This window comes from Ochotona princeps, chromosome X (assembly GCF_030435755.1).
Source record: "Ochotona princeps isolate mOchPri1 chromosome X, mOchPri1.hap1, whole genome shotgun sequence".
Lineage (NCBI taxonomy): Eukaryota > Metazoa > Chordata > Mammalia > Lagomorpha > Ochotonidae > Ochotona > Ochotona princeps.
In genome coordinates this window covers 19535444-19607532 of record NC_080865.1, presented here as the reverse complement: position 1 = coordinate 19607532, position 72089 = coordinate 19535444, and positions in this window count along the sequence as shown.

Genomic DNA, 72089 nt, shown 5'->3' with positions numbered 1-72089 from the left:
GCTCCTTTGTTTCCATGACCCTTACCCACATCAAGATTGCCAAACATTTTGTTTCATTCCTAGGCACATAACTCAATGTTGAGAGATACAACTCAATTTTTAAAAGGACAAAACATGAATACATATTTTTCCAAAAAATACAAATGAAAGTAGGTACATAAAAAATCCTCCTCATCAGTAATCATTAGTGAAATAATACTCGAAACCACAATAAACTATCACTCACACCTATTGTGAATGTCTATCGGGTAAGCAAAGTAGCAAAGCAAACTAATCCTCTAGTGCCATGTGGGTGCTGGTTTGTGTCCCATCTGCTCTATTTATGATCCATTTCTCTGCTTATGACCTGGGAAAGCAGCAGAGGATGGTTTTTTTTTTTTTTCCAATCAGTTCAGTTGTGGCATTTTTTGGCCATTTGGGAAGTGAAGTACACTGTAGAAGGATGGAAGTAGATGCAAGACTGTCCTTCTGATGTAAAAATCTTCCTTTCAAATAAGAACAAATCTTTTTAAACAAACTTATTACACATGCATGGAAGTAACTAGGGGTACATAAATGGAGAAATTAGAAACTGGGACCTTCATACACTGCAATGGGAAGTTAATATGATGAACCCACTATGGGAAATATGGAGACTTGAGGCCAATGCAGTGGCTTAGCCAGCTAATTCTCCATCTGCAGTGCTGGCATCCCATATGGGTTCCAGTTCTAGCACTGGCTACAACACTTCAACTAAGTTCCCAACTTGGGTGCTTGGTAAGGCAGCAGATGATGGCCCAAGTTATTGGGATCCTGCACCTACGTGGGGCATCTTGAGAAAGCTCTTGATCCGCAGTTTCTTGCCACATTAGCTCTGGCTATTACAGCCATCTGGGGAGTGGATCAGAGGATGCAGGATCTCTGTTTTTTTCTGACTTTCAAGTAAAATAAATAAATCTTGAAACATTATGGAGATGAATAAAAAAGTTTTAAAATAAATTTACCATTTAAGCCTGTGATCAAATATCCAGGTAAATTGCTAGAAAATTAAAGTCAGGATCTCAAATAGAGATTTACCTTCCCATATTCACTGCAGCATTATTTGCAATACTCAAGACATGGATGAATAAAGACAATGTGGTGTAAGTACACAATAGAATACTGCTCAGCCTTGAAAATGAAATCCTGCTCTTTGTGACAACATGAAGGAACCCTGTCAAGTGAAATAAGCTAGTCACAGAAGACATGAGAGCCTGATTCTATTTACATCAAGTATCTAAAATAGTCATATTCATGGAAGTACAAATAGTGGTTGCAAGAGCCTGGGAAAGGAAACAACTGCTATAAAGTTTATCATGCAATAGAAATAAGAGCTCTGCCTTACAATATAATATTGTGTACTTTAGCACAAGTTAAGAGATATATTCAATGGTAAGTGTTTTTTCTTAAAAAGACTGAGTATATAAGGATGCAGTTAGAAGTTTTGCACCATTTGTGTGGTCACAGTACCACAGGTATATGCATATGCCCAAATTTTTCAAAACATATGCATTAAATATGTAACTTTTAGGTGTCAATTATATTTCAACAAAGCACCAAAATTTTTCAAAAAGTAGAATGTCATGGTTCTGTTGCTATCTTAAATTAGCCAGTTAACTGATAATAGATTTAAATTAGAACACAGATCCTCAAGAACCTAGCTTTGGGCACTTATATTGCACCATCTTGAAAATCTGCTTTTCTTAGTTTTGTAGGAGATACATGGTCATTGTTCAACAGGTGCTTTGATAATTGATGTTTTAAAGTATTATACTTAAACCTTAGTACTACTATATTGATTTAAGCTCATACTATTTTATACCTCTGCATATGTTGTCCACCATGAATCAAATTATACTGAAATAGCAGATTAGTGCAAGTATAATAGAGTGGTAAGCATGTGACAGGAATATGATGGGAAATAGCAAACATAAAAAAGTCTGGGGTAGGAAAATTATGTTTTAGAAAAACATTTGTTCTATTCAAATCATGGGATAGCCACAATTCTTTGTGTAGCATTGGTGGGAAGAAACAGGGGGACTTTCAAGTTCCCCAGTTAATACTATTTGTGAATTAATCAGTACACTTCACTCTCTTCATCCAAGACTGACTGACGTTCACAACAGTATGACCATGTAAATGACAACTTGCTATGCATACTTAGATTTAAGTTAAAACAAAAGAAATGGAAGTCTTACATCACCTTAAAATAATCGTAACTGATAGAGAAAATCCCTACTACAATTGTAATAAATTACCAAGAATCAACATCATTCAACAGATAATCTAGAGTCTTACAGAAATGCTGAAAAAAGGATTCAAGCTTCAAATTAGATTCAGCATTTTGGCTATCAACAATTATAATTTTCACAGAAGAATCTAATGCAAAAACAAATGCTTCTGTAACCTTTCAGAATTTCCATGGGTATTTTGTACTTAAAAGCAACTCACAATTAAATTAAATAATCAGATGCACAGATATAGGAAGCTCTCACCTGCTGGTTAACTCCCATAATACCAGCAATGTGTATGGCTGGGGAGGGTGAAGACAAAATCTGAGTCTTCATATGATGGCAGCTCTCAATCACTGGAGCTCTCAATGCTGCCTCCCACTGTCTGAATTAGTAGTAACCAGGAGTCAGGAGCAGGAACACGTATCACATACAGGCACCATGATATGCCATGTGGAAATCGTCACAGGATGTTAACTACTAAGCCAAACTCTTGCCCTACTGCAGCCCCTCCTAAGATATCGTGAACAATTTCCTCGTGAACAATTTCCTCATTATTTTTAATGTGTGTATCACCTAATTTACAAGACACAAAAAAAAAAACTGGAAGAAATAATCACTAGTAGCAAATAGCTAGTCAATTAAAATTTGATTCTTAGGATTGGAAAGTAAATGAAAGTCTGTCTGCTTTGCTATATTAACATGCTCTGCCTTATGTTTCCATATCTAATTAAAGTAAGATACCAATTTTAAATGATTTAACTTGATTTTTGTTCTAGTATTCATCAATATTTTTTTTTAAAGATTTATTTATTTTATTGGAAAGGCAGATATACAGAGAGAAGAGACAGAGAGGAAGATCTTCCGTCTGATGGTTCACTCCCAAAGCGGCCGCAATGGCTGAAGCTAAGCCAATCCGAAGCCGAAGCCAGGAGGTCTTCCGGATCTCTCATGTGGGCGCAGGAACCCAAGATCTTGGGCCATCCTCAACTGCCTTCCCAGGCCACAGGCAGGGAGCTGGATGGGAAGCAGGACCACCAGGATTAGAACCAGCGCCCATATGGAATCCCGGACGTTCAAGGTGAGGACCTTAACTGCTACGCTATTGCGTCGGGCCCTTCATCTATATTCTTAACAAGATACCCTATGTTTTAATTAAGAAAATGGAGTTTTGCATCTAGAAATATATTCTACATCTTTTAAGAAATATCTCTAACACAACCACTACTCTAAATCAAAGTATAATTGACTAAAAATATTAGAAAATGCATTACTTTATTGCAAAACATGTATTTCTTTAGAAAGAAATAGCAAGCATTTCACACATTTGATTAGCTATGATTAATAATGCATTTTCTTTTCTTTTCTTTTCTTTTTAATTACAAAGTCAGATATACTGAGAGGAGGAGAGATAGAGAGGAAGCAGAGCTGCCGGGATTAGAACCAGCAGCCATATGGGATCAAGGCAAGGACCTTAGCCACTAGGCCACGCTGCTGAGCCCAATAATGCATTTTCTTACAGGGTTCAATTAAAAATGTTCTTTGTAAGAAATTTCTATTTATGACTCAAGACCAGTCCATTCCCAAACCTATAGTTACATGGCCAGAGTAATTAGCTATGCATACATTTGAGAAAGTGCATTTCGAGATTTTATGGCTATTACTATGTTAACTAATAATTTAATGTATTTTGCATAATATGCAACAGGCTAAGCCAAATATGCTAAAGCTTAACATTTCATTTTATTTTTATAATTTGTTTGAGAGGCAGGCAGAGATATACACAAAGAGAAGGCTCCTAACTGTTTCATTCCCCCAATTGCCTTCAACTTGCGGGGCCACACTAGGCCATATCTGGGAAGCAGGAACCCTGTCCAATTACCCTTTACAGGTACTTTTTACAAATGCAGGTAAATCCCCATAATTATATGGTTAATGAGCATAGTAAAAATGCTTATATAACCTGCTGTCTGTACTACGGTTATTTAAGTAAATAAATCTTTAGGGGCTCAGCACAGTGGCCTAGCGGATAAAATCTTTGCCTTTCACACACTGGGATCCCATGTGCACACTGGTTCTAATCCCAGTGGCCCCCCACTTCCCATCCAGCTCCCTGCTTGTGGCCTGGGAAAGCAGTCCAGGACAGCCCAGGGCCTTGGGACCCTGCACCCGTGTGGGAGACCTGGAGGAGGCTCCTGGCTCCTCGCTTCGGATTGGCTTAGCTCTGGCCGTTGTGCTCACTTGGGGAGTGAATCACCAGATGGAAGATCTTCCTCTCTGTCTCTCCTCCTCTCTGTGTTTGACTTTCTAATAAAAATAAATAAATCCTTTTTAAAAATAAATCTTTAAAAAGAATTCAATAAAAATGCATTTCAGGAAACACACTTTTCCATACTTGTGCATATGATCTTCTCCCTTGCATCTCTGCCCATAATAGAGACTATAGATTCAAAACTATGGGAATCATTTGAAGTTTGGATATGGGCTCTTTTGAGTTCACACTTGTGATTCTAGTACATATCCCATTAATAGAGTGATAATACGCTATACTTACATGTAAAGTAATCAATTGAAAAATAGGATTCAAGTATGTACTCTTAAGTTTATAGTATCATTTATAGATTATATATTAAAATATGTAAAAATTACTTTTACCTCACATGCACAGATGTAGTATCTTTTATTATTCATCTTCAAACATGTATGTGCACATACACATATGTAAATATATACGCCCATGTACACATATCACAAGCCTAATTATTTAGATCAGAATTATTTATCTGTGATTTACATTTTAGGCTGTCACTTTTTTTTTAAATTACCAGAACAGACATGTCTGTACCATGAAAGTCAGGATTAGAGAGCGACAGTGAGAGATCTATCCAGTGGTTTACTCCTGGAATGGCTGCTACATCCAGAGCTGGGCTGATCCAGAGCTGGGAGCCCGGAATTTCATCCAGGCCTCCCATCCAGGTGCAGGGCCCCAATGACTTGTACCATCTTCTGCAGCTTTCCCAGTTCAGGGAGCTGGGTCAGAAGTGGAGTTATCAGGGACATGAAACAGTTTTCACATAGGCTGCTGGTGCCACAAGATGGAGGATTAGTACGATGTGTCACTGTGCCAGTCCCAGTTGATTGACATATTCTAATTCACATACACCTATACATTATTTTGCCAGATCAAGCTCCCTGGAACAGCAATCCATGCAATATTTCTCAAAGATATCCACGATAAAATGTGTTTAGAGAACTAGCCTTCTCTTCAAGCTTATTTCATGCACTGTGTAACAATATTACCCTGAAATTATACATGAGAAATATATTGGCTTTTTTAGCCAATGAGTCCCAAATTTACTTGATGAAGTATAAAGAAACTGTTCAACTCCAATAGTAAAGGAAAAATCAATAAAGAAAAATCTAAGAAGACAGTTTCACATTGTGTGACTGAATATTTTTGGCAGGTGATTTTTTTGAGGATCTGAGGACTTGTTACAATAGAAATTCAGTAGTCTTCATTATTTTTGGAGAAGTGTCTGTTTGGGAGACCATTGGCCAATGGATAAGGGGAGGGGAGGCTGCCGTAACTGCCAGCACAGGGAATAACGAGGGAAACCACATAGAATAGCAAAAGCATACCCCAGCACTTGGGACATTAGCACATTAAGCACACAAACCACATTTTAAATGAGTTGCACATAATAAAATTTTCAAAGAAAACCCATGTAACGGACACATAGAATTTGTGATAAAATTCTATTTGAAAGTATTCCTGTGTTTAGATGCTTTCATTCATATCACCTGCCATGGTATTTTTTCTTTAAATGTATAAAGATAAATATATTTGATTCCTTTGTATTTTTTGACTTAATGTCATGGGAACATAACTGTAGTATGAACACTATCACCAACAGCTCTGAACAATCTTATATCATTCATTATTTCCTACAACAAAGAACTATGCACTCCTTCATGCTTTTGCCAATCAGTCCAATTTCTTCCTACGCTTTATGCAAGAATAGTGTTTCTCCAACTGGGGTCAGCCGCATTCATGAACTTGTGAAAAACCAAACTTCTCTGGCCCCACCCCACAGCTAATTAACAAGAGAAGTCACAGTGTAGCTCAATGATCTGTGTTTTCACAAGCCTTCAAAAGAATTTGGATGCACACACAAATTTGAGAATCACTGTGACACTGGAATATGACTTATGGAGTCTTTAGGTGTTTCTAAATAATTGTATTAGCTAGTGTTTGTATCAAATCAAAATTCTAATTTTAAATGAGCCAAATTTTTAAAGCATAGTTGCTATGTCGTAAAATAAATTACAAGCAATCCAAAATTTATACAAGTTTTATTGTAAAATTGGATTGAAACTTGGCATAATGAATCCTGGAAAATACTTCCCCATAGGCCAAATGCTACAAAATTGTGGCAAAGCAATGAAGCCATTCCAAAGAATTCTATTTGTATTGTAATTTAATTGAACTAGAGTATTGATGGCAGTAACTTTAGTTCTAAAAGGAGTAACAATAAGGTTCAAGAGGGAAATAGGAAGGAGAAAGAAAAAAATAGAGAATTGATAAAATTGCTTCCCTTTCTCTTGTTTGATGTAGTAGTGACTGCAGTTACAGTGTAAAAAAAAAATCAAATTTCTTTCACTCCGTTACAATTACCTATACATATCCAAATCCTAACTTTGATTAGCCTACTGATATAGGTTTTTCCCCCTCCAATTTTCCCATAGTATAACCTGAAGGTCAAATTGAATATATTTTCTAAGCTCTTAAAGTGCTGGAACAAAAATTGTTCCCTGAGCTCAACAAGAAATGTGAGTTAAATAATATACTATCATATATTAATCTACTAAAATAAGTAGTGCTGAGGCTCCAAACAATTAGAGCTGTGTATCTAAAGAAGCTCCTTTTCATTTTTGACACTGCATGTGAAACAAAACACTTCCCTTGGTTTAAATCTGCTTATTATTCATCATTGTGTGGTTACTACGTTTAAAAGTACTTCACCTAGAATTCCAATTTGGATAATGTGGGTCATTTTACAGGAAAGCTAGAAACAATGCAACTGAGGTCAATTAGTTTGCATTTAGGTTTTACAATTAATAAGTCTCTTAACTCTCAGGCACATTTAGGCAGCTATTTCTGATATTCAAGTTTTTCTCTGTTCTTCTGACCCATAGGTTTTCTTATCTTTGAACTTGATCCTAATAGGCACAATAGACATTGGGTAGTATTTTCTGAGATTAGTGGAGGGACACAAACCATCTCAGCAAGTCTAAATCTCAGAGAGCTCGTGAGGTGAGGACTGCCAAGGATTCACTGTACACGGGATTCACAGGAAAAGCAGGAACAGTCAATCATCACCACACAGCAGACAGCCAAGGAGGGTTCCTCTTAACAATCCATGACCAGACTGAAAAATACTTTAAAGATTAAAAAAAAAAAAAGTCAAGTTCCAAAGCTTATCAAAACTAGTTGTTTATTAGAACTCCCAGTGGAGCCTCAGTCAAAATAACCATAGGCTGGAAGAGGGGCCCAGGTACTCATTCATAACCCCAGGAGGCCTTGATTAAAGTTCAGGTAGCCTTTACTTTTCAGAAAATTTATACTACGGATGTAATTGTTACTGTTATTTCCTTTATGTCAGAAGCTCTTGAAATTAAATTCATTTGTGTAAAATCATCACATCTCAAATACATTCAAGTCATGAAACAATATATAGCTTCTTTTTTGGTTTTCCACTCACTTCTATGATGCTTTAATTAGTGAAAAACAATTCCTCAGGATAGGAACCTAATAATAACATACTCTTCTACATTGTATAAAACAAGCTCAAAATTAGCAGCTTATCCTCAATATTAAAATAATGCTACATGAAGGTGAAGACATAGTTTGGAGAAAGGACAGGGCATACAGGGGCATTTTCCATTAAAACTGGCTTGTCAAACAAACCTGTTTCAGTTATGCAATGACAGAACATGATGTGAAGGTGTTTACAGGTACTTAATCGCACTCAGCTTTCTTAGATTAAAATATATCTGTTAAATATTTCACATGATGTTCATCTGTACTTGTCACAGAACATTCCTGTAGTTGTGAAATCATGCCCATTCTCAAAACAGCATGTCAGTTTCAAGGGATAACACAGGGTCAAGTTTCACTGGAATAGAGAATTCTAAGCTGGAAACACAAAGTAACAGCTATTAAATCTAAGTTCATGCGCTATGAAGAGTTGTACCTATTTCAAAGGAAACAGAATTCATGATACCGGCCTCATAAATTTATTATTGTAAAAGCAGGAAAGAACTGAGGTGTTTAAGATGTACTACATGCTTTGTCATGGAACAAGGCCCAAGTTAAGAAGCAAATGAAGTAAACCAAGTCAGGTGCTGACTATTCTCACACTGTTTTCATTCCCTAGCCCCTCTTTATCTTCATATAGGTTACTAGAGCAGAATGTTCAGTCTCATCAACTTTGACACTTAAGGTCGGTCACATTACACAACTGTTGCCATGACACAGAGCCAGCAGTCTGCTGAATGGAGTCTGAAAGACACTTTTAATTGGTGACACTTCTCTTTTTTCTTTTGATCTCAGGTGATGCCAGAACAATGACCGTCAACTTGTAACCACAACAAAAAGTTCAAAAAAAAAAAAATCAAAGAAACAAGAGCCTTGGTATCATTGAGATGTTAAGCCAATGCTACGGAAAATTTGTAAAGCAACATTTATCCTGTTATTGTGTTATTGAACTGTAGTATCTCCATAATACAGTCTCAATACAGTGGAATTTATATTTCTTCCTTTGTCAATATAATAAGATTATAGTGGCAGATATTTAATAACATTCTTATAACAGAAGTCCTGATTAATAGCATTTGTCCATTTCTCTGGTATAAATAAACCCATTATGGTAATCGCTAAGTACCAAAACAATGTCACTAAATTTGCAGTTACAAGAGTCACACAGTTGGAGTGCAGGAGTCAGTGCAAACCAGCTCCAGCACATCACTACATAGTTCTCCAAAAACTAAGCACATTTTCCCAGAATGGTTAGAAGGTATTACTGCTAGTTTCAACTTCATTATAATAGTCAACAGTTTCTATAGAGATAAATTTAGAGTTCAGAATTATTGAATTCAAGATAAACCATATATTTTTATTAAATTGAAATCAACTATCATTCTTTATTGAAAATTTTAAGAAGGAATTTAGAAATTGTCTTCAATTCCAAGTCAAATGTATTCCTTAACTCAATGATATCTGAGTGCCCTTCAGTCTAATTTGTTATATATTTGAGAATTAATATAATACAAACATGTTTTAACTCTCATAAATATTGATGTCTTTATCTGTAAACCAGAATGACAATGGAAGATATTCTAGGATTTTAGTCATTGGGTCTATCTATTCATATAATCATTCATACGGTAGAGCTGCTTTCGTGTCCAAAAACCTAACACAGGGTAAAATTTAGAATAAAATATACTCTAGTAGCCACTATCCATTAAAAGTAGCTCCTATAATCTTAACACTCAAGAATTCATTGTTCATATTCAAACACAAAAACTGGTCTTCTATAAACATGCACAATAAACTACCCAACTCACTTATGCTGATATAATCTTCCAGACATGGGTAAGATGGTTTCATTACTAGAGTGATTCTTTTGATACTTACTGGTCTAATTAGAAAATATTTCTATATAAAATAGTTGAAAGTTCTGAAAGAAGGGCTAATCAAACTATTTTCTGATTTCTTACTGACATTTCCCCTTTGCAAAATCCCCAATATCTTTATCTAATTTGATGCTTGCTTTATCCTGAGAATATTCGTTAGTGCTATAGTACTGTAAGGGCATAACAGCATTATCTCAAACTGATAAAATAAGTTCAATTAAATTACCTTCTTAAAGATTGTAAAAAAAAGGTCTAGCATGTTTTCAGCTAGTTATTTAGCTTAACACTTATATATTATTTTGTATAGTAGGCTTTTTCTAATCACTATGTATGATCTACCTAAAATCTATCCAACTTCTGAATTAATAATCTTCTATAGTCAATTTGGAATACAACATGGAGTCTATCAATGTGAAATTCATCACCTGAAAGGTCTTTCTTATAATAGAAACCAAGGGCAGACCAATAAATATCTACTTTATTTATTAGCCCAGGGTGGGGGGTATAACCTCTCTGGTTTTCTTATGAAGAATATGACTGAATTTGTTTTTAACACATAACAGGTCAAGAAACTCTTTTATCATGCAAAGCCATAGGCATAGTTTATTCAATATTATTCTGTGCCAGTAAAGGACCTAAATACATGCCAGGAGATGCCAAATAAATACAAACATCACCAGCTTCATACAAGAAATCAGTGCTAGCTAAATTTATGTCTGTTTGAAAAGATTAACAGCATAGAACTGTTCTAGTTACACTGAGATATTTCTACATATAGCAAAGTCTTCCTAACCAGTAGGAGACCAAGTGTCCATCTTTGCTATTTCCAAACAAGAGAAGTTAACTGCAAATATACAATACTGAAATGCTTTTAAGCATTGAGAATTTACAGTTTTAAGATACTTGATTTTATGTCTAAGAACAAGTAAATGTTTTTATTTTGGTGTACTCATTCTCCCAAGGCATATAGTTTCTCATGGATGGTACTCAAATAATTACTAAGGTCATGTGTATAAACCTTATCACATCAAAGTATTGCCTCTTGAATTGTGTTAGGAATATATAGCTGTGATCAAAGAAGTAACAGTAGTGGCGATTTCACACTATTGTGACTTCTCAAATGATAAAGTTACTGCACAAAATCTAATGAAGCACCAACATGTAGTGTCGCCGTATGTTACTCATCATCATTGTGTCCTCAGTTTAAAGAGTTCTGCCCAAACTGCAACATCACCACTAAAATGTAATTAAACATCTTTTATAAAATTCATTTCATGTTCTTTGAGTCACTGGAACAATATTTTTAAATTCCCCTTATCATTTAAGTAGGTCTAGAAAAAAAAACTGTATGTTTGCTGAGGATGGGGGTGGGAGATGAGAATGAACAGTATTACCAGTGAGACAAAAAGTTCTTAGGTTCACTTTTTCTGGTATCAATGTTCTGCTTATCCCATTATATTGTTGCCATGAACAGAAACAGGCTACAAAAACACTTAATAGCAGTCATCACTTACATTTCAGAATTACCAAAGAAAAAAAGAAAACACTCTTCATTTTAAAAGGTACATAAACAAATAATCAATGGAAATATTAGTTTATATTTTGCCTAAAGATTCTAAAATCCTAAATGAAAAGGCTTACCAAAAAGATGAAGGCAGATTTCGAAACTTAAATAACCTGTTGGATCTGCCATGCATCTCAACTGAATTACTTAGTTTTTGAATAAAAGCTTAAACTCAGATGAAAATAAAATAATGCAATCACTGCATTTTTAAAGCCACTCTCAACAGGATTAAATATGAATCTGGATTTACATAAAGGTAAATGAGTTTTCTTTATTGATAAAACAATCATTTTCAAAGCACACCAGATTACAGGAATCTAGTTTTGAGGATGTATTTGTGAATCTTTTTCTCCTTTTCACAATGCACTGGTGAGTTTAGAAATAGCACAATGATAAATAGAATTAATTTGTAGAATTAATCTCTAAATTAGCACTTTTTTTGCAAAGCAATTCTCTGTAACAGATTCATAGAGAATACAGTGAATTAATCTTCTGCATATTTCAGATAATTGTAGCTGCAAGGTTATCATCCAATAAAATGTATAAACAATGGCAATTTTAAATTAATGAATAAAACTACCCAAGGTATTTTTCCACATTATTATTTTAGGGAATCTACTTAAAGCCAATTTTATTATCTTAGATGTTTAATGCTAAGGGTATTGCATTTAAAAAAAAATTGTCATTCTTCCCTTTAAAATCTAGGGAGCATTTAAGTTATTAATGAGGTAAGGAAAGTTCAAGAAGTCTGGTGGTACATTTGAAATAGTAACTGATTTCTCCATGACCTTGTCAGAGACACAAGCATGTGCTGACTTACAGACATCATTACCACCTTTCAAGTACATCAAGACCTTACTGGAGCTCTGGAGAAACAGCTTCCGCATCTTCTGAAGTGTTAGCTAGTATATAGCTTACCCACATAACATGTCTCACACTCATTTTTGTTTTCCCCATGGACCATACCTCTAACTTAACTTCGGTCCTCTCCTACATCCCACTGTATGCATTAGATAAACTAGCAGCGTCCTGTTACTTTGCTAGCCTAAATTTGGTGCTTTTCCAAGGGCGAGGGGAGATTTCAGCCAGCTGAAACTTCATCCTTAGGGAAAGCTTAACAGCTGTTACCATTTACAGCTTTAAAGACCTATCAGCTTTACAAGTGTTTGCATATGTAGGCAGACTACTAAGCACCAGAAGATTTATTATAAATGAAATTTACACGTACAGGGGTGGAGGGAAAAGGGAGGGAAACGCTGCCAGCACTTCCTTCCTTACAGCTATCAAGTGAGAGGAAACTTCTCAGATTTCTGAACTCTCATTTGGGCCACACCCTTCCTCCACCTGCACCGCGTTCTCCTCGCACCTCGCAGCGCATTGCTCCCCTTTCCCCCTAAGCCACCACCATATATAAAGCTGTCCATTCCTTTGCGTTTGATTTTTAAAACAAGTGACTATTCTATAAGTGAGTATCTAGTCGCTTTCTTAAATAAATAACCCCCCCACCACCACTGATATTTACTTGGCTCAATATGAAACACGTTAAGTTTCCACTATACAGCACAACCCCCTCCTTTTTCCCCTCCCTGGGACGCGCCCTGCGTGGGTCCCCGCCCTCCCCAAGCGCAGGGGTGCAGCGACAGTCCTTTGCTACTCCTCCACTCGGAACCACACAACTTTCCTAAACCCTCTCCCAACTTCCAGGGCACAACCTCTGCACAAGAGCAGCAGGGTATCCAGAATAGCCTCCACATTAAAAAAGCAAGACAGAGGGGTCCTACCAGCGCGGCTCTTGATGACGTCGGTGAATCCGTCCCCAGCGACTTCTTCCCGGGTCTCCTGCAGTCCCCACGGCTGAGCCAGAGCCCACGGCTGAGCCATAGCCCAGGCTAAGTACTCCGTCGTCCTTATGCCCCAAACTTTGGAGGCAGGTGGGTCCGCGCGGTCCGCCGGCTGCGCTACAAAGCAGGTAGCTTGCTAGGGATGTGGTGCGTCTGAGGGCGGATTTCCCTCCTCCCCAGGCCCTCAGCCACGGAGATAGGGATGCGGGGGCGGGGGGATGGTGAGCTGGAAAACAGAAACGCCGACACCTTGGCGGGGGTTGGTTGAAACAGGGCGCATTAAAATGCCTAGCCCTTCCTTGGAGAAGAGGAAACAGGTGCGGTTCCTAGCTCCTGGCTTTAAAATTGAGTGGGCGAGGCCTGCAAGGTGAAAGCTGAGGAGGAACCGGGTGGTCAATAAATCCACAATCAAGTTGGAGACTCGCTTTTCCACGCTGCGCAGAATCGATGCAAAACAGGAGCAATTAGGGAGCCGCTTGCCAAAAGCAGCACATGAGGTCATGAATGATTTAGCATTGCCACTTACAAAGAGGACTACCCTGAGAAGAAGGGTCACTTGCTTCCACTACCTGGGTTACTTATATGCGTTCCTCTCACTTTTGTCTCCTGACTTGAGTGCACTGAACAGACATGGGTAATAGAAACCAATGATGATCAATTTTCTTATGAGATTTCACCAAACCTAACCACACTTCTTTCAGTGCCTATATTCACTATGCCTCCTCCATCCCTTCCTCCCACCACTGAGGCTAGAATTAGATTGGACTATAAACAGCTCCTATGACTTTATTTTCTAAAAATTTCAGAAGTGACTTTCACTCGCTTAGTATCCTTACTGCCCCCTACACACACACGGACTCATCAAGCACTTCTTCCTGCAGTACTCCAGTAACCATATAATTGTATCTATCATCTACTGAAGAAGAAAAAAAAATAACTTTCCAAGTGGAACTTGACAAGGGACCTAGCAACAGCTAAAGATTTTCTTGTGTTTTTCTGCGTTTTCATTCAGACTAGATTCTTACCCTTTCCTACAGCACAGGTTCTCCACAATGCCTAGACACTGAAATCAGCTGTGGAGCTTTTTACTAAGGCCAGGAATGTTGGTAACTTGTTATGGACTCTCACCTGAGCGTCAAGATTTCGCAAACTCCCAGATGATACCAGTTAGTAAATTCAAAAAACACTTAAATAAAAGGGCCTCTACACAGTCAACTCTATATGTTCATCAAGACGTTATTACCAGTAACTACTTTATATTCCCAGTCCAGTACTTTAGATTAAAAATGTGTGTGTCCTGTTGTTTTCTATTGCCTAAGTGGGCTTTTCAATGATAGTAGGTATTTTATTTTGATGAAAATTTACTAGTTTGGCTTAAGTGCAGAATGTCGTTAGATTAACCCAAAGTGATTCTTACGAAGGATTCTCAACTAAATACCAGTCAGCTTCATCCTCAAGTGCCTGCTATTGAGTCTCTCATTGGTCACAGGCACACCTCTTAGGGGTCCCAAGGGCTGTCCTTTTTAGTCACATCAGTTCTTCTTTAAACAATTTTATCAGATAGGAAAAACAATTCAGTTTCATCACACAGTTTCTGCTTAAGCATAAAAATGTCAAAGTCATCCACATTTTTAAAAAATTACAAGGGTTGTGACATAGTACCTTTTATTATCACCATATGAAAAGATAGACAACTTTCCAATAACCAAAAAAAAAAAATTGGAAAATGACATGTTCTGCTCATCAAGTGGAAGGGAAAACATATATAGGAACATTCAGTGTTTTCTATGAGAAAAAAAATAATCCTTATGGGTGAAGTATTGATATGTTTAATTTAGTTATTGAACCTAAGATTAACTATTAAATGTGTGTAACATTTTGAGAAGGAATACAACACATTTAGATCAACAGACCTAGAGCATTGATAGAACTATTGAAAGATAATAATCTGATAAAAATCGCTTGTAAATATCTAATATCCCAGACTTAAGATGTTGAAGTCAGCATTGCATTATATTGTAAACAAATAAATGAAGGGAAACAAACAAATGAAAATCAAACTAAGTAAAACTGGATAAAAGGTTTTTTTAACTTAAAGGTTTAGTTAACAAAGGTTTAATTTAACAAAAGGCTTAGTGACTCCAATAACTAGAATTTAACAAGTAAAATCTACATGACCATTGTCAGCCAAGAAAATAGGCAAGGGCGGGCTTGGCAGCGTGGCCTAGTGGCTAAGGTCCTCGCCTTGATCCCATATGGCCGCTGGTTCTAATCCCGGCAGCTCCACTTCCTCTCTATCTCTCCTCTTCTCAGTATATCTGACTTTGTAATAAAAATAAAATAAATCTTTTAAAAAAAAAAAACATTAAAAAAAAAGAAAATAGGCAAGGGCAAAAGAGAAAACTGAAGTAAAAAAGATGTTCAACTTCAATCATATAAAATTTAAAATAGTAACAAATTCATTGAAATTATACTAGTAAATAATACTGATTTTTTGACAAAGATCTAAAATGAAGTTTGACTAATGTGAGCATTTTTTTTTCCTTTTTAAATTTTAGCTGCCACATATAAGGGAAAAGATGTAACTATGTGTATTATGTGTGTGATTTATTTCACTTAAAATAATGATCTCCAGTTTCAATCAGTCTGCTGTATATGATAGAACTTCATTCTATTTTAAAAGGTGGATATTATCCCAATGTGTGTGTACATATAAAAATCAGTTGTTCTTTATCCATTAATCTGATGATGGATACTGTGATGAAGTCCATATCTAACATTCTATTTTGCTCATCAAGCACTTCTTAGGAATTATAGAAAAAAATCACCAATATGTAAGAACTTATTTGTAACAACATGAAGCTAAATTACATGCTACTGAATTACTAATGTGTTGCTGAACCAATGAAAAAAAGAGAAAACCTATTTTTTTCTTATTATTATTGATTTTGTTTCATGGCTTTTCATTAAAGGGGATGTATGATAACTGTGTAAATAGAGATTATCACAATCAGATGTGAGTATACAGCACAATATGCATCTCTACTTCCAAATCAAAGATGGACTCCCAATAAAACTGTCAAATATATCTTGACAGTAGGATGCTGGACTCTGCCACTGTGCATACCTACAATGTCAGGTTACACTTAAAAAGCGGAATGATGGACTTATGACTGTTTATGACTGTTTATACTATTGTAATAATATACGGGCAATTTGTTGCGAGCAGAATGGAAATCCCAGAGCCTATAGAACTGTATCATAAAATAATAAAATAGATAAATTAAAATAAATATCTTTAAAAGCATTGAAGCATAAAATAGAACATCAGTGTGATTCATTGTGTTAATGTCTGAAGGATAAAAAGAGATGCAGAAAATCTTAGAAATATTGGAAAACTAACCAAATACCACTCAGAAACTAGGAATATAATGAAATTTGTTTAATTTGGTAAAATAATGAATGAGCTACAGCAAACACCAAATTTAATTAAAATACTACTTGATGTAATGACTCAATAAAATTAAGTTATATAAATTTTAAATAAAACTTATATTTTTAAGATAAAAGCTTTTATTATGTGGGATTAAATATACTCAGAAAAGCCAACAGATCCTCAGATGAATGATTACAATTAATAAGTACATTTAACAAGTTTTCTAAAGACCACGTCAGTATCAAAATCTAATTGCTTTTCTCATTAAGAAACCATGACAAAAATATTGCTTAAAAAGTAATGTCAAGGGAAGGGCTTTGTGTGGCACAATGAAATTAAGCTACTGCTTAGGATGTCTTCATACCATACAGAAGTGCCTGGTTGAGTTCCAGTTTCCCTGAGATTCTGAGCCAGCTTCCTAACTAATGCATCTGAGAGGCAAAGAATTATGACCCACACACATACTCAGGCCCCTAAAATCCACATGAGAGACCCAAATGAAATTATTGGCACTGGCTTAAGTCTGCCCTGTCTATGACTGTTTTGGGTATTTGGGGAGTGCACTAGTGAATGGAAGCGCTATCTTTCTCCATCAAGTAAGTAAATCTTTTAAAAATACCATCAATAAACAACCGATACTAAATATATATTGTATGGTGAGACCTTTAAGGAGAAGCATCTATTATAAATGAGAATGTAAAGAAAATTTTGTGATTGAAAGAATTGCAAAAAAATATATATTACATGCTCATGAATCGACAATCAATGTTATAAAAATGTAAACTCCAGAAAACTGATCTATAGAGTCAATGAAACCCTGATTAATCCTATCTAATGTGTGAGAGCATGTGTGTATAAATACTAAGATTTATAGGGACACATAAAAAGTCAAATTATCAAAGCAGTCTTTAAAAGAACACATTTCAAAAAGTTGGTCGTACAGATATTTCAGATTACTTTGGGCTTGTTGTAGTTTCAACAGTGTGATATCAATTGAATATAGGCAAATGGGTCAGTGGAACATACCTGAATATCTGCAAAGAGATTCATACATGCTCTCCTGATTATGGCATAGATGACACTGTAGTTCTATAGAGAATGAAGGCCACTTTTTCAGTATTTATGTCGCACCAAAAGACAGAAGATTTCAGATTTTAAAGCTATGAAAGAAAATAGGAAACTTATAGAAGGTGATAGAAATAGTTCCATGAGCTTGGTGTAGACATATTTTAATTAGCACATAGAACCACTGATCTAAAGGAAAATGTTGACCTAATGACTTCAGTAAAATGGGATTATATTCTTCATAAGACCTTACTAAGAGACTGAAAAAGTGGGGGGGGGGGAGGGGAGGCTTCAGTGTAATGATTCAATGATGAAACACTCATCTTGCAAGCACCAGGATCCTGTATGGGCATCAATTCATGTTTCACTTCCCATCCAGCGATCCCTTATGGCCTGTCAAAGCAGGAGAGGGTGGTTCAAAGTCTTGGGACCCTGCACTTGCATGAGAGACCCGCAAGTTCTAGGTTCTTGGCTCCTGACTTCAGATCAACTAAGCTCTGGCAATCACGGCAGTTTGGGGAGTGAATTAGCGCATGGAAGATCCTTCTCCATAAACCTGATCTGCCTTTCCAATAAATTTTTAAAAAAGAGAGACTGAAAATGGATGTCACAGAATGAAAAGTTATGTGTGAATAAAAAGAAATGCAACTAGTATCCAGAACATACAAATAATTCTAAGTATCAAAATGAAAACTAATTAAAACAAAATGAATGAAATGTTTTAAATGACCTCATACTAAAGAGGCTATTGAAATGGTCACAAAAGCATTCAAATATGTTTAACATTATATAAAAGCAACAATGAATTGAACTTAAAACCACACAACAAATCAAGCACACAGCCCATGTAAAGCCAACAATAATTCTTAAAACAAAACAGAACATTCAAATTACTAAGTATTGTGAGTGTCGTGTGATTGAGATCCTACATACAACATGTGGTACTTAAAATAATAACTGTCTTGACAAATTATTGGTAGAGAATACTAAGTAAAAACATGTAAATTTTACTTTTACATATATTCTAAAGATAACAACATCATAAAGTATGTATAACAAAACACAGGAACAATAATGTTCAGTGCAGCATTTTCCATAACTGCTTAGCTGAGAGGCAAGTCTTCATACACATCAACAGAAGAGGTGATAAAGATACAAGGATGAAATTGTAGAAATAAGTGTTAGGCAATAACATACATGAATTTCACAGACATCGTTTAAGTTGAAGAAAAGGAAATATGAAGGGTGCATACCCTATAATTCCATTTATGAAAGGAGGGAAGCAGGAAAGCTCAATCTATGAAGCCAGAAGATCAAAATTAGATACTGAGATTGGTATGCTGCAGAGATGTCTGCAATCCTGTATTCATTGTAACACTATTTAAAATAGCCAAATTTTGGCAACAAAGTAAGTGAGCATTGACAGATGAGGGGTTCAAACATATAATGTAAATACACAGCAGACTGCTACTTAGCTTTAGAGGAGCAAGAAATGTTGACATGTGCAACATGAGTGAATCTAAATCACGTTAAGTGAAATAAGGCAGGCACAGATAAACAAATGCCAAATGGCTCATTCATTGGTTGAGGCTAAAATTCATGGCATACAACTACAGAGTGAAATAGTGCATACCAGAGGGTGCACAGTTGGGGCAGGTAGAGAAAGGGGACATCAGTCATTGGGTACAAGAAATTAGGGATAAGTTCTCTCATGTTCTGTAGCACAGCAAGGTGCCTAGAGTTAGTAGCAATGTATTATGTTTCAAAATTTCAAGAGACAATCTTGCTAAGAGACAATTTAAAAATTGCTGAGATGATCTTAAACATTGTAGCTGTAAAGAAATCATGACTTTTGATCTGATGCATACCCTAAATATTCTGATTTAATCATTTCACAATGTATGTAGCAATAAAACATTGTATTCTATAAATTTTATTTTTAACCAATTAAAAATACAATTCTTTAAAGGTAGGCAGAAATAAAAATGGTGATTGATGATGTAAGTGATTACTTTTGCAAGAAATTAATAATTGAAACCAGGCAATAGTCAAGTTCCCGGGATATTTGCAATGTCCATGATTTGATTAGGATGAACGATATACTCACTGTTAATTTTGTTCAAATGAATAAATCTGTGTATTAATGATTAGTTTATTTTTATTTATATATATTTATACTTAGGATCCCATCTTGGAAAATAAGCATTACTCAAATTGCATATAAGTATCTATATATACATATATATATATATATAAAACATTATGTGAAATAAGCAAATTATTAAAAATTTTTTATAGTATCTCATTAAAGTGCATGAAGTGTAGATATTGTTTGAATAAGTAACTGCAGGAAAACATATAGGAACACAAATAAAGGAAACTGACATTTCAGGAATGAAGCAAAATTGTGTAAGCCTGTGAGCTGTTTAAGTTGAGACAATAGGTGATTAGGAATATCGCTCATTATTTTATTTTATTAAAAACATCTTTGAAAGTTACTTTGAAGTCTGCCTGCAAACTGGTGGACATGATCAAGCAATGAAAAGAAAACTATTAAAATCTTCCTTATTCCAAATCCACATATTTACTTCAACAAATATGAAAATATACTCCTGAACTTTAATCATTCAGAAAATTTTGAGATGGTAGAATTGATAATACTTATGTCTGGATGAGCTATTTACATCTAGCTGATCTCTTAACTCTCTACTAAAAATTTCAGATACATTTTAACTTTTGAGTGCCATTATGAGTAAAGCTGTTTGATGAAGTCCTCAGTAATGCTATAGCAGAAAGCATTTGCATCTGAAGAGATAAAAGAAGTTCAAATAATATGTCCAAAATTTTCAGATTGCTAGATAAGCCCTTTATTTTATTAACTGTGCTACTTAGAATATGAACAACATAATAGAATATAATTCACTGAAATTTCACCAATTTTCTTAAAAACACTTCCTTGTGTTCTAGAGGCTTTAAAACGTGGCACATATTTATGACACTAAAAATGAACCTTCCACGAAGTTTCATGTAGTTTCTCTTATCAGAAAATGCTGAATGATATTTTAGCTGTATGTTCTGTGCATTGTGTCATTTTATATAGAAATGCCCATTGATTGTAAGAGAATTTTCATGAATCACCGTGACTGTTTGTTAGGTTTTTCTTAAATATATTTGAGAAAACCACAGAAATATATGTATTTTAGGGATGCAGAGAAAGCATTTTCCCCCAAGGAGACTGGAAATTTAGTTCTTATTTTTAGATTCTATCATGTGTTCTACAAAGTTTTCTAAAGAACATTTTCTACACAATCAAGTGTAATTTGAATCACAACATTTTTCTTATTCTTTCCAAACTTATGTTTTATAGGGATCTCTTTGAAAATGTTGACTACTATGATGATCTAAATTTAAACATTCTCTTATCTTTTGGTGTGTCCTCAGACTGGGTGAATTCTAGCAGAAGGAATGTTGCCTTGATACTGAAAATCTGCTGATGTTAGTACTAAAAGCTAAGTGTTAAATTTCTAGGTTAACTCTGAAGTGATCCTTCATTCCTTAATGTTCAGGACCAGTTTCCTAGGTTATCTTGTAATGGACTTAATTTCCTTATCTTGGCTGCTATAATGTCAAATACCAGAGGTGGGGAAGGGCAAAGAGAGTATACCTTTTGATTGAACAGGTCTAGTGTTCTCAAAGGAACCATGGCACTGAAGACACTGCTGTCATAATTTTTTAAACGCACTTTGCTTCACAAGAAAAAAAAAAAAAACATGAGGCAGAATATCAATAAGAGGCATATTTAGATAAGTCAGCTGATTTTCCAAAGGGAATCAACTGGTTAAGAAAAAAAGAGCCTATGATGGCTCTTTTTGGAATTGTTCTGAGCTAGATTTAATAATCAACAGTTCTTTTACAACTCAGCACATATAGTATTTATCACTTATTTGCACAAACAGTTTTGAACAGACCATGCCATGTGCCTGGGTCATGTGCCCGGTGTGATGGCTCAACTGGCTAATCCTCCACCTCCGAGCACCTCGATTCCATATGGGTACAGGTTCTTACCTTAGCTGCTCCACTTCCACTCCAGCTCCATGCTTTTGGCCTGGGAAAGCAGTGGAGGGTGGCCAGAAGCATTGGGATTCTGCATGCTCATGGCAGACCCTAAAAAAAATACCCATCTCCGGGTATTGGATTGGCATAGCTCTGGTTTGTTAAGGCCATTTGGGGGGGTAAGTCAGAGGAAAGAAGATCTTTCTGTCTCTCCTCTCAATAAATCTGGCGTTTTATAAACCTGTTTGGGTTCATCATGGCATAGTGGTTTGAATTTAATGTGGAGGCCGAAAATAGAAAGCCAGGGAGAAGTTACCTCACCTTTTGTGGTCTTATGTAAGTCATCCAGCATTGTTTCAGCCACAATAAAACAGATCAGGAAGCCATTCTTCAAGATTTACATTTGAAATCCCTCTTCACTCAGCATGTTTTGCTACTACTCCCTTCTCTTAGTCTCTTTGTTCCAGGTATACCCATGCCTGTTTCACTTCCGAAGTTTATGGGTTTTACCTTAAAAAGTCCTATTACACCAGAGACAGATATACGTGATTTACTGTATTGAGCTGGGGGAGGCTCATTTTTTCTAATAACTAATCTTGTGTGTTAATATATGAATGCAATAATGATATTTATTCATTGACCATTTTGTATTTCATAAACACTGGGCTAGGTGCTAGAAATTCAGTGGTTTCTAATAACTTCTGTACTAATGACATTTCCATCTTCCAGGGAGATAGGAAAGCATCGATCAAATAACCGCACAGTGGCTTGCAGCTGTGTCGAGGAGAAATACAGATTCTTTAGTGACTATAATAGCTACAGATGGCAGCTTTGGGGAAGGGAGCTGAAACTTGTTGGAGGAAAAGATGATTCATTTGAGATCTGCAGATAAATACCAAATCATTAAAGGATCTCTTTTAAATCCCTGTCAGAGCCAATGACCTATTCAGGGTCTCTCTTTATAAGCCTAAAGCTTATATTTCAAACTTGCTATTTCAAAAATATTTCTCCTGATCTCTGCTTTCTTTCTAAACCAGGTCTTCAAAATGCCTTCTCCATCACTGTGCATAACAGTAACAATACTACATACACTTCCCCAAATCATTAGACTTGAATGTCATATTCAATAATTTTTCATACCTTCTCTTCAGTTATATCTAGAATTTGATAACTTTTTTTCTTTTTTTTCTTATATTTTGACCACTTTTACATAGTTAATTACGGTAAAAAGGTTCAAGGGCTATAGGGAAGTGGGTAGGACTATTATTTCCATATTGTTTCCTTCACGTATCTGAGGTAAAGGGGGATATTGAGGGAGAAGCCCCACCCAGTTTCCCACCCACCCCAAGTCCCGGATGTGGGGCATGCTCTGAGATCCTTGCTTAAGTGGTTCTGATAGTTCACCAGTTATGAATCGCTGCCAGTCTCGCCACTCCAAGCACAATGAGGTCGTTGAAGAATCCACTGATTGACATAGTCCATCATAGAGTCTCCATTTGTCCAGTATTTCGCTGCCAACATATAGCTGAGTTGGTTGATTGACTTGTTCTGTCTTCTGTCTTTTCTTGGCTAGGATTCTGAGTCCAGCATTTTGGTTGGGGAGATCCCCAAAGAAACTTTGAAGTATTCCCAGACCAGATTCTTGTGTGCTCTAGCAAGCACAGGGCCTGGCACAGTCACCATGATCAGCTGGAGGTTGCAATTGCTGGGTTGGTTCTGTTTTCAGTCCCGACTTCCACTGGAACCAATGTGTGTTGCAGTCCAGCCTGGTTCTGCCCAGCACATACTCGGCCCTCACATAAACCAGTGGGAGTTGCAGCCTAGTCAGAGCGACCCACAATAACCCTCACCAGGTCCGCCCCCTACCTTGGTTTGCCAGTGTGTGTAGCAGACTAGTCCAGTCTGTTCCACATCCCATTTGGCTCTCGTACATGTCAATGGGTATTGGAGCTTAGCTCCATCTAACCAGCTTAACTATCCAGCCCTCACGGATGTTGTTGAGTACCTCTCTGTCTAGCCACCCCAGCCCCCGTCCTAGTTTTCGTGCCTTTCTGTGGGAGTAGTAACCCAAGAGGGAAAAGCCCACTATTTCCCTCCCGGGTCTCTCTCAATCCTGGTTTATGCACTCTTTGGGTGGTTCTGTGGTTTGACTTGACAGAATTAGTCCCCAGTGCCAGCTTCTGCCAGCTGATGCTGCGGCTAAGCCCAAACAACCCTCACCCACTCTAATTTATGCTTGCACCAGTAGGAATAATCTGCCCAGCCCGGCTTTTCCCTGATCTAGTCCTCATGAGGCGCACAGGTATTGTAGCCCTGCTTAGTCTGGTCTGTCCCCATCCCAGCCCACACTCTCCAGTGGCAGTAGCTGTCCAACAAGGGAACCACCCCTTATTGACCCTGCCGGTTCTAACCCCTCCCTTTCTGGTTCTCACGTGTGCTATTGGGCACTGCGGCCACATGCCACCTTGGCATTCCATATTGTGTACTGGTTTTTGTCGCGACCGAACCTGGCCCGACCCACACTCTGTTCTGGTGTTCGGATTTGCCAGTGGATGACGTGAACTGATTCAGCCTGGTCTGCCCCCAACCATGCCAAATGTATGCCAGTGGGAAACTTTCCATGGCCTATTCTGGGCTGTTTTCTATCATGCTTCTTGCGCTTACCTGCAGGGACTGTGTCCTGCCAGAGGAGTTGCCCAGGCTCCTCCATCAGAACCCCTCCCAATGCCAGATTTTGCGCATACCAGTGGGTCCATGAGCCAGCCCTACTCAGTTCACCTCCTGTCCTAGCAGGAACAGTGGTTTTTCTTGGCTGGCTTTCAACCCATTCTGGTTCTTGCTGTTGAATGTTTCAGCCCAGCCATGGCTCATCCATACCCACATACGGCTCACATATGGCTCAGTAGGGGTTGAGACCTAGCTTAGTCCATCCCACATCTACCCTGGTCCTCCAGGACACCAGACGGTGTTGGGGTCTGGCCTGGCCTGGTGCATCCAGTCCCAGTCCACACTAGTGCCACGGGAGACTACAACTGTTTCCTGGTTTGAACGCAGCCCCCATTCCAGCACACGCGCCCCTTGGTGGGAACCTCGACCCAATTAGGGTGTCTCCTTAGCTCCCCAACCAGACCTGTTCCCAGCCATAGATCATGCGCATGCCAGTGGCTGCTCTGACTCAGCTTGGCTCAGTCCCTCACTTGTCCTGGCCTCTGCCTTAGACACTGTGGCTTAGCGTCCTTGACTCACACAGACCAGTAGATGCAAGAGCCTAGCTCGGCATGACCTGTGCTCCATCCTGGTTTCTAGTTTCGCTTGTAGGCTAAGGTTTGTTCAGTCCTGCCCAGTAATCCCGTTCCATTACCAATTTACACATTAGCCAACTGTTGGAGCTACTTTGCCCAGCTTGTCCAACCCCCAGGTCTGGACCACATGTTTACCAGCGGGAGCTATGACTCGCCAGGGGAGTTTCCCAAGATCCTCCACTTGATCCACTCCCAGACCCAGTTCTCATACATGCCAATGGGTTTTAGGCCAGTGCCTGGCACAGTCTGGCCTTCCATTTGGCCTTGTATGAGCTGGTGAATGTTGCAGCCCGGCCCACCCCACACCCTATTCAGGATGCACATTTGGGTGCTGCTGCCTTGACCAGTTCGGACTGTTACAGGTTCCTTTACCTGTCATTGATGGCAGGCTCCTTGGTCACACCTAGCTTAGTCCATCACCACCCAAACTCTTGAGCTAACCAGTGGGGCTAGAATTTCCACAAGTTGTGGCCCACACATCCCCCACAGAATCTACCCCTGGATATGGTTCTCGAATGCTAGTTAAGGTTATGGCCCTGCCTAATGTGACCCATCTGCTGATCCATCATCTTGTCAGGTAATAGGATATCCTGCTGGACAAGCCCCGACCCTTAGCTTTTGCATGAACTAGTGTTCGGTGCTCAGCATTGTTCAGTGATTACAAGTTCTTCAAAGGAAGAGTTACTGTCACTGGGAATCTTTAGGATTGACTCAGATCCCAGAAGCACAGTGGGATCAACCTGGAGCTACCTAAGCAGCGATTTGAAGAACCAAAACCCCAGAGCTGCCTGGCCAGGTGGCCAGTAGGCAGAGCCTGGCGCCAACTGACACACTGGCCACCCGGGGACAGCTCACCACGTGCACATGGTGGCTGGAGTTGGGATCCGAGCAAGACGCACTGTCCTGAGGCCCACCAGCAGCTGAGAGGCTGCTGGAAGTTTAAACCCCCAGGCCTAAGGTCGTGACCCTCAAAAATCCCATTCACCACCCAATGAGGGCAGTGGGTGGGCCCCGGACTTACCCAGTCATGGAGACCTGCCCCCTTGGTGTACTCACCCCGAAGGGAACGGCCCCCGGAACCCAGGCAAGCCACCCGGGGACAGCTCACCACGTGCACATGGTGGCTGGAGTCGGGATCCGAGCAAGACGCCCCGTCCTGAGGCCCAAATTTGATAACTTTTTTAAAGGAGTTAGGCTGTTTACTTAAAAGCAGAGTTACAGAGAAAGAAAGGGGGAGACAGATGTTCCATATGTTGATTTGGTCCCCAAATGAGGGCAACAGCTGGGACTGTGCCAGATTGAAGCAAGGAGACAGGAGCTTCATCCAGGTCTATTATGTGAGTACAGAAACCCAAGCACTTAGACCCTTCTTGGCTGCTTTTATCCAGGTGCACCAGCAGAGAGCTGGATGAGAAGTGGAGCAGACAGAACTGGAATCGACATGCATATGAGATACCAGCAATTGTGGGCAGCAGCTAAAACCACTATGCCACAATGCCGGCCTCTGATAACATTTTCTATTTCTATAGCCTCTTCTCTGATTAAATAATACCATCTCTCCTTCTCTTTCTTTAATTATTAAATATTTTCCTGCAAATCCTGTAACATCCAATCAGAGCTTACCTTCTTTTAAAAAAAAGATTTATTTATTTTTATAGCAAATAAACAAATTTAGGCTTCCAGAAATCCTGGGAGTGTAAAGATCATGGCATTATTCCAAGAATATGTAGGTTTATTCCATATACTTTATTAAATAAGATGATGATAACACGTTGTGATCTTCAGGTACAAGTTTTTTTCTGTATGCTGTAAAGGATTATAGCCTACTAAAAGCACTGATTTTGGGCTCAATTGTATCTTTAACTTCATTGTAACTAATAATTTAAATTTAAAGTCTTTTATTAAGAATCTAATTCTTAAAAACTGCAGATAATATTGAAACAAATAACTACTTTAGAACCTGTAATAAATTTAGCACGCATATAACACGATGGGTACTAAGTAGCATGATTAAAATAACTTATGCTGTTTCATCTTATTGTATCAATGCAGTAATACATTTTAAATGAATGTAATACTACAGTTTAAAAAACTTCCTAGTCAAAAGAGAAATCAGTGGATAATATCAAGTCATCGTATGGTATACTTTTCTACATAATTAATTATAATAATATTCTTTGAAATATCTCAAGATAATAATATTGGCTTGCAGATAACTCTAAATATGTATCTCAGTAACCTATTTCAGAATGTATTGTGTTTCACAAATATGAAAGACATGAACATACACAGATATGTAAGAATTAAACCGAAATCTCCCAAAAGTTACCCTTATCTTTGTAATGCATGGTAATATTTCTTATTCTATTGTGCCCTAACCATTTTATCTCATTTAAAAATAAATTCTAACTGCAAATAGCAATGTCAAATCTCTCCTCAACTAATGCATTACAAATCACAATTTACAAAACTCTATTATGAATGCCTTCTGCAGAGGAGACTTGGGGAAATTTTTTTGTTAACTTCATATACCATATACAAAAATAAAAATGAAAGGGCCAGGATTCTGACATAGATAGTTAAGCCTCCACTTTGGGACCTTGGTGTTTTTTTGTAAGAATAACAGTTCATGTCCTGGCTCCTCCTCATCTCATCAAGCTTCTTACTTGGGCTCCTGCCACCCATGTGGAAGACCTGGAAAGGGATCCTGGCTTCTGACTTCAGCCTGTCCCAGATCTGAATGTTATAATATGGCTACTTTGAGAGTTAACCCATGGGTGAAAGATTTCTCTCCCATTCTGTAACTTCCCTCCCTCCTTCTCTACCCCTCTCTCTTCTTTGCTCTGTCAAACAAATATTTTAGAAAGTAAAAATAAGAAAACATCCAGTCAACAGCCGGCATCCCATATGGGCACTGATACCTAATCCACCTGCTCCATTTGCCATTCATCTTGTGGCCTAGGAAAAGGAGTAGAAGATGGCCTAAGTGTTTGGGCCATGCCCCTCATAGGGAAGACTGGATGGAGCGCCAGGCATCTATCTTCTGTCTAGATCAGCCCTGGCTGCTGAGGCAGCTTGGGGAGTAAAGCAGGAGATGGAAAACCCTTCTGTCTCTGTGTCTATCCCTTTCACTCTGCAACTCTGGATTTCAAATAAATAAATAAAACTTTAAATTAAAATAAAACACATTTCCAACTCTAGCAAATAATTGGGGAAATATCAAAATGTAATGCCAATAATTCACTATTAGTAGTTTGAGTAGTTACTCAAACTACTAATGAATCCTGTTTACATTTTTATATATATCTGTGGTAACTGCTATTGCCTGTTATGTTTTACTTCATAAAAGTGAATCAAGAGAGGGAGTTTAAACTTGTTCAAATCTAGAGGTGATTAGTACTGAGAACTGATAGAAATGCAAAGCAACCACAAAGGATGTTAACTCATCTGCCTCAGTGTAACTTTACTGAGTCCATTATGAACATGTCTATGTGGATCAATGGAACTGTGGAAACTATACTATTTTGTGTGTGTGTGTGTGTGCACGTGCATGCGTATGCATGTGTATATATCATGAATTTATCAAGATAGTATTTTCCTTGGAGATTAAATAATTTCTGTTTACAGTTTCTGAGTCATTAGTGGCATATTTTAGACTACATATATAACCTAATTCCCATTTGAGAAATCAGTGAGTATGTCAAAACTAACTGTCCAGGATATTGAAACTCTACTGTAAGATTTGATAATATTTTCTTAAAATTTTTCAGTAAAAAGTAAACAACTTGTCATTTCAAGATGCATTATGCTTTCTGAGTCAAAAGAATTAATGAACATTAAGAATAATAAATGATTAATAATTGTTTTATTGCTTGAGAAAAAAGTAGTATTTGAGAGGATCTTTTAATTTTTCAATACAAAATCTGTGTCCTTTTCACAAATATGTGTGAGCTACTCTAGTTTTTCCAAGGCTGTAAAGGTAGAAATCATGTTTCCTTTTGAGAAATCATTAGGGGTTGTATGAATTTAAAATTCACTGTATATGTTTGATGTTCGATTTCATGGCATCCTGTGTAGCCTTGTTTAATCTTTTTTGGTGGAGAAAAGGAGCTGAAAAGACCTGCAATTGCTAGAATAATTTAGAAATGGAATTCTCATTTCATATAGTATGAAATTGCCCATGTTAATAAAATAGGCCGTTGATAATCTGATGTTCATTGGCATCAGCAGTAGTGGGAAACTAGGAAGGCTAGCTGCACCCCAAAACAATAGCCTAAGTCAATCTAAAATTAGCAGTGCAAGAATGTGGTGTAGTAGAATTGACTGTAGCATAATTGGGAGGTGTATTAATATCCTACATCTTCTATAAAAATAATCACAAACCAGGTAGTTTAGACAAAAGTGCTTTATCTTTTCATAGTTTTAGAAGCCATAAATATTAATTTAAAATGTTGATAGGATAATACTATCTCTGAAACATATTGGAAGAGCCATTCATTTTGCCTTCTGGCTTCTGGTGGGTGCTTAGTAGTTCCTTGACTTGTGACTATTATCATATTAATCTCTAATGTCACAGGGCATTCTCTCTAAGTTTCTGATATCTCTCTTACAAATATTTGTCATTAGAGTAGGATTTGCCTCATCTAATATGACTACATTATTATTTGGTTATATCGGGAAATAACTTATTTTCCAATAGACAAATTTTGAAGTCCTAACAGTTGGGAACTGAGCATATCTTGGGGGCTGCGAAATTCAACTCATACAAAGGTAAAGAAAAATTACCATACAAACTAATGATACAAATAAATCAATTTTTGAGATTGGTGCTGTAGCATTTTAAGGTTACTATTTGGTGACACCAGCATCCTATATCAAACCATTGATTTCAAATCCCAGCTCTTCTAATTCAACTCATACTAATGCACCAACAAAGAAAACAGAAGATTACCCATATTCTTGGACACCTGTTATTCATATGAAAGACCAAGATAGTTCCGGCTCATAGTTTTGACCTGGGTTTGATCTGAATGCTATAGCACTTTGAGGAATGAGATAATCGATGGAAGATCTCTACCTCTTTCTCACTCCCCAACACTCAACCCCTGTCTGATTTACTCTGCCTTTCAAATAAAATAATTATTAATCTTAAAAATACATTTTTATATTCAGTGAAATTTTAATCTATTTTCTTTGCTTCCTCAGGGGTATGCATGCCTTATTTGTTTATTCATGTATTTGTTTTCCATACTCATTGATTTTTGATAGTAGAGTCCATACTCAAAAATTCTGAGAACTCACTGAAGAATTGGATAGGGAAAGACTGAATGAAAAGTGTATACTTTTCAAAAGGTATCTATGTGAAATAGATAACCACCTTATATACTTCATGAGGTGACATAGAAAAGATGTATTATATTTTGAAATTTTCAAAGTACTAGCATTCAGTTGTTTTTCTTTTCAAGAACAGAGAATAACAAATGTATCTTCATATAAAAAATGTCAAACATTAAATGGTAAAGTCCTCCTGAAGGCAATACCCACAATGGAAATTCATTGTCAGTGATTTTATTACACAAAATATATACTTCACATTGCGAAGTATTTATTAAACTATCATTTGTCCATGCCAAGATGCCATGAAATGCGTCTCCCTGGGGAATTTAACAGTAGATATTATTTTCATTTATAGTAGGCATATTTTTCAGAGAAAGAAAGTGAGTTGTGATTTCCCAATTCAGGAGCAAAGATTAAACTAGAATATACATCAGACTCAAATGGTAATTTTAAACTTTAATTATAGTTTCATAGTTTAATAATTGTTAATCACATTTTACTCCATATGAAGCCAGCAATATTTACATAGTTTACTATACTCCATGTTTATACTATGCAAATCATATAAATATTATAATATTCAAGAACAATATTCAGAGTATTTGTCAAGCTCTTATTCAGTTGAAAGAGAGTCGGAACTGGTTTCCCTTCACCAATTCACTCCCAAACTGCCCACAGTGGCCAGGATTGGGCCTGGCTAAAGTTGGGAGACACAACTCAATATATGCCTCTGATGTGTGTAACAGGGTCTCACCTATTTGAGCCATCATCTGCTTCTTTCCAGAGTCTGCATTAACATGTGGCTAGAATCTGGATCCAGAGATAGAATTGGACTTGGACACTATACTCTAGGCTAAACACTTGCCTTAATAGTTATAGTATTTAAATCACAATACACAACTATAGTACAAATATTATATTGGCATATTCTGTGTTGCAGTAGATTGAGGCACTGCTTGGGATGCATGCATCCTCTATTGGGAGTGCTTGTTTGAGTCCCCACTACTCCACTTTCAAGCCAGCACCCTGCTATTGAGCCTAAGAAGCAATAGATGATAGCCCAAGTTTGTGAGTCTGGGGCACCCATATAGGGAAACAAGATGGAAATACTGGCTCTCCTGTCTTTGATCTGGCCCAACTCCAGCTATCCAGGATGTTTGAGAAGTGAAATAGCCTGTGTAATAGTTCTGCCTTTATCTGTCACTCTGCCTTTTAATAAATGAATAAATTAATTTTCTGTAAGAACTATATTAGCGTGTGAAAAAAATCAATGACTTTGTATTAAATATAATTTATGAGATAATTATAATATCCAGGTTAATTACTCAATATTGTGCTTTTGTAGCACTCTTTTATTAGTTTTAGTGGGTATCCAAGTGGGAAAATATTACCACTGTACTCCTTTCTAAGATTTCCTCACATATAAATGACCATCAGTGATAATTGTGAAATGATGATACTGATAATAAATATTACTGTCAAATTTTAAAATGTACCACTCTACTAGCAGTAAGGAGAAAACCCCATAATTTCTAATATACTGCTTTTCTGGTAATGTGCTTAGGTATATATTCTTTTTTTTTTTAAGATTTATTCATTTTATTACAGTCAGATGTACAGAGAGGAGGAGAGACAGAGAGGAAGATCTTCCGTCCGATGATTCACTCCCCAAGTGAGCCACAACAGGCCAATGCGCGCCAACCCAAAGCCGGGAACCTGGAACCTCTTCCGGATCTCCCACGCGGGTGCAGGGTCCCAAAGCATTGGGCTGTCCTCAACTGCTTTCCCAGGCCACAAGCAGGGAGCTGGATGGGAAGTGGAGCTGCCGGGATTAGAACCAGCGCCCATATGGGATCCTAGGGTGTTCAAGGCGAGGACTTTAGCCGCTAGGCCACGCCGCCGGGCCCGGTATATATTCTTTAGTCTTAGAAATATTAGTGAGATTTCTCTACATTGAACTCGCTTCATCTCTCTTCATTTGTTTAACTTGGCCAAAATCAGTTTACCTTTTCAGATACAGGACAGTTTTGGCACATAAAAAATGTAAAATTCAGGAGAAAGCATAACAAAGCTCAACTAAAACTTGTTTTTTAAAAATGTATTTCTGACCACCTACTTTATTTTCATCAGGTAAGGTCAGTCTCCTGAGATAGCGGGTAATAAAAATCGATCATAATTAAGTCAATTAAAAGCCATCTGTGAGGATACTTTCTAATGCCACAAACTCAAAGAACCATTTCATTGAGAAATTGGTTTTATGTGGAGACTACCCTTGAATCTGGGTTGATTTTTGAAGCTCCAATCAATATAGTATGCTTTTATAAGAAAAAAATGCTGCTATGTAGCATGTTAGAAATACTGTATGATTTCTGAAGCTAGCTCATAAAAAGTGACATAGCACCCTCCTGCTTTGTGTGAGCATTTGTTCTTTGATCACAGAACCATCCTGTAGGGAACCTTAATATACAGAGGCTGTCACAAGCTTTGTCTAGATATTCCAGTTACCAGAATACAGTGAGTCCAGCCTTCTAACCATCTCTGCCAAGCCCACAGACATGTTTATCAAACAGTTTCAGTAGACCAATGTACCTATCAGCTAATAACTTTGAGATATTTTTATAGATATTAGTGACCCATGTTGGAATTTCTTACAAATCTGAGAGATAATTAAATGACTGCTGTGCAATGTCAGAGCACACTTAAATAGCAGACTGATGGAATCATGACTTCTTACGAGACACTATACTATTGTAACAATGTGGGGAAATTGGGGGTGGAAATTGGGGGTGGAAATTTGAGGGGGGAGTGGAATCTCAGTCTCTACGAAATTGTACCACAAAATTCAAAAACAAAAATTCAAAATAAAAACTTAACAAAAAATTTATTTTAAAGAAAAAAATGGCTACTGTGATAGTGTGCAGTTTTGTCATAGTTTGTCATGTAACAGTAGTTAACATAAATACCATCACTTGAGGAAAATAAGCTTTGTCTCTTCCAACATTCGGTCACTTTTACATTCATTTGTTTATGTGAAATTTAGCGAATGGCTTTATTGCTCTGTGTGTTCTGGACAATCAGCATATAAAGGTAAGAAAATAGCAAACTTTCCTATTCTCTCAGGTCTACAAGAAAAACAAGTAAAGTATAATAAAATACATATATTGTATCAAGTATTAGTGTAAAGATATTACATAAGCAGAGTCCATAATGAAATGTTAGTATTAGTCCTGTGAGTACTTGATAAAAGGACATTACAAACAACATGAACATCTAGCGCAGTGCATGTTTGGCTAAGACCACTGTAATAGTACTATGACTTGAATACAGTGATCGATATGCAGAAAAACAGAGTGAGACTCAACAGCCTTAGATAGGTAGAACCATGTAGAAAATGTCAAACCACAGTGAAGACTTTTAATTTTACACTCGCTAAAAAGAGAAATCACTGCAGAGTTTTCAATGAATGAGTATCGTGTAATGATAGAAAATTTAAAAGGAGTTCTCTGGGAAGTGGAGGAAGATAGAATTCTAAGAAGGTATAGGCATAGAAAGAGAGGTTTCTTGGAATTAAAGCAACAATACTGTAAGAGGTGATGAGGATGTAACCAAATGTGATTTTTGCACAAGTGACAAATATGACAAAAAGTCTTTTAAGTATTTATCCCAAAGAGAATTGATATGGATACTGTTTACACAACAGTGCCTGCTGTATAGAGTTCATATGAGAAATACAGCATTTAATTGATTTAGATGTCTACTAGATTAATGAAACAAAGTATGTGAAATTTAATAAACATGTAAACTTCCTATGTTGTTTTGGTTTACAACCACAAGCTCATCATCCTGTGAATTTACACTCCCTTACCCCTCACCACACATGCCTCTTGTGAATCCTTCAAGTTGGGAGTAAAGTTGGACTACTATCATATTTAATGATAACCTCATCAGCATGTAGATTTTTGTCCTTATAAAATTAATATAATGCCAGGCTGTAGCCATGGTGACTAGGAGCTAAGCATACAGGCTTATTCGGTTTAAGAACATCAGTCAAATTGTCCAAATCCTTGCTATGTCCTTGGTTCATCTTAGGTTATAATTGTATTTTTATGTCATTTTGTAAGTCAACTGTATGAATTATTTTTAATTATATTGATGACCAGGAAAATACTGGCACACACTTAAGATTCTCCAAATGTTTATATCTGTATAGCCCTTGCCTACTTAAATGGCTGCTTTATTATGTTTATAGATATGTATACACATTGCTATTTATATTACTTTTATTTTAATAATATATTCTTTTTAATCTTTTCATATCCTATAAACCTTGCCCCCATGCAGATATGATTCATTCAATGCCTCAGATACTGAGGGATCTCTTAAATATTACAGTTTTGGTATAAATTTAAGTGTATGGATATAGGGGAGTCACCAGCAAATAGCCCATGAATAATGAGTTTTCTTTCTTTTATTCAATTTCATTTTTATGAATGTGCATTTTAGTTGACAGAGAGAGAGACAGAGACCTTTCTTCTGTTGGTTCATTCCCCAAACGCCCACAAGAGCCAGGACTGGGCAAGTCTGAAGCCAGGAGCTCAGAACTCAATTCATGTTTTCCCTGTAGGTGGGACACTCAAATACTTAAGCCATCCATCTCCTGCTGCCTCCCAAGTGTGCATCAGCGGTTAGCTGGGTCTAAAGCAGAGGAACTGGTACTCAAATTAGGTACTCCAACGTGGTATGATTGCATTTCAACTGGTGATTTAAGTGCTGTACCAAATGCCTACCCCAATTTTTCCTTTCTGTATGTGCTATTAGTGACACATTACTACAGGAAAATTATCTTTCATTTCTAATACCTCTAAACATAAGGATTAAAAATCATGCTCTACCATTTCCAAGGAATTAAATAATACTAACAATAATTTCATGTATAGCTATTAAAACAAAGGCCAAGTCTCACATTAAGAAACCTAGATAAAACAAATTACAGTGAAAATTAATTCAGAATATTTGTGTTCATTCTGTTTTTTAATAAAAATGTTTATATATACACCCAGAGGTCTTAAACTCATATTCAGTAATTCTTACAAGATGGTAAGCATTAAAGAAGGTAGGATATTTTATAATTTTTAGTGTGAGAAGGCTAGAGAAGTTTGGATCAGCAAAGAGAATGTGTGAGTGAATAGATACTATGTCAGAGAAAAAGCCTTGTGTTTACCAAATTGATTTTTAATGTGCCTTCTTGATAAAATCACATTTCCCAGACTCCTTAACATGTAAGACAGAGTCAAGTGTCGCTTCATTTCTTGGCTATAAAGCAACCTGTACATGTCATCTGCCTTCTCCCTATCTAGTGCTGTGGCAATCTTAATGTTCATGTGTTTGAAATTATTTAGTCATGGGATGAGGCTGGCACAATGGCTCAATTGCATCTCCAAACCCCGCATCCCATATGGGTGCCGGTTCATGTCCTGACTCCACTTTCTATCCAGCTCCCTGCTTGTAGCTTGGGAAAGTCGTGGAAGATGTCCCAAAGTCTTGAGATCCTGAATCCATGTGGGAGACCTAGCAGAAGCCCTTTGCTCCTGGCTTTGGATAAGCTCAGCTCCTTCTGTAGTGGCCATTTGGGGACCCAGTGGATGTAAAATTGTAAGATTTTTCTCTCTGTTCTTCCTTATTTCTGTAAATCTGATCTACCGTTCCAATAAAAAAGAATAAATATTTTCAGAAAATTGTTTAGTCACATGATGGAACTCTTATCTCTAAATCATCATATTTAATATCGGTACCACTCAGATGAACTATCCAATCCAAATCACATGTGCAATGAGGAAGAAACAAAACAGTGGTTACATCTATGGGTTTTCAGTGTTTCTTATGTTGCTGAAGGAAATTCTAGCCTATTCTCATTTGGTAGAAAGGGAAAAAAAATAGGAGATAGAGAATGAAGGGGGAGAAGAAAAGGGGACAAGAAAGATCTCAAACTCAGCATAAGAATGAAAAAAGAGGACATGAAGACATTTTCCTGATCAAAAGAATAGATCTGTTACACATGCCATTCTTCAGTCTAATCAAAATATCTCAAACACACAGGAAATCACTAATCAAAATTTAACAATCAGTACATGTCACAATGAAGATGACAGATGTCTTCCTGTTTCTTGCTGATTTCTTCAAATTAAGCAGTTCAATTATTAGTTAACATGAGGTAGGTGATGTACTCTTAGCTCTTTCTTGTAGGTATTGTCTATAACAGGTTGTCATCGGTTAAACTCATACTTCAGTGTCAGAATTGTCTCTGTACCAGAAAACCCATACTTAATTCATTTTAAGCCATTTACATGTTGGCAGCTGAGGAAAACCTCTGTAAACATTCAGTGAAGACTAAACTTTGGAACCTCATTGATTTTTAACTGGCTGTGATCCAAACTCAGAACTTCAATGATTTTAGCCTGGCTGTGCTCCAAATTCTTATAATTTGATAAAACCTTTGGTTTTCCTACCTTCACATGTAAGAAAAAGCTAACAAGCCAGAAATTGTAATTCAACACAAGACTAAGACAGTTACATAATGATGCATAATTACTGGTGAACTGTACATATTATTACTATTAAAAACAGCACAATTAACATACTTATTTTTACATGTCCCAAAATATGTTTTCTTAACATAATTATTTTATTTTTATGCTATTTCTTCATATGAAAAGCTTGACCATTTTTAACAGAAGAAATTAATGATGCCTCTTTTTCCCTTGACCTACTTTAATGTGTCTATTTCATTGTTCAGCTCCTTAGGGTGTAAGATATCATCCAAAGAATGCCTGTTATCTGCTAATAGCAGAAGAGTAAGGTAGAACTCTCATGGAATTTCTAATGTCAATGTGTTTATATTTTTATTCCATAGTATATTAGGATACAATATGATATAATACAGTGTCTTTCATACAGATGTTTTGTTCTAATTGAATACCCAAACGATTTTGACACAGCATGGCTGATGTTCCATGAATCTACATATTAAACTAGTGTTCTTAGTATTATGCTATAGAAAACCATTTGGAGTACACAGCATCAAAGTCACATTTCAAAATGCAGATGGGGTTTGGTTTTATTTCATATCTTGGGAAAATACGGAAAGGACATCAAACCTCTCTTGATTTCCTCCATGGCCAAGTCAAGGTTTATGCAAACTGGAAATAAAAGAACTTGAATATAAGTATGATATGGGCATCAAAATCAGTAAATCCAAGATTCTTGATTTTGTGTAATGTTGACTGACTCCACACTGTAGATTTTTAAATTTTATGCAGCTTTTATACTAGTCTATTTATTTTAATGTTACAGTTAATTATTAAAATGCAGAGTCAAAACATGTGTTGCCGGAGTCCAGCTCCAGCTGAGTTCGGAGCTCGAGAAGGGTGCGTGAAATGGGCGTAGAAAGAAGAGAGACAGACCACTACAATTCCAAGATCGTTGTGGACCATGCGAGAAAGCTGTCCACTGTTTCTGGCAGCACAAGGTTTTCTTTTAGGGGCAATTTGACATAGCCTTGGGGGGCACAATTTACAACAGCTTGAGAGGTGAATGAGGAAGGATTCTACATTTCTTGCTTATCTCAGCTTGCCAGTCCCCACCTGCTCTCCTCAAGTCTGGGTTTTATCCTTGGCACACCTGTAACAACCAGATCCCTACCTTGAATTATGTATGGGTTATTAAGTCTGGGGCCTTGGTTTATGGGGATTAGGGGCCATTGGCACTGAAGGTCACGCTGGCCATTAGACCTGCAAGTTCACACAGTTTAACTAAACAAGTAAAGCAAGAGTTATAACAGCGGAAAGAATTGCAATTAGCAATGAGCCATGTTTACTTCATTTAAGTTTCAACTCTACAATGGACAAGTGAAAGTTTCCAAAGATAATTCTACAAATTGTTTCACCCTAAGACAGGGCATTATCCATTCTGACGTTGCAGCCAAGAATTTCTCAGTAGACAACACATCTTATTCAGTAATACACTCTTACTACAATTCTTATTCTACAACTTATCCATCACTTAATGAGAGAAATACATCAAAAGAGAAAAAAACCTAAAGATCTAAGACAAAAAGTTTCAAACATTAAATCCCTCTACAACTGCAGGCTCTACAACCTCATAAGTGATCAAACAATAATCAAAAGCATATTTTTATGATGTTAGTAAAATCGCCCTATATTTCCTTTAGTTAAAAGTTATGAAAGCAGCTAAAACAACTACATTTTCTATGTTCTAAAGAGTTGCAAGGACAGGCTAACCTTTAGGGTCACAGTAACTATATTTTTTGTCATAGCAGGATGGCCTTTAGGGTCACAGTAGCTATATAACAGGATAGCCTTTAAGGTTCCAGTAGCTATATTTTTTGTCATGGCAGTTTCAGTCCATACTCTCATCACTTCCATTAGTTTATAAAATTCTTACCAAGCCATTTCCCAGAAAGCATGCTAAATGTCTGGGCCAGATTTTATGGCAATGGGTAGGCACACAATAAGGTGTCTGGAAACAGCATGGGCTTAATTGTACTCCTGTGCACAGTTAAAGGCCCACTCACCAAGACATTATCAATAACATTAACTCTTAAGCTCATGTTGATTGCCAAAGCCATCTCACAGGGGCAAATAATGCCTCAATAGATTACAAAATTCTTAGTGGGGTGGTTGAGTGTCCATGCAAAAGGGGGTGAAACTGCGTCAAGGTGGTCAGAGAGAAATCCGCTGGGCCCTGCCAAACAGCTGGAAGCTACCCCAGGCCCTGCCAAGCAGGGGAACTGTTCTCTTCACACCTTCGAGTTATTCACACCTACTGCATGGACCCCAGCAATGTGTGACACTAAAATCAGAATTTTAAAACTTTGTGGAACTGGCAGGAAAACTCAGTGGGTAAATCCTTACTTTACATGCACTGGGATCCCATATGGGTGCCATGTTCATGTACTGCCTGCTCCTCTTCCCATCCAGCTCCCTGCTTGTGGCCTGGGAAAGCAGTAGAGGACGGCCCAAAGCCTTGGGACCCTGCACCTGCATGGGAGACCTGGAAGAAACTCCTGGCTCCTAGTTTCTGATTGGTTCAGCTCTGGCCATTGCAGCCACTCGGGGAGTGGGCCAGAGGATAGACGATTTTTCTCTGTGTCTCTCCTTCTTTTTGTAAACCTTCCTTTTCAGTTAAAAAAAAAATCAATCAATTATTTTCTTAAAGATTTATTTATTTTTTATTACAAAGCGATATACAGAGAGGAGGAGAGACAGAGAAGAAGATCTTCTGTCCGATGATTCACTCCCCAAGTGAGCCGCAACAGCCGGTGCTGTGCTGATCCGAAGCCCGGAACCAGGAACCTTTTCCAGGTCTCCCAGCGGGTGCAGGGTCCCAAGGCTTTGGGCCATCCTGCTCTGCTTTCCCAGGCCACAAGCAGGGAGCTGGATGGCAAGTAGAACTGCTGGGACCAGACCTGGTGCCCATATGGGATCCTGGCACGTTCAAGGCGAGGACATTAGCCGCTAGACCATGCTGCCAGGCCCCAATCAATTATTTTTAAAAATAAATTTTTTTGGAGAAAAAGTGAAAGGGAAACACACTGTGACAGATTTAAATTAACTTTTTGGTAAAATAGAATAAATGCATTAAAAATCTTGTGATATAAGAATCACAAGAAAAGTAAATATTTGAGAGGAGTAATTAAAACTAAAAATGAAAGCACTTGAGATATAAGAAGAGATCTAGGTTCCAGGAATTACAAAATATGTAATACATTTTACCAAAGTTAAAGTAGCATGCTCTCTCTCTCCTTGCAATTAATCATTACAGTAGACCTTGGGAATACAAAAAAAAAATGAAACAAAAACCAATTTGACCCAATCACCAATGTGTAACTCTAATGACATAAACAAGTGGCTGGCCTGTATCAACATCTTACAATATTTGACTCTCATGAATTACTACCCTCTATGGGAGTTAATGTCTGACCACAAAGAATACTCAAGTATGGAATTCTGCTTATAAAGTCATCACTACCTTATGAAATTGGACAGATATTGAATCATGTGTACCTTTAGATTCTACTACATAAGGATAAGAGTACGTTTATTTTTTGTTATACTGATAGTTACAATTGTCAAATGGTGCAATTTCTGTAAATATATTTTAAGCATTACAGCAAGCAAGAGAATGTGTAATATTAGACTACCTTCAGAGAAATTTGTCTAGATGCATAGTGGTGCTTTCTGTGAAGCAGAAATTTTGAGAATCAATAGTATTCTGATATAAACACATATCTCAGATGAATCCAGGCCAAGTTTTAATCATCAGAAAAAAAGCAAAACTGACATCTCTGTTCCATTTTCATGAGTTATCCCCATAACATAAAACTATTGCAAATCCCATTATTCTATTGAAGGTATGATTAGTGTTCACAGTAGATAACAGAGTACAGAACATGATAGGAGGGAGGAGAAAGTAAGATCATTTAAAGTGAGTGCATTTCAGAAACTGGCAGTGTAGAAGATCCAATATTAATTTTTAACCACCAAATGGTTATTAAAAGATTTCTGGTGTTGGTGTAGTGGTGCCACAGGCTAATCTTCCACCCTGGGCACCGCCTTCCCTTATGGGTACTGGTTCATTTCCCAGCTGTTCCATTTCCCACCCAGTTCTCTGCTTATGGTCTGGGAAAATAGCAGAGAATGGTCAGTCCTAGGGGGCTCCTGGCTCCCAGCTTCAAATCAGCTCCACATTGGCCATTGTGGACATTTGGGGAGTGAACCATGGATGGAACATTTTTATTCTCTCTCTCTCTCTCAAAACTTCCTTTCAAATAAAAATAAGTCTAAAACATATTTATGACTTCATGCAACATGTACTAATGCAACTCTATTCATAGAATTGTGTTCTGCTAGACAGATATAACCACAGTCACACCATATAAGAAAATCAAGTAAAATCTTTGCCAAACAATCATGAAGTATTTTTTTGTCAGGTGGGATGTGGGAAATGGGCCAACACAGATGAAGCAGTTAAACGATGCTTTCTTTCATCTGCTGAAAATGTTCAGTTTGACTTCTAGGAAAAAAAATAAGTAAGAAGAGTATTTGGAAAAGTGGACAATCGTGTTTTTGGGTTTGAATCGCTTGATGCCATTAACACAAAATAGATCAATTTCTGCCTTTATTAATTCATGGAATATGAAATTTCTCTTCTTGCTCTACAAACACAATTCTGTTTCTATACTAGGGTTAGGGAAATAAGTTAAATGTACATTCTTTTTTAAACTTTTTTTTCTTAAAGATTTATTTTATTTTTCTTGTAAAGTCAGATATACAGAGTGAAGGAGAGACAGAGAGGAAGATATTCCCTCTGATGATTCACTCCCCAAGTGACCACAATGGCCGGAGCTGCTCCGATCCAAAGCTAGGAGCCAGGAACTTCCTCCAGGTCTCCCACGTTACAGGGTCCCAAAGCCTTGGGCTGTCCTCAACTGCTTTCCCAGGCCACAAGCAGGGAGCTGGATGGGAAGTGGGGCTGCCAGGATTAGAACCGGCAGCTGTATGGGATCCCGGTGCGTTCAAGACAAGGGCTTTAGCCGCTAGGCCACCGGGTCGTGCCCAAATGTAAGTTCTTGAAAAAGCAACCATTTATTTATGCACGAGAATTGTGGTTAAAGTTTGAAACTAGTAGATATGTATTTTCTATGTTACAATAAATCCTTACTATTTTCTCTTAAATTGTTTCTCCCTATTTCTTCCCTGTTGGTAGTATGCATTCCCCTGTGTCATTCTGCTCTCCAATTTTACAAGTTTTACTGTTTTAAATATCATGTTTAAGTATATTAATTCATAGTAGTCTTCCAGCAGCTGCCTTTTTCCTCTAGTATTAAGGTCATCAAGATCCATCTGTATTTTTCATATTGCAAAATTCCCTAATTTACTTCTAAGTTGATGTATTTTTAAATATTTGAAAGTTAGAGCCGGGCCCGGCGGCGTGGCCTAGCGGCTAAAGTCCTCGCCTTGAAGACGCCAGGATCCCATGTGGGCGCCAGTTCTAATCCCAGCAGTTCTACTTGCCACCCAGCTCCCTGCTTGTGGCCTGGGAAAGCAGTCGAGGACAGCCTAAATCCTTGGGACTCTACACCCGTGTGGGAGACCCGGAAGAGTTTCCTGGTTCTGGGCTTCGGACTGGCGCAGCACCGGCTGTTGTGGTCACTTGGGGAGTGAATCATGGGACGGAAGATCTTCCTCTCTGTCTCTCCTCCTCTCTGTATATCTGCCTTTGTAATAAAAATAAAATAAATGAAAGAGCCAGAGTGTTAGAAAATTTCCATCTGCTGGTTCACTCCCCAGATAATTCACAGCAGCCAGGGATGGGGTGTTTTAAACTAAGAAACCAGGAACTCCATTTCAGTCTCCCAGACGAGTGGCAGAGATAAAAGCTATTGAGCCATCATCTGATAGCTCCCACTGTATGTATTAGCAGGAAGCAGGGTGGGAAGCAGATGCAGGATTCAACCCAGGAATTATTATTATATGAGATACAGGCTTCCCAAACAAGACTTAAACCTCAGTGCCTCAACTCCTGCCTCCATGTTGTCATTGTTGCATTTTAAGTGTCCATCATATATTCTACATCTAAAGACATGTTTTGTGGAACATGTGACTTCTCTGGGGTTTCCTGGCCAGCAGGCCCCTGAAACCGCTGAGGGGGTGAGGTGATGGTAGTGGTGTTCCTCAACACGAACCACTGGAGACAGTCTGGTCAAGCATGTTTGCTGATTGTAATGCAAGTAAGAACTTAAATAGACTAAGAAAGGGGAAGACTGGAAGCATCTCCTGACAGTCCTCCTACCCAACAATGGCACTGTAATTGGCTAGAAGCCACATCTATCTCTGGATTCTCCAATCATGTCATAGGTCACGTACAACACTTAAGGCTGGCAGGTAAGCTGCAGCTCATATATAGCAGCTAGACTGGCAGGTAACTCAAACTGCGCCTGATTTCTCATAGCTTTTTTATCAAGGAAGTCTCAGCACAGCTCATCCAAGGACAGAGAAGAGATACTGGGGTGCAACCCACTGCTCTTGCCGGTATGACGAGTGAGCCGGTATGACGAGTGAACAGGTTGAGGTCTCAGTTAACCTAAACAATTGTCAGGGAGTTCCCCCAGGGACACAGAGTGCCGTGTGCCTATGATCTCCAACATAGACCAAGCAGGCAGAGATCCAGGGCCAATCCCCCACAGTGACTTAGAAACACTTTAACGTGAACTTTGGCTTATCTTTTTAATGTTCTTGAAAGTAACTTTCCTGGAGCAGTTTTAATTTTAATGTAGTGTGAATTATCAATTATATCATTATAGTTAAACTATCTTCTATTTTCCTTCTAAATGTTTGCAGTTTTGTGTTTATATTGAGATGTGTGGTCAATTTTAAGTTAATTTGGGGGAAAAATGTAAGGACAATATTCTATCCCTTATTTTGCATGCATACAGTTGTTCCAACATCATACATTGGAAGGATGATCTTTCTTCCATTACCTGACATCATTTTTTTGTTACAGATAAAATGCACTATATTTTCTAGGTATATTTTCATACTCTCTATTCTGTTCTTATTGATTTATTTGTCTGCTTCTTGCTAATACAGCATTATCCTTTTTATTGTACATTTATACTAATTCTTGAAGTGGAATAATGTTGGTTCTTTAATTTGGATTTCCCTCTTCAATGTTGTTTTGAATATTTTGGCCTTTTAATGTAGGTATTATAATAAGTTTTCCAAAACAATTTTGTAGGGTCTTTATTGTGAATGATTTGAATAGATCAATTTGGGAAAAATTAAAAATTTGACAATGTTTATTTCTCCAATATATGAACATGAGGTGATCCCCCAATTACTTTGATACTTTGTTTCTATAATCAGAACTATTTAACTTTTCTTAACTCTTGTACATATTTTATTTATAGCCAACCATTTCATATTGTACTGAAGTAAATGATGAAGTATGTTACATTTGAATTTCAGTAGTTCATGACTGATTTATAGGAGAGCAATAAACTTTCATATATTAACTTTGTATTCTGTAGCCTTTCTATAATCACTAGGTACACTAGCTGGTTTGTTGTTGTTATTTTTTGTGGGTTTTTTTTTTTTTTTTTTTGGTTTGGTTTGCATTCAAGCATGCTTTATGGTTGTCCAGGACTTTTTCCCATCTCTTAAGAAAGGCATTTATTGGGACCAGTGCAGTAACCTAGTGACTAAAGTCCTCACCTTGCATGTGCTGGGATTCCATAAGGGCACTGATTCTGTCATGGCTGTTCCACTTCCCATCCAGCTTCCTGCTTGTGGCCTGAGAAAGCAGTTGAGGACAGCCCAAAGTCAACCCTGCACGCACGTGGGAGACCTAGGTGAAGTTCCTGGCTCCTGGCTTCAGAATAGCTCAGCTCTGGCTATTGCAGCTACTAGGGGAGTGAACCAGCAGAGAGAGGATGCTTCTCGCTGTCTCTTCTTATCTCTGTATATCTGCCTTTCTAATAAATATAAATACAAATAAAATTTTTTAAAGAAAGGCATGTACAGTATCATATTACTTTAACTTGGGTTTCTGGTATGATGTTGAATAGTAGCAGTAAGAGGGAACATGCTTGCCTTGTATTTGATCACAGGCAAAAAGAAATATAGCTCTTTACTACTAGGTATTGGGTTAGCTATAAATATTTCTAGATATTCTGCATCAAATTAAGGAAGTTACATTTCAAGTTTGCAGAGTATTTGTCATTAATGGGCATTGTACATCTTTTGAATGCTTTTTTTCTCCTGCATCCATTGATATGATCATGTGAAATATTACATTAATGGATTTCTGATTGTTGAACCAATCTTGAATACCTCAAAGAAATAATTAATCCCACTTGGTCATATTGTATGATTCATTGAGTATAACTGTTTCTCTTCTTCACTGAAATTTCTCAGCTTCATTGAAATTTGTTTACTGCCAAAGGAGAAAGAAATCAAAATAATTACATGTCTTTCTTGACAAAGTATAGTCATACTGTCATCAACGTAACACCTTGTATTATAACTACCTGTAAAGAAAATAATCATTTTATAAATATTGATTTTTGTTGCTCTTTAACTTCAAATCAACCAGTTTCACTGAAAAACTCAAGTTGCTAAAGCATTTTAATTTATATGTAAACTTTTAATTTTTCAGAAAATAACTATTTCTTGTCTTTTCATTTAACCTTGTCTTTAATTCTTTAGTAAGAAGTTTGTTTTAAAATAATATTCATGAATACACTCAAATTTGAGCCTATACTTAAGGAAGCAGTTTCTATAATGCATTTTTTTAAATTTTATGATTTTATGACATAATTCCAATGGCTCTGGTAATTCCCTTATCATCTCCTCATGTACCCCCCCGCAGTAATTTTCCCTATAGTATCATAATCACGTAGTCTTTCATAATCAGACATAAGTCCATCATTCTGTTGCTTAAGTATACCCTGATATTGTAGGTACAGACAATGGCAGAGAGTCCAGCCAGCATCCTACTGGCAAGATATATATTTAACAGTCTCATTGGGAGTCCATCTTTGATTTGAACTAGAGATGCAAACTGCATTGTATCTTCACATCTGGATATGATATTGCTTATTACATAGTTATTACACATTCCCTTAAATGAAAAGCAATAAAACAAAATCCACAACAAAAATAAAGTTAAAAAAATTTACAGCACTATGAAGTTAAATAATGTGTACTGAATGACCAATGTGTCACTGAAGAAACGGAAAATAAAATAATAAAAAAAAGAGTTCTGTAAGGAAGACTATATGACCTATGAGTCAGTGAAAAATTCAATACGAAAAAAAGAAACTATTTTGAAGAATCAAAAATAGTAACAACAATATCAAAACCCATGAGTTGCAGCAAAAATAGTACTGAAAGGGCTATTAATTTTATGTTTGCATTAAGGTTGCCTTGTATCAGAGAGAAGAGCATATGGTATTTGTCCTTTTGGGATTGACTGATTTCACTGAGCATAATGGTCTCTAATTGGGACCATTTGGTTGCAAATGGTAAAATGTCATTCTTTTAAATGGCTGAATAGTGTTCCATGGAGTAAATGTGCCACAGCTTCTTTAACCACTTCTCTTTGTATGGGCATCTGGGTTGTTTCCATGTCTTTGCTATTGTAGATTGTGCTGCTGTAAATATAGGATTACCGATCCCTCTCTCAAATGCAGATCTCATTTCCTTTGGATATATTCCCAGATGTGGGATAACCAGGTAATTCAGCAGGTTTATTTTCAGTTCTCTTAGGACTTTCCATACTGACTTCCACAGTGAATGTACTAGCCTATACTCACACAGTGAAAAATGGTACTTTTCTTTCCATATGCACACCAGCAGGGGTTGTTAGCAGAGCTCTGAATGTAGGCCAATCTCACCAGTTAGATGGAAACTCAATGTGATTTTCATTTGTAAAGCAAAAGGGAGGGAAGGAAGGAAGGAAGGAAGGAAGGAAGGAAGGAAGGAAGGAAGGACATAAAGAAAGAAGAAATGGAGGGAAGGAAGAAACAAAGGGAGGGAAGGAGGAGGGATGGAACAAAGGGAATAAGGAAGACAAGAGAAAGAAAAAGTGAGAATGGGACAGGGAGAAATGCAAGGAGGAAGGGAATACCATTATATTTTTAGAACTGTATCTGCAACATATATTGTTCTCTCTGTATTAATGTCACACTAACACAAGTCAAATAGAAACTAAATGAATGAATGAAGAGACATGTAAATCAATTTCAGGTGCCAATTTCTCTGATTAACATCAAACAGAAATTTAGTTTATCACTGCATATGTCTGAAATTTTGTGCAGCGAAGATGTCTAAAGATTATGGCTTAGCCCATGATGTGCTATCACAAGTAAAGTGGCCTCACTTGTTTGTAATGACAAATGATTGCAGTTTCATTTTTCCTTGTGTTTGAAGAGGCAGAAACCATTAAGAAAAGCCAGAAGCATCTCTCTAAATTTATCATTTTGCATAATTACGATGTACTTGTAATTTAAGCATTTGTTTAAAAAATTACTATCATAGCTAGACCAACAATTTCTCATTATCACATAGGATTCAAGCAAAAACTTTGAGCAGGAAATAAAATAACTTCTAGTGTGGTTTTTCATATTAATTAAACCTGAAGCATCCTCTAAAACTACTTCTCAAACTTGAATACACATAGGTAGCACGGCATGGAATCTTGTTAGAATGCAGATTGTGATTTAACATGCCTGGGCATGGTCTAAGCTTTGTTGTTCTTGTAAAGCTGCCAGGAAATGTTACTGATACGTTTTGACCACCAATAATCTAATCTATCATTCCTAAAAGAAGAAACAATAGTTGATTTGCTTTTGATCTTGGATTTAGGTATATTTCTCCAAACTTTCATTTAACACTTCATCTGCTGTCAATTTATCCTATCTATTTATCTATCTATCCCACTATTCCAGAAGTAATTTAATGCTATTTCTTGAAATATTCCATTCTTAAGATTTTTTTAATTTAAAACGTAAAAAGAAATCAAAGCAAAAGAAAAATAAGATGAAGGAACTAAATGAGCTCAGTTTCCTACCAGATGTTAACTTTTAATGTAGCTATCAACATTGGCGATGTTATGTGTTACTAACAATTCTGATTTATGCATATTGCATCAATATAATTTTTATAGTATTTGCACTTCTGGATTGAATATAAAGTATATGGCACCCTACTGTTAACTTTTCTACATACCTTTTTTATCTGAAATAATATGGATCCTGCACTGATTATTAAATGGCTCTATACATGTGTGGAACATGCCTTTAAGAAGGTTTATAGAAAATGGAAATATAGGGCCCAGCGGCGTGGCCTAGCGGCTAAAGTCCTCGCCTTGAACACCCCGGGATCCCATATGGGCTCTGGTTCTAATCCCGGCAGCTCCACTTCCCGTCCAGCTCCCTGCTTGTGGCCTGGGAAAGCAGTCGAGGATGGCCCAAAGCTTTGGGACCCTCCACCCATGTGGGAGACTTGGAAGAGGTTCCTGGTTCCCGGCAGCGGATTGGCGCGCACCGGCCCATTGTGGTCACTTGGGGAGTATAACATCGGATGGAAGATCTTCCTCTCTGTCTCTCCTCCTCTCTGTATATCCGGCTTTCCAATAATAATAAAATCTTAAAAAAAAAAAGAAAATGGAAATATAAGGATTCTATTGTATTCTTAAAAGTTATTAATTTTACCACTATAAGCCTTGGTGGTACAAACTACAGCTTCTTAGTATGCAATTGCAATGCATGTTACTATTCCTTATCAGAGCATGTCAATACAAACATTTTGGTTTTTAAAAGGAAGTGAGTTGTTTATTTTAAGATAAATATGTGTTTTTATATCTAGGAATCTTGAGCATTAATATTGCAGAAGAAGGGCCCAGTGGTGTGGCCTAGTGGCTAAAGTCCTCGCCTTGAACGCCCCGGGATCCCATATGGGCGCCGGTTCTAATCCCGGCGGCTCTGCTTCCCATCCAGCTCCCTGCTTGTGGCCTGGGAAAGTAAAGCAGGACGGCCCAAAGCCTTGGGACCCTCCACCCATGTGGGAGACCCGGAAGAGGCTCCTGATTCCGGGCTTCGGATTGGCGTGCACCGGCCCGTTGCAGCTCACTTGGGGAGTGAATCATCAGACGGAAGATCTTCCTCTCTGTCTCTCCTCCTCTCTGTATATCTGACTTTGTAATAAAAATAAATAAATCTTTTTAAAAAATATTGTAGAAGAAGATATATTTATTGGAAAGTGAGATTTATAGAAAGAAGCAGAGACAGAAAGATCTTCCATCCACTGATTCACTTCCCAAGTGGTTCCAATGGTGAGAGCTGAACCCATCTGAAGTCAGGATCTAGGTGCTTCTTCCAGGTCTCCCACATGGGTGCAGGGTCCTAAGACCTTTGGCTGTTCTCAACTGTTTTCCCAGGCCACAAGCAGGGGGGGCTGGATGGGAAGTGAAGGAGCTGGGATACGAACCAGTGCCCATATGGATTACTGATGGCGCATGAAAGAAGACTTCAGCCAGTAGGTTACCACGCCTGGCCCCAGAAGAAAATATCTACACACCTAAATATATAGGATGACTATTAATCTTATAATCCCTAATGTGCCCCCCAAAGTAATGAAGGATTCTCTCTTAGATGACTTTCCACTTGCAAAAAAAAAAAAGTATAAGGAGGCTCTTTATCAAACTTTTATTTAGGAGAAAATGAGTGTTGTGAAAGGATTTAAGGTTATTACTAATAATATAAAGTTATAGAGCAGAAAAAGTTAACTTTCATTACATTCGCACACATTTTAAGCAGTTTCTCTGCTTGGATTTTGGTAGTGAGATTTCCAGAAAATGTATAAAAGAATTTTGAATGTCTTTGAATCTTTTGTTTAATATTTTAGTTGAATGATTATTTTGGAAAATATAAAAATACAATGATATATTTAGAAATCATTTAGACAGAAGGTGAAATCCCTGAGCCTATGCAACTCTATAATAAAAAATAAAAATTAAAAAAAAGGAAAAAGAAAAAAGTCATTGATAGCAAGAGGTTTACATTTTTCACTGATTAGGCCTATAGTGATAGCAGTAGTCGGCAAAAATGTGTTGTTTACTAGTTTCAAATACTTCTACTTTACAAAACCATTGATTCTAGAAATTTTCTTTGTTCTAGAATCGATAATATCATCATGAGAATTTCTCTGAAATACTCTGGACTATGTTGGATGCCTTTTTAGTGGACTTTGTTTACAACTTGTCCCACTTCCTTGTATTTTTAATAACCAATACTTAGCCTGATACTTCAAATATTATAGGAACTCAGTACTTAAGTGTATATTAAAAAGCTGTTGAAAAAGTGTTAAACCTTACATATGATAGTCACAATTTACAATACAGTTTGTTTTTGTTATATATAATATCAATTTTAACCTTTTGATTCACACTTGTAGAAGGTATTAAAAGATGAAATGGGCATTTGGCACAGTGGATAAGTTGCTTTTTGAGCATTCATATTCAATATCAGGGAGCCTACGTTAGAATACTGGATTTGCTTTTAATTTTAGACTCCTGCTAATGTGTACCCTGGGAAACAGTGTATGGTAGCTCCAATTGTTGCATTCCTGACACCCAAGTTAGAGTCCCAGGTTGAGCTCCATGCTCTCAACTTTGTCCTGGCCTTGCCCCAGCTGTTTTTGGCATTTTGGGAGTGAATCAGTAGATAGAATGTTTTTGTGTCTCTGCTTTCCAGATACATAGGAATAAATAAAAGCTTTAAAGGTATTTACTTTAAAAATACCCTGATTAATATGCATGGCCATGAAAACATGGTAAAAGTAGATAAAATAAAATAAAATGAAGCTATTTTGCTTTCCACAAAATAATTTCTAATATATTCTTTTTTGGGGGGGCTACAACTTTCTGCTTGAATGTTAAAATACCAAGTCAATATCTGAATAATCTATGATCATGTATTACAATAAAACTGTGTGTTCTTTAAAATCAGCTGCTGATCTGAATACTTGAACATTTATGCCTTTGTGCTTTATAGGCTTACTCTTTCTATAGAAAACAGAATTATGGTTTTAACTTATATGTTTTAGAAATCTCATTTCAGGATGTAAGGAGTATTATTTGTACATATACAAGTATATTTAATTTGTCATAAAAGCTTAAACGTGATAATTTTTAATGAGTTATGCCTTCATTTATGGAGTTTTAACCTAAAGTTATAGTAGAAGTATATCAAAGTCATATCCAGTGGTTTCAAGATGACAGTGATTTCAAGATAATTCCTTGTTTTAGCACATGCAGGAGGTAACCATATTCTATTCCTCATTGTGTAGGGCGGCTGCCTTTGAAGATGCTTTCTGCATGATGAATCTTATCGAGTTCACTTTTGTGGAATTTTCTCTAGCTTTTAAATAATTTTCCATATAATGGAATAAAATAAGAGTAATAATAATAATGCACATTTGACCATCTTGAGAAAAAAGTTGTGAGATCATAGCCTTTACATAATAGAAAAAAAATCTAAAATAAGATATATTCAAATCCTCATATAAGGGAAAGAAGTGATCACATTTTGTTCAAGAATCTTTCTTTCCCTCCCTCCCTTCCTCCTCTCCTTCCTTCCTCCCTTCCTTCCTTCCTCTCTCTTTTTCTTTCTCTATCTCTTTGCTTCTATTGTTTTCTTTTTCTTTCCCTCTTTCTTTCAACCAGACTCTCCCTCCCTTTCTCTTTTGCTACTTTCTTTCCTTCTTCCTTCCTTCTTTTCTTTCTTTCTTACTTCTTCCTTCCTTCCTTCCTCCCTCCCTCCCCAGCATAGAATGTAGATGTCCCATGCAACAGCTTAACCCACAGTGTCTAAATGCACACTCTGAAAAATTGCTGAAATATATCTAATAATTTTCACATTTAAATGGAACGTATTTTTAACTCATCTTAACTTACACCTCTCTTCAACCACTTCTAGGTTGAAAGATGAAGCTTATCATTCAAACAAATAAATATGTCACTAAGAATAAAGACGTCAAATAATAACTTTGACTCTAAACTCTTTGTGAAGAAGCAGAAAGGATTTTTAGACAGCATAAACACACTTTTATGAAATTCAAATACAGGCTTCATGAACTAACAAAATCTACCAGGTCCTGAAAATCTATTTCAATGATTACATTGTAATTTCCACCACTGAAAAATGAACTGTGCATCATAATCACCTGAATAAAAATCGCGTTTTCTGGATAATCTTTACTACAAAAGCAAATGAAAGAAAGGAACATCCATAATTTGAATCTCTATTAGAAAGACAAGGAAGAGAAAAAAAATGAAAACGGAGGTGGGGAGAAGCTGACAATGAGATTCATATATCATTTACCCTCCTCTGTCTGCAATGTTCCCCTATCACTGAAGGTCCATTTATTGGGTTAGTGAGAAGTGAAAGTAATGATAATCTTTTGCAAGATATTGCCTTATAAATGAGTTCCTAAAACTATCTATACCTGGGATTTAACTTGGGCATGGAGTTGAGGTTTGTAACACACCAGATCAGAACAACTGATAGCTAACGTAGACAATGCTGAATTGCAAACACTAGGAAACATTAAGTAGATTGATTGTAACAGGGAACTAACATTTTTCTAAGAGGTATAAATATATGGTAACTCTGAGTATATTTCTGGCTGTCATTTTGATGCTGCAGTTTGCATCAAAAGTACCATAGGAATCTACAACCTGTCATCTGCTGTTTTATTTCACTGATAATTGTGTTTTATATGCTTGATACAATGTTTTAAAAGTAAGATAAATTTGAATATCTTCACTTGTGATATACACTGTCTACTTTAACCCCAGGCACACCACTGAATAGACCTTATGCTGCGCTTTTTTTTTTTTTTTTGTCTCTTTCCTCAGTGTTTCCTATGAGGATCTGAATTTACAGTCGTTCAAATAGTATCAGTGTATTACTAATATTACTACTCCTTCTTTCCACTAAAATGTAAGCTCCACAGGGAAGGATGATTTCTCTTAGATGTATTCATTGTTATACTCCAGCAACTAGGACACTGTTAGATGTTTAATGCACATATATTCAGTGACTGAATTAATTTCAGGGAACAGCACTTTTAAGAATGAATGTCCAAGGTCTGGTGCGACAGCGTAGTGGTTAAAAGTCCTAACTTTGCACGCGCCGGGATCCCATATGGGTGCCGGCTCTAGTCCCGGCGGCCCTGCTTCCCATCCAGCGCCCTGCTTGTGGCCTGGGAAAGCAGAATAGGATGGCCCAGGGCCTTAGGACCCTGCACCCACGTGGGAGACGTGGAGGAGCTCCTGGATCCTGGCTTCAGATCGGCACAGAACCGGCTGTTGCGCTCACTTGGGGAGTGAACCATCAGACGGAAGATCTTCCTCTCTGTCCTCCTCTGTGTATATCCGCCTTTCCAATAAAAATAAGATAAACCTTTTTAAAAAAGAATGAATGTTCAGTATTTGAACTTACAGCATTAAACAGATTACTTGGATAACATACTAGGACCTTCCATCTTTGAGTAGTTTTGATCCGAATGAACCTATAATACTTCATCTGCTCATAAATGCACCTGCTTACCTAAAAACTAAAATGAATTCTATAATTTCATTACAATAAAGTAGGATATATTTGAATAAATTATAGATAATGAATTGTGAAAAATAGGAAAGCTATGGCATATGAAATTTATGCTCTATTTTATAATATCAAGGCAGGTATTATAAATAAGAATATTTTGAAATTAAAAAATACGTTGATCAGTTTTGCTGCTTTTGATAACAAATAGATGTCACATACAACTTGATGAAAGAGACTGAATACCTGTGAAAATGATCAATACTTTCTTTCCTTTGGTGATGTTCAACTAATACAATTCCATAATAGGGACCAGTGTTACAGCACAGTAAGTTAAGCCACCACCTATGATGCTGGCATCCCAGAACTCCAGCAGGCCTGGTTGCTTGCACTTCTGATTCAGGTCCCTGCTAATATATCTTAGAAAGGCATCACAATGTGACTCAAGTATGTGTGTCCTCTTTTTCCAAATAGGAAACCAAGATGTTGTTCCTGGCTTCAGTTGTTGTGGCCTTTTTTGGAATTGAACCAGTGGGTGAAAGATTCTCTCTCTCTCTCTCTCTCTCTCCCGCTCTTTCTCTCTCTTTGTTCTCCATTCACCCCATCTCGGCTTCTCTCTCACTCTCTCTGTGCTGCCTTTTAAATAAATACATGCTTTTAAAATTTTGTAGTAGACTCAGAATTTCATAGTCAAAAAGATTATTTGGAGATCTAGCTTGATGCTTGTTTATTTTCTAGTTATCATTCTTCCCCATACGTGATTCTCATGAATCTATGAACTGCAGCAAACTGCCCCTTAATCACTGAGCTAGCTGCATGACCCAAGTTTAATAATCAGTATGAAAACTAGAAAGGACAAAGCATCACAATGACACACCTCTAGTGTATTGAATTCCTTAAGCTGGCTTTGTAGAGGTCCATGAATGAATAAAGTATCTTTTTGATAAAACTTGAACCTTGATTAATTTTCTTCATGTTCCATGGAAAGAATATTAATAAATAGTATCAATATTTTAAGTTTGACAAAAGATAAAATTGACCTGTCATAAGTTAAGGCAATTATCCCATACCACTCTACTAGTTAGTGAAAAATCTATCAGAAGTTTGATATTCTAAATGCAAGTCTTTCTGGTTTAAAAAATTTAGGACTTGGAACGATCACATAACAGCTAAAGTCATCACCTTGCATACACCAGGATCCCATATGGCTGCCAGTTTTATTCCTAGCAGTCCTGCTTCCCATCCAGCTCCCTGCTTGTGCCCTAGGAAAGCAGTCAAGGATGGCGCAAAGCCTTAGGACCCTGCACCCTCATGGGAGACCCAGAGGAGTTTCCAGGCTCCTGGGTTCGGATCAGCTCAGCTCTGGCCGATGCAGCCACTTGGAGAGTGAATCAACGGATGGAAGATCTTCCTCTCTCCTTCTCTCTGTATGTCTGACTTTCCAGTAAAAATAAACAAATCTTTAGAAAAATAAAAATGAAAATTTAAAACTTCCTGATTCTTTTCCTGCCTCTGCTTTTCTTCTTTTGTGGAGACATCCATTTTCATACTCTTTTTGTATTAGGATATTGATTCTTCTGGGTCCCTTTGCTTAAGCCCAACTTCTGTCAGTTCTGCATCTTGATGACTACTTAGTGAATTCAGCAGCATCAAATGGCTTCAACCATCTGTTTGCATTTTACTAGAGAAGTGGGATTATATTACCTTATGAGATTCATAATGGATGTCAGAAAATTCAAGATGTTCTCTCCATTTTGAACTTTTTACCAGTTCTCCTCCCTCATCTATTTTCTTTTTTCTTTATTGGGTTAGACCAGAAAAACACAGAAAGCCCATGGCCTTCACCAATAAGCACAAGATTCAACCACCTACTCACTTGCTCTTGCTCTCTATAACTGACTTTCAAATAAGTAAATAAAATCTTAATTTCAAAACTCCTTTAAAAAGTCATGTATTTATTTTAAAAGGCAGATCAACAGTTGGTGAAAACAATTGATCTTCCAGTTATTGATTCTCTCTAATGGGATGCAATAGCCAGGTCTGAGACATGCTGAATCCAGAAACTGAAAGCCAGGAATTCCATTCATCTATCCCTCATAGCTGAGCAGGGACCAACTTGCTTGAGCCATGTTCTATTGTATTTCCAGGCACAGTATCAAGAAGATGGATCAGAAAAGAAATAGTCAGGACTTGAACTGACATTCTGATAAAGGATGGTGTTGAATAAGGAGACTTAACTCACTGTGGCATGATACAAGCCTATTAACAAATTTTTTTAAAGTAAACTTTGCTATTTTAATCGGAACTAATATAAACTTCTCCTGGTCAATATAATACATTTCACTTCCATATTTCACTGCTATAACTCAGAAACAACTAGAAAAATGTCTTTATTTACATGTACCCTTTTAGGTGATATTATATTACTTTGTATCAATGGAACTTAATTGAACATGAGTGCCACTTTTGAGCAACAGTTCTGAAGAAAATAGCTATTCCTCCATTTCCTTTCTCATTCTTCCATGCGTTAGCAGGATGTTTAGAATGATAAAGCCTATAGGCTGCACTATCTGCTCTGATATGGTAGCTATTAGCCAGCCATATGTGTTTATTTAAATTGAAAACATATTTAAACACCATTATAATTTATGATTCTCCTTTACACTGGCTACATTTCAAAAATATATATTTCTGCGCATGCATGTATGTATATGTGTGTGTGCATTTTAATGAGAGGAACCATGGAGCCACTGTACATTTATAAGAATGTGAAATAAACGTATTGTTTAGTTAAGTTATATTTATACAGTGCTCAGTATATAGTTTCTCAGTATTTTGCACCATTCCAATTATAAAAACTTATAGATGTTAGTTAAAAACACTGAAGTACTCAGAGAGTAGAATTATCTCTTGCTTCCTTTGAATTTTATTTTTTATTCACATTAAAAATAAAAACAAAAATGTACATTTTAATGCAGAAGGATTTAAGACATAGTGTGTTCAAGAAAATGGTCTAAAAGATGTCATGGATGTCTAGCCATAGTGAAGAGTAATAAAGAAATTTCAGATTTCTGGGTCAGGCTCAGACTTTAACCAATTGCTTGCAAGTACATAAGAATAAAATTATGTTTTATAAGCAAAAAAGAAGAAATAAAGTATTTATTGAGGTATAATAGATAAACATATATCTTTATATCCAATTTGAAAAACATATGTGAAACCACTGGCATTTAACAGGAATGTAATCATCCATCCATCCATTAATTTTATAGGTCTGCTGTATAATTCTTTAGTGTCAGAGTTTGGTAATATTTGGACAAAAGTCATGGTAGCAGAATTTTTCGTGTTAGCTAAAACAAGCAGAGAGTCTAACAATTATTTTCATTCAAATAAAAGGTATACAAAGAAATCAGAACCAATAGCAAACTTTTCTAAGAATAAATTATTTCTCAAATAATGTATAGCGTTGTACATCTATCAGAAAAGTAGCTGGAACTAATTTTAATGAATCTAGGTAATTTAAAAATCAAACATTTAGCATTGACTTAAATTGAAAAGTGTGTTAGTACTTGAAATAACGAGAACATAAGTAACACATAACTAACTTTTAAAAACTTTAAATAAAATAAAGAGAACATAAGAAAGTAAATGTAATTTCTTAGAATGTGTTAATATTAACAGAGCTGTGGCTGATGCTACACAGCAAGTGAAGCTGCTACCTGTGATACCAACATCCCATATGCATGCCGGTTCAACTCCTGGCTGCTCCACTAATCCAACTCCCTGCTCTTGAGACTGGGAAGGAAGTAAAACATGACCCAAGTATTTGGGCCCCTGCTATCCCATGTGAGAGATCCAAATAGAGTTCTTGGCTCCGGACTTTTGCTTGGCCCTGTTCTGGCCATTATGGCCATTTGGGAAATGAACCAGCAAAAGGAAGGTCTCTCTGTCTCTCTTTCTCTGTCGCCCTCTCTTTCTCCTTTTCCTCTCTCCCTGTCTCCCTGTCTATAACTCTACCTTTCAAAAAATGAAATAAATCTAAAAAATAGTTATGTATCTGGCCTGAATGTTGCCACTTTAGTGTAAACACATCAGAATCTAAATCAGTCATGCAGATATGTACTTAAAATGAAGGAACTTTGAAGTGAATATATGACAGAAATGAGAGATGTTATTCTTTCCACTTGAGCATACAGCATAATAAAACCTCTCTTAATTATAATAAATTGTGCTGTCAAATATGAAATATGAATAAATAAATATTTGGAGTATTTCATTAGTGTAGATGTTTCAAAAAACCTTGTGAACAGCACAAGAAACTAACAAAACACATCTCTAGGTTTTATTCTTTTATTGGATAGACATTATTACAAGCAGACAGATGTACACACATATACATGCACAGATTCAGAAAGTAATATGATCAGCATAATATACACAAGCTATTAATGCATGCTAATTTGAAAATTTTTATTTAGTTCTATTATTTCAAAAAGCAGATGCAGAGAGATAAAGAGAGAAAGAGAGCGTGAGATCTTCCATCTGTCTTTTCACCATCCAAATGCTGGCAATAGTGATATTAATGCAGGTTACACACGTTTACGTCAGAGACCAGAGTACTTGAGCCATAACCTGCTGCTTCACAGGAAGCACATCAGTATGAATTCCTGAACTCAGGCACTTTTACATGGGATACAGGTGTCCAACTAATGTTGTAATTGCGGTGTCAAATGCTCAATTCTACATGGTATATTGAGAAGCATGCTTTTAATCGGTTGCATTTTCTTGATCTCTTTAAATGAAAGATATTTACATTTTAAAATATTCTGTAAAATTTAGTATTTTCATTACATTTTTACTTTTTTTACTTCACATTTTAATCAGTGACATTGAATCTTGAAGAAAATCTAATGATCAAATGGCTGTGTTTCTCTGCTGTCCTGAATATATGACAATACAGAAAAAGTTCAGATAGAAATGTAATTCAAACATAGGTTTGCTTTGGTATAGGAGATTTTGAAATCCATGCACAGGTTTTGCATCATACACATTTTCCATTAACATTTTGAATACCCCTTTTATGCACAGATTTCAAAAATGTGCAACAAAAAAACCGCATCTTTCAATAGCATTTTCTATGAACTTTTTAAAGTTCCCTTGTATACTGTAATTGAATAGAGATCGATGAATTGTATTATGCAAAATAGAAGTCATGCAAGCAGAATAAGTTGAAGTATTTTAATGGCACTTCAAACGCTTCAGGTAATGGGAACATAAACGGAGATAGACTTTTTTTTTCTTTGATGGCCCAGCCCCTCTATCTCAGCTTCAGAACCCTTTTTCTTCAAAAGGGATTTTGAGAATGTTTTAGACATTGCACATTTATAATGTAATATCTATTATCTAAATGTGGGAGGTTGAAAAAATTATTTTGGAATACATTGACATTTTGAAATAAAAAGTTCATCTGTCTTTTGAAATATCTAATATCATCCAAATATCATGATGATTTGATATAACCAAGCCATCATGAAAAATAATGTGCTAACAAGTTTATTTCACATTTAGAAGTTTTGTATTAACTGTTTTCTGTTTGTGGTCATATTAACATTGTATTTCTTTCATGTAATCTTGACACATGTGATGCATTTTAGATCCTGAAGCTGTTAATTATCCTAGTAATTTGTGTCTGCAGAAAAAACATAAATGTCTACATTAAAATAATTTTTGTAAATACTATGTTCATAGATCCCTAATACTGATTTTCTTCTGTTTTTACCAAATATTATTGGAAAATAATTTGTAAATTAGTAAACAATTAACAATATGCAAAAGAAGCATGCATATTTTATGAATTGTGAGAGATACTAAGAATCAACTAAAGTATAAAAGTGTCGGAAGTATGCTATCTGAAGTAAATAGCTATAGTTTGCTTAATCAATTAACATGCATCTGTAGCTGATATTACTTATTGCTATATATTTTTTTCTGTGTATTTTTCTCATCTTCATAAACTTAAAAGCTGAGTAAACTTCAAAAACCGTAACTGGATAATAATAAAGTTCTGTTACACCAGTGTCTCTCAATTTTTTCACTCTTTCTGACATATAACTGGATGAAATTAATAATTGGAGACAGAAAATAATTGGAAATCACCCGTGCTGCAAAAATAATTTGAGTTCTAATCATTAATAGTATTAATTTTCTTAACATGGGCAGAAATTGTCAAATTATTCCACTGTTAAACTTGTAAGTATAGCACTGGAGAACTCTAATACAATTAATGGAAGGAAAACTTTTCTTTGGTAAAGTAGGAAAAGATTGGAAATGGAAGAGGAAGTTGGAAAAAAGATGATGCCTTTAGTCTAACAAAGTTATTCATACAGATCAATTTTAGGACAGGTTGCCCAGCATATTTGAGGATGTAGAAAGCGTTGTTAAAGATTTATTTGTTTGAAAGCGTTACAGAGGGGAGAAACAGAGACAGATCTTCCATCTGCCGATTCACTCCCCAAATGGCCTCAGCAGCCAAGGCTGGGCCAAGCTGAAACCAAGAGCCAGGAGATTGATCCAGGTCTCACACAAGAGTTACAGATACCTAAGCAGTCGGGCTAACTTCTGCTAGTTTCTGAGGCACAGTATCAGGAAACTGGGTCAGAGGCAGAAAAGCCTATACTGCAGCTAGAACTCCAACATGGGCTTCTGGTTTCACAAACTGGGCCACAATGCAGCCCCATCATACTATTTTTTAGCTTTGTTTTCTTCTCATTTTTTAACAGCAATGGATGTAGTAGAACTGGAAGCAATAAAATCACATGGAAGAAATTAACTGCCAGAAGCTAGGTGGGTGTGATTAGAATACAATATTAGAGTGGGAGTCTGAACCAAGGAAGTCTGAACTAAGATGATTAATGGAACATGGAGAAAGAGGGGACCAACAATTTATTGACAACCACCTAATGTGTCAGTAAGATTGTACCATCAGAATAAGTAATATATGGCAATCCACTGAAATCAATACCAGATATGAGTTAGTTTTCAAATTTGTGACATGTTAACTGAAAAGGAATCAAGGTCTCTAGAAAGTTGGAGTATGGCCCTCAGCATTTTAGGAATGAGGTATAATAATATTTCCCTTCCAACTATTTCAAGGATTTGTGATTAGGGTCCGAGTTTCTGACAGTCCTAAGTTACTCTGAGATTCATTATGCCCTATCCATCCATTCAAATGAATGTCTACAGCATGTATATGACAAACTGCAGCTTAAACTGATTTGCAGTGGGTCTACTAGGTTTATGAACGAATCTGATGGTCATTTCCATTGTAACTGAATGTATAAATGGAATTGATGTATTTTGAAGTTACCAAACCCTCAGATATGGTGCTTGACCTGTGAGAGTAAAGTCTGTCATTATTTGTAAAGCTAGGTAGAGGCTTCTGAAATGTTCCACATCATTCAATGTAATAAATTAACAACAATATTGCATACAGAGGTTTGTAAGGCAAGAATTAAGTCATATTTCAAAATACAAAGTATTCAGGATGCTTGTGTCCATACTATCATCATTTTCCTTTTTTTAATTCAAAAAAGTTTTTAATTTAAAAAATTTCACAATACATTTTTGACAATGCAGATTTAGAAACACAATGATACATCCAATCCTACATTCTTTCCTGTCCCTAATGCCCACCCACCCTTAATCTTCCTTATTTCTTTTTTTTCCTAATTTTCACAACGGTATACTTTGATAATATTTTTTTACTCTCTAGGCCAGCCCTGAAAAAGCTACATGGATCCAACACAACAAGAATACAGGGGATTGCACCCTCCACAGGCACTGGCCATGGCCATTGCACCCAGCCTTGGCACATTGCTTGTGAGGACCTGGGGGTGCAGGCTTCCAAGGAGCCTAGGTGATAGTGCAAGCAGAGGCATTTTGTCCAGGGAGGGGTTGGAGGAGGAGAGGGGAGAGCCCTAGGTTAACACGTTGACACAGTGTGCTGGTGGATTATACTTGGGGGACTTCGAATGAGCCAGGAACTTGAGTGGCCAGAGGGGCAGGTCCTAGGCCTGCACACACACATGCCTGGAACTTAGGACCCTAGTGGTGGGGATTTGGCAGAACTCCAAGCTAGCACTCCACCTCACTGGAAGACTGGGCTTTGGAAGACTGGGCTGGGACACAGGGACTGTGGAATGCCTAGGGAAGAGGGAAAGGCTATGTGTAGGAGGGAGGACTGCCGAGGGATTATGTTACAGGTTAGCAATGCATTCTGAAGGAGTTCCACCGACAAAGCCACTATACTTGAAGGTAAATGGGAGCTGAGATTGAGAGGCTTGAAGGGGTGACATGGAGGACCTTTAATGGTCAGACTGATGCATCAGCCCAAGTGGGAGATTTGAGTTGGGCTAGTTAGCATCAACCACCACTGGCCACCACTTACTGGCATACATTACACCTAAGGCTGGAGGCCTACCTGGAAGGGTTAGATCACAGTACCTGCCAGTACAGAATAGGAAATGGGTGATATTAGACTGGGCCATGACACTAATCAGCATGTGAGGTCTGGGGACAGATCCTATGGGGAGTATGTGGGCCCACCCCTGTGGAACTGCAATTTCCACTGGTTTGCTTAAGAGTTGGGAGTGGTGACAGGCTGAACTAGGCATGACCATGGAACCCTCCAATTCTCATGGGTACTGGGGTTGGGTATAGGCTGGGATCGTCCAGGCTGTAACATGTGTGAGATCTGGGTCTGGGAGAGGCCTGGGATGTAACTCTCCGTTGGTGAACATGTGATTCAGGCCTGGGTGTTGGTCAGACTGGGCAAGGTAGTTTTACCTCTCAGCAGGTGTGAGGGTTTGGCTTTGGAGGGGAGTGGACCAGGCAGGGAAGAGCCAACCTTAGTTCACTGGCATGTGCAGGAACCAGGCTGAAGTATGGGTCGTGCTGGGCTAGACTATCACACCTTCTGCTTTGCATGAGCCAGGGATGGGACCAGACTGGCCAGGGCTGGTCTGCAGCACCCCTCAGCAAGAGCTGGAACTGGAGACAGGCCAGACAGGCCAGGCTGCATCATCTGATGGTCAAGGCCAAGACGATGGGATGGGCTATGCTTAGCTAGGTCAGAGCAACCACTGGCATGTGAAGGATCTGTGGCTGGGAACAGGCCTGGTTAGGGAGCTAAGGGGACACTCTAGCTAGGTTGTGGTCCCTACTGGTGAGTGCAAGAGACAGAATGAGGGTGGCAAGTATCCCGTGGCATGGGTATGGACTGGATCTGGGGTACACCAGATTAGGCTAGACTCCAGCACCAACTGGTGTTCATGAAAGCCAGGGTGAGTTTAGGACAGGCTGGGCTAGGTCTTGGCTCCTGCTGAACCAAGTGAGAGCAGTGTCTGGGCATAGACAAGGTATGGCTGAGCTATAACACCCAATAGTAAGAACCAAAATGGATGTGGTCCAATCATGCAGGATTGATATTCCTGTCAGGCCTGGAGGTGGACCAAATCAGTCTGGGCCAAAGACCCACCTGTGTACACGAGATTTGCCACTGGGAGAAGACCTGATAGAGGAGCTTGGGGAACTCCTTTGTCAGGATGCCATCCCTGAGTGTAAGTGCAAGAACCAAGGCAAGAAGTAGTCCAGACCAGGCCAAGTCACAATACCTACTAACATATATGTGGGTCATGTCTGAGGGTGGGCCAGGCTAGGCCACTTCATAGCACCCACTGGCAGATCTAGAACCAGGACAGGGTGGAAGACAGGATGGACTGGGCTGCAATACCAGTCAGTTCACATTAAGGCTGAGACTGGGGACTGGCTATACTGAGCTAGGCTGCAGCACCCACCAGAGTGAGCTGGAACTGGGCACAGACCAGGCCGGGCCAGGCCAGACTCTAGCACCCACTGGCAATTGCCAAGCTGATGCAGGCAATGCCACACTGGGCCTTAGCACCCATCAGTCCATGTGAGACACACACATGGGGGAGGGATGCAAGTCCCATATATAGGCAGAACAAGCTTCCCTGCTGGGCCACTGCTCCCAGTGGTGAGCATGAGAACTGGGACTGGGGTCAAACTAGACCAGACAGGGCTACTGCACCTCTTGGCCTGTGTGTAAACTGGTTTGGGGGAAGCCAGGCTGGGCTGACTGTATCCACCAGTGCATGCTTGAGCCAGAGTAACTGAAGGCTAGTTAAGACTACGCTACAGCATCAGCTAGCAGTTGCTGGGACCGGGGTCAAATGCGAGGCTGGGAGAGAGCTCAGTAGGGAAACTGTGAGTACTTCTCTATTGGACTGCAACTCCTACTGGTGAACATGAGAATGAGGGTTGGGAGTGGGACTGACAAGACAGGCGGTGGCATTGCCCGCATGAATGTGGGCTATATAGCAGGGTCAGTTGGGATGAGCTAGCCTTTAACATACATTGATGTGCACAAGAGCTGAATTGAATGTGGGACAGACTGGACCAGTCAGCTGCACATACTGGCAAACATAGGAACTAGGTCTGAGGGCAGGCCTGGTGGAGGTTACTGGGGGTTGCTCCAACTAGGCTACAGTTCCCGTTGGTATATGTGAGGGCTGAGTGTGTAGTGGGCTGAGCTGGGCTAGACCACAGCATCCATTGGTTTGCATAAGAGATGGAACTTGAGAGAGAATTGACCCAGCAATTGTAACTACCAGTGTGTACATAGGCTGGTATGTCTGATGGACAGTCAGACCCCGTACTGGCAAGGTCACACAAGAGTCAGGTCTGAGATCACCTCAGAGGGGGTTTCTTTGGGCATCCCCCAAACTGAACCACTGGACTCAGAACTCCAACCATGAAGAGAATCACAGGATCTGTGGCCTGACCATGGAGTGCATGTGTCAACTGCATCTCTTCAGTGGCTTAGAGCAGTGGACAGCATATTCAGATGCACATGGAGGATATGGCAGTACATTTGAGCCTGCAGAGGATACCTGATACCATAAGAGGAAGGAGACAGAACAGATTGATCAAATCCTCCCTCAAGCGTTAACAGCAAATATCTGGGTAAATGGAGACTCTAAGGTGGGCTATGTCAGCCATTGGACCTTGGAAGGATTTCCTTATCCTTGAATTGGTGAGATGGAAAGCATTTCAGAACTATCAAAACCACTTAAGCAGAACATTAGGGACCTTGGGATAAGATTGGGTGGCCGCTCACCATTCCTGGGTTCTGAGGCGGTTAGGAGGGTGTGTATGGCTTCTCGCTTTATCTCTCCCCTTTCTCCAAATACAGGAGGAAGAGAAAGAAAATTTGGAAGGAATGGTCTCACCCACTTCCCCTTATTCTTCCACCCTACCCACCACATCATCAAAAACAGAAAAGAAACAAAGAAAAGAAACGCTGTGCTCTGATTTCAAATGTTTTTGGAAATACATCTTAAAATTTAAAAAAAAAAAAAAAGAATACAGGGAGCTCAATGGAATAGAAGCCTCAGTTATGGTCACTGTCTGAGAGCATATCATTATAGCCTCAAGCACAGGTATCCTGGCTGCGGTTGGTTACACATGTTCTTTTTTCCTGTAGTTTGTGTTCTCATGAAATGAACAAAAATGACTATTTATAGTTTTGCTTTACGGTTATGTTAATGCATTTGTTCTCTTTCACAATATCATTCAAAGAGATAACTGGAAATCCCACTGATCCACCAGGATATTTTGTTAATAAATCTGGATGAACAAGAAATGGCCAGCATGCAGAAAGCCTTAATGATAGCCTTATACTCAAGAGAGTTTGTATTAAATTCAGTGAAGATTTGAAAGTTAATATAATACACCTCCAAATTTTTGGGTACGTTTAGATGTCCTCTTCTAAATAAAAGAAAAATCATTACCTTTTAATTTCCAAAAAAGCAGGATAAAACTCCACAGTGGCAAGTACTCCTAGACCTTGATACAGAATTTTAAACACTTCTCCTGCTGCCCAGTCATGCTTCCTTCTCTTGTCCATAGATATTGATGTTTCTTGACACCCTTACTCCAAACACTGTCTCAAAGTCTGCTTCGGGGAAACTCAACTTGCAACAGTAGCCAAAGAAATGTGATTTTTCCTTTGAGCAAGAAGTAAAGGAACTAGATGGATTGACACCCAGCATACACCAAATGCATATTCCTTAAGCCTGACGTTTCAGGACCACCTCTTTGCAGTGCATTTTAGCAAAACCATTTGCTTCATCTGTTCTTGCATCACCCTCTCTTTTCCTTTGTTATTTCATTTGCTGTTTACCACTATAGCTCTTAATCTATCAGTAAGAGTACTATCTCTTGCTTAATAAGTGCCTAGTTTGTATGATATGCTCTTCCTCAGTTTGTGCTGTGAATTTCTCACACAACAATCACAAAATTCCCACTAATTTCCCAATAGTGCTATTATTTTCTCAATTTTACTGATAAGGATTTGAAGTACATTAAAACAGTAATCTGCTCAAAGTCACACCATCACCAAATAAACAGCTAGGATTTAATTCCAAGTAGTCCTATCCAAATAGTCAATGATGTCAACACTCTCAATTGGGACCATCTATTATCCATTATTGCCCCATTTGGATCTATGCTAGATAACAGCCCTTTTCCTCCATGCAAAATTGTACTAAGCAAACACAGTTAAAGCTGTCAGGGTTTTGATGAATGTTTGTGAATTATACAGTGACTATTTACACAGTAATGGAAATATAACACACAATGTCAGGCTTCACCTTTAAAAGACAATAAGCAGACTCTACCAGCTCCTGAAATGCTTTGAGGATTGTATTCATATCCAAGTACCTAGTTTCTTACCATGATTAAAATATTATCTCACTATAAATTAACCATCTTCAGATTAGTGTTACTCTTCTACGGCCTCTTTCTCCCTTCCCCCAAATGAAACAACTCTCATATCCTTGTTACTTCTAAAATATATCACTTCAACTCTTTGTTTTACTCTGTTTTTACATGTGATGCTGCAAATTGAGAAGAAAAGTTGTTCTCTTTTCTACAAAAACTATCCCATAAAATAATAGTCCAGAATGAAAGAAAAGCAAAACAAACCTCACCTGAGAATATACCACCCATTCTCTAAGAAATTCGAAATATATGAATTTGTTTTCCAGTTGTAAAAGTCATGTTTCTTATCTACATAGTAAAGTCACATACATATAAAACATCAGCCATGTAAAGTGTTTATATTTTTCACTATTTCATTTATGTTACTGTTGACTAGTCTTGCCACAATACAATCTTTTAATTATGTTGTATTTACAATAAATTTTATTTATATAACGAATACATCTGATTAATTCTCCACTCCCTAAATAACTGTAGGTTTTCTTACCAATTTCTCCTGCGATACAAGTACAAAATAAGTCACTAATTTAATAAACTCTGTTGGGACTTTCATGTGAATAACTTCTTTTTCTAATTCATTTGAGAGGCAGAAAGATAGAGAAAAGCAAGGAGAATATTCAGTCAGCTATTTCATTCATAAAATATACACAATCTTTGAAGCTGGGTTGTGTTGATGCCAAGAGCAGAAAACTCAATCTAGACCTCCCATGTGAGTAGCAGGAATTCAAATTATTGATTAAATCTGCCTCCTAGGGTTTCATTATTAGGAACTTTGAGTCAAGAATCAGAAATAGATACCAAACCAAACCCAGGTACTATGATGAGACAGGGATAGCTTAACCAGCAGGCCAAGTGCCCATTCTTGAATTCATTTTTCATTCATTTTTAAATTCAAAACAATGGACATCACAAAAAGGCAATGCAACACTTCAGACATTTTTTATTTGGAATAATTAGATATGAAACATAGAGATGCATAAGACATATCTGCCAGGGCTTGGTACAGTAGCCAAGAGGCTAAATCCTTACTTTTCATGTTCCGTAATCCCATATGGGCACTGGTTCATGTCCTGGCTGCTCCACTTCCCATACTGCTTCCCTGCTTGTGGCCTGAGAAAGCAGTAGAGGATGGCCCAAAGCCTTAGAACCCTGTACCAGTGTGGGAGATGCTGAAAAATTTCCTGGCTCCTGGCTTCGGATCAACTCAGCGCCAATCTTTGTGGCCACTTGGGGAGTGAACCAGTGGATGGAAGACCTTTCTCTCTGCTTCTCCTTCTTTCTGTATATCTGCCTTTCCAATAAATAAACAAATCTTACAAAATTAATATCTGTCTGATAAAGCTGTTAAAAATTATGATTTGTTGTTTTAAACAGTGGAGGGCACTTAAATGTATTAGGATGGTGCTTGGGCTGGAATATCTAAGTTTAAGTCTTAGCTCCTCGCCCAATTCCAGCTTCTTGCTGATGCACATCCTGGAAGGCAGCAGTGATGGTTCAAGTATTGATTGCTTGTTACTCATATGAGAGACCAGGACTACATAACTGACTATTGCTTTTGGCCTGGGACTGACTCTTTCAGGAATTTGGCCAGTGAACCAGCAGATGAAAGATCCTTCTCTGTATATTTCTCTCCATGTTTCTGTCTTTCAAGTAAATATTTCAACTTTCTCCTTTAAAATACTGATTAACTAGTTAATAATTAGCCAACGTTTAAGCCTATCATGAACATTCATTACATGACTACATAAATGGCTTAGCCTTACTGAATTTTTTCTTTATCTATAAAACAAATAAGAGCATTTATTTCACAAAGTTATTTTACATATGAAAATAAGGTAATTCATATAATGTAATAGTGTTTAGCAACATATATTGATTAACTATTATCATTATCGTTGTTATTACTAATCTCACCATTCATAAAATAGGTTCCAAAATTATTAAACTGTCTTAAATGGCTTTGACAGATCTGACCTCTACTTACTATTTCATGAAATAAATGATGATTTTTATATAAAGAAAATACATCTAACTGTGTGCCAAGGAAATAAACAAACTACCTAATGACTTGAAAACGTTTTTGCTTTTAGATTGCCTAGTGTAGGTTGAAACAGAAAATTCATGACAAAGATTTTTGAACAGATTATGGCTCAGATTCCTGACTATGACATTAAGACAGAGAGAAACATTTTGGTAAAAATTCCACTGTAAATTTTATCTAAGAAAAAAAATTGTGGGCCTATATTTATTTCAATTTTAGGATCTCTTTGTTATTTGCCTTTGTTAATATTGAGACACATTTCTGTCTAAAATTGTAATTTGTGGTATCTGATAATTTTTGTTTGCTTCTGTGTGGGTTCTTGAATTAAGTGTATTCTTGTGGTTTCTGGGGACTAATGTGAAGTCATCAGAATGTCTTAACAAATCCATGATCTGAACTAAATCATCCATTAATTTAATGCTATAATTAGTTAGTTGATAAGTCTTGACCATCATTATCACCCCCTCCAAAATCTCATCATGGTGGAGCACAAATTTCTCAAGAATTACTGTGGCATTTATTTCAATGAAATGCTTTATTGTATGAGGTCTAGTTCAGAAAAGCGTTACTCTTCCATTTCTATTTGATGTGGGACACTGGTAGGTTATTATCTCACTGCTAATAGGAGCCTTAGTGACTTCCCATAGTGTTTCTTCCAACGTTTCCAGGCATTGTTTAAAAAATATGTTTAGGTCTTTTATAGCAAATGGCTGTTAATACATTGTTTATAGAATAGAGAAGTGGAACATTACAATATATCCTGGTGGAGAGCCATTTTCAGTTGCTACTGTGCTATTAATAAGAAAGGATCTTCAACATTTTCTTACAAAATTCAATCCATTTTACTCCAGTTACAATCTCTGTGGAGTTTACAGAATCTTCTATAAAGTGAAAAACCCTCTGCAATTATATGAAGGAGTTATCCATAGAATTATAAATTGTATTTAAATGTATATTATGTGTGTTTCAATTATAAATATAAGCAGATTTTAACATTTGGCATTCAGTGTGTTGTATTCCATTCAAATATTTACTTCTTTATCATTAATTAAATTAACACAAATAAGTATATAGTTTAGAAAGTTTAAAATGCAAAAGTAATATCTTACAGATTTAGAAAAACCTCAGAAGTATTGAACCATGCAGAAGTATGTTTAGAGTGCTTTCCTGAACAGTTTGTAGTTTAATATGGATGAATTCTTGTGACCAAATAGAAATGTCATTTTTATCACTGTGAAATCATTTGAATTCTTTTGTATCTTATTTACCGGAATTTCAACAAGGAGTCTGATAACTATATGTAGATATATTATGTTTTTTTATTGAGCAAAGAATTTGAAGAGAACATACAATATATGATGACATCATTGATAACCAAATGGCATGATGTGTTCATTTAGATAACATTTTATGAAACACCTGTTAGGTGCCAGGTACTATTTAGTTAAAAACAAATTTAAAAAAAATTCAGGTGATGATGAAGCCAGGAAAACCAAAGAAAGGGTATCTCAGGAAGACTACTAAAACAACATTTGAAGTAGATAAAAGACACTCCTAAGAAGGCAGATGTTAACATGGTAAAGGCAGTTGTTTGAAAGTAGTGTGAGAGAAAATAGTATGCACATAGCAAATATCCTTACTTGACAAATGAGATTATTGACCCAGAAGAAAAGTCAAGTCTCCGTGAAATTTGTGAGGTGATAGAAGCTCTGTAAGTGAAGGAACTTGGATCCACTAGAAGTACATTGTTACTTAACTATATTAGAAAGAAATGCTAAGAGATGCTTCAGTGACTCCTCATATTTCAAATAGAATCATTCTTGACCCCATTTTGCATTAGCAAATATTGATCCTAATGATTATAAAGGTCAATTAGTTCAGCCAGTACAATAAATTCTTACATCTACTGATTTGTTGACATGAAAAGCCCCACATGCTCAACTGTTAGTCACAGATTTCAGTACAATAAAACTCAGTGAGGTCCTTAAATGGAATATTCCCTACCCTTAAACCCCAGCAATATGAACCAGAATTTTTGTTTCAGCATAAGTTCCATTTGTGGATATGAGAAACTTAAATTTTTTAGATGGTGATCCAAAGTGATGTTGGTTGAAGATCATGTTTATTTTCATTCCTTGGCTCCTCAACATATTTATCCTAACTACATAGGCCACATTACTGTATACCTGCATTCATATATCATTATTACAGTTTAACACATACATCACATTAGTTGGATGACTCTTGTCCAACACATGTACCACAACTTGGAGGACAGCCTTTCAAAATCCAAACAATTATCATCTGCTGGTGACTTCAAGGAGTCAGTAAGTATCCCACTCCTCTGTTTGCTAATCTATCAGGGTAAATTTAGCTCAAGTGATATGACTATGGTAAGATCAGTGAATCCCATGCTAACAAGACCATTGTTGAACCTACTTTGTTTCCTTTTGTTCAAGAGATCTTTGAATAATATACTATGTCAGTAGACAAGGAGTTATGCAAACCTTAAAATGAGTGATACTGTTAGAAGAACTCATGGAAGATGATTCCCTTTCTGGATTATTTATAAATTTAAATGAAGAGTACCCAAAGAATAATCTGAGGAGGAAGGGGTTTGATATAGCTATCTGGCCCCAAAGTTTCCAACTGGCATTCTCAAAGAGAATTTACCCTACCAAAGACCCAATAACAGTTTATGCTGCCAATAAATTCATTTCTAAGCCACAACAGAATCAGTATTGCCTATGCTCAGAGGAAGTAAATGCTTTACAGGCTATTATAAAATCTTCTCTTTTTTTCTTCTTTGTTTTTATAACCAAGAACTCATTGTGTAAAAACAAAGCAAGGACCAAGGAATGCACAAAGAATCATACTGGCCATCTGGTTGTGGTAGATTCTTCCTGATTTGAATTTATGTCAGCTGTAAAAAAATCTATTTTCTGTTTATTAATTCCCATAGGCTCATTTACATTTGTGGACCAGGATAGTGGACTTTATTTCTCCAGCAGTTGGTTCAATGGCCTTCACCCTTGGCTTAATAAGAACCAAAGAAGCAAAGATGAAGGCCACGGCAGTCCAGAATTCTTAATAGCCTTTTTTGTCTTTCTCAATCCAAGATCATGATATTTAATTTCTAAATTATACTAAGTTGTGATGGCAGTTCCTGACCTTGATCCTTAGTGCACGAATCTGCACTAATCATTGTTGTTTATGAAAAGTCAGAGAAGAAATATTTTAGGTCTTATTGAGGCTGACGATCTCTGCTACAATTGTTCCATTGATATTAAAGTGTAAAAGAAGTCATAGATAATACATTAATGAATGTGTGTAGTTCAGTATTAATAGAACTTTAATTAAGCAAAACCACAACAGGTTGGATTGTTCATTGGTATGTATAAAATAAAAGGTACTTATTTTATTTAATGTATTCTTATTTATTTGAAAGGCAGAGGAA